Below are 70,397 nucleotides of genomic sequence, written 5' to 3' on the forward strand. Positions count from 1 at the left end.
CCCTTCTTGTCTAAAATTTTATTCATAGATTATTAAAAAAAGAATTTAGGCTATTTTTTTCCTTCTTAAAGTAACTTTTTTAAAAACAAAAAAAATTATGTAGACTATCCAAATTTAATCTTATAAACATTTTAACCTAAAAATATATAGATTTTGACAAACACTGAACCGACACCATATGACACACCCCGATCGAGATCAGGGCATGCTGGCCGTCACGTGGAAGTGACGTAACCATGTGCACAGTGCGGAAGCTAATAAATTAATAATAAAAGTACGAATAATTAAAAACCAACTTTACACAAAGTAAGAACATACATGTGCAAGTGTAAGAGTGAAAAACAAATTTCAGAGCACGAAGACCTAATGCAGTCTGGGAGAAATAACACTACAAAACACACCCCAAAGGTGGTCCTACACTGGTGATAATCTGTCAGATATGCCGGGGAAATCCTCTGGGAAGCCACCAAAAGTGCTAGCCAACTAGAACCTAGAGGGGCGCAAAACAAAAAGTGTGAGTGGGCAAAAACAAAGCTTTTCAAAACCGTTTCATAAACAAGTTTTAACCCCTCGTCGTAAAACCTGTATACTTCCCAGAAAAATAGAATATATATATATAAATCACGCTCAAAAAGATGTCATGCCAAAAGCCTCGAAATAAAATGCAAGTGCTCAGGAAATGTCAAATCAATGCCATGTAATCTGTCAGCCGGAGTCACCTAACGTGACCTGTACGGCTAAATCTAGAGCTCAAATCTCCATCTCGCTAACTATACCTGCACACGAGTCGGAACCACCTAAAGTGGTCTGTACGACAGGACTGGGGGTAATATAAGTACGCTCAAGTGCTACGATCACGTGAAGGCTGGGCGAATAATCGTGGGTCACCTACGAGTCGGAACCACCTAAAGTGGTCTGTACGACAGGACTGTGCACCTAACTTGGATCCAAGATGAGTGTGTGGTGTGGGAGGTGAACATCACGTGAAGGACTGTGCCCAACTCTAGGCGGGAGCACTAACACCGAGTGTGCAGGTTATGAGCTCTCTATGCATCTCAAACCACTACTGAATATAAACATAAATCATAACTCACCTGGCACTTACCTGTGCGTCCGTAGCACCAGACATATATACATATGGGACTAATAATGCGTAAATAAATGGCAACAATAAGCATGGCATATAAACGTATAAACATTTCAATTCATTTTTTGGGAAAAACATCAGTATATAGGTTTATACGGAAAACCAAAAGCCCACTCACTGGTATGTAGAAGGGTCGTAACCCCCTTGCCTCGAGTGACCGCGCTCGTCTTCAGGATAGGTCTCACCTATATGCGAAACAACTATAAAAACGTAAATTTTAAAGCACATAACCAACCTTAAGGAATAACTTCTCATACAAAGCTCAAATGGGGTGTATGAATACACCAACGTGATCTTCTCAACCTCAGGAACATCCCCATATTTTTAGAAAAAATTTCCACCGCCGCACGCGCTCCCACGTGCCGGCCAAGGCATGGCCACATGCGTCGGCCACGCGCAGGCACGTGCCTGGCACACTGACGGCGTCAGTTAACGCCGTCAGGAATATTCCGTTAACTTTAACGGATTCCATTAACGCCGTTAGGAATATTCCGTCCAAACTGACGGAATATTCCGTCATCTTCTCCGGCAAAGCTCCGCGCCGAAAAATTGGGAAAACTTTAAAACCTTGTATCTCACTCGTTTTTCAACCAAATTTCACAAAATTGGTACCAAAATGAAGCTTACAACGAGAGGAACAAATCCATACCACTTTCAAGCACTAAAACCCACGGATTCTCGACGAGAAAACACCACCAACTCCGGCCAAGCTTGTAACTTATGATTCCGACGTCCAAAACCTTCAAACAAACCACCCCGAGCCTCCTAAGGACCCCACCAAGCTTCCTACAAGCTTGAAATTCCCAAAAACACAAGAATTAACTTGTGCATAAACAGTGACCAAATCGGGGTATCCCGAGTTCGACATGAAAACGAAGGTATCCTTACCTGAAATGGGTATGGTTGAACTTCTACGGACCTTACGAGCAGGAATATGTAATTTGTTTCCTCGATCTGTGAAGGTTTGGTGTGTTTTTGGGTGTGTCCGTACAAAGAGGATAGGAAAAGGAGAGAGAGAGAGCTCGGGACAGGGGTGCAGGACAGGGAAAAGGGTGATGGGGTGTGGGAGAGTGTGTGTGTGGTCCAAAACCTGCCAACAAAATCCAAAAACAACCACACAACGAAACAACCACACTAGGGGCAAAATCGTCATTTCACCCCTACGGTTTGAAAATCCGGAACGGGCTGTCACACCATGAAACTCGTTAAGCACTATGAAAAAATATGAAACAAATAAAAGATTTTTTTTATTGTTATTATTTTAGCCGTTATATTTAAATTTGGATTGTTAAATTTTTTTTTTTACCATTGAATTTAATAAAATTAGATCTTAACCGTTGGATTCAATGACTTTATAAATATAAAACTAAATAAAATATACATATGTAGTGGGCCAACCCCACTAATCCTAGGCTAAATCCTGTGCTAAATTTGGCTTTGTTTAAGGTTTTAGGTTTTAGGTCCAACTTTAAGCTTTGGTTGGATTGGATTTTTTTTGGGGGGGGGGGGGGGGGTGGGGGGTGGGTGGGGTGTGGAAAAGAAGGGGAAAAATAGGTTATAGGTCAGGGTTGGAGATGGTCTTAAGAGTCTGTCCTATCAGATCCGTCTAAATCGCGATTCTCGCTTAGACAAAAAATAGACAACTTTTATTATACTTTTTATTTTTTTAATAAATTGTAAGAGACTTATTGAATACTGAACACATATTCTAAGCTTGTTTTCCACATTTTCATTATGTTCTAATACATTAAACCTATATATTATTTTATTTTGGAGTTCTTGTTATCTCAATAGAATTATATATTGTTATGTATAAATTAACACTTATTTAGATGATATATAATAAATTTATTTGAACTCGCCTAATTCGCTTAGCGCTAAGCTCCGTGCCTAGACGCAAAGCTCCAGCTGGCTACCCGTCCAGTGCTTAGTGTCTTTTTAAACCTTGAATACAACGTAGAAGTAAGTTGTTAATGGCTACCCGTCTGGGCAATTGTAATACCCGGTGAAGAAGTTGTTAATGTTCCACTTCTTGATTTGTTACTTGTTTCTAGTAGCTGTGATTATTATTGAAATATACACATATACATTGTTGTGAAATACTATTTAACATATGTGATTACTCTGTAATGTTTGAGAGCTCTTCTTGTATTCTATGTTTGGAGTCTAGAAACTGAAAAACTATTTGTTTTTAGTGTTTGTTTTATGCTTGAAATATGCTTCAAGGTTGATTTGCTGTTTTCTTAATATGTTTCAAGGTTAGAGAAAGCTGATTAAGGGATCATGGCAACTATAAGAATAGAGTGCCCTGTTTTGGAGCCAAGCTCTGGTAATTTCTTATCATCGTTACTTGCTACTACTCCATAATTAGTTTGGTAATATTATCATGGAATTCATTTTTATTTATTGTGTTTTGGTTGGTCTTATTTCATTTTTATGTTACATGTAATCTCTTCATAAAGCTAACTCCAAACCTTAGTTTCTCTTTTGGTTTTGGTAATCTGTCATTCTCTAAAGCTCTTTTTGTTGATTTGTGAAATAAATTTGGAGCTTTTACATAAACTGCAGTCTTAATTAAATTTTGTTGTTACCAATCATAGAAAAGTTGATAGCAAAGGTATCCCTTCGAACTTGATTTTAATTTTTTAAGTTTTTGTTCTTAATTTTTTTATGTATTATTTTTTGGAAACTTCAAGCATCTAATTTGTGCATTATAGTGCACTGATTTGGTAGAGAACCTACCTGAGGATCATTCAGTGGAGAACCTTAAGAGTATACTTGGTGAAGCTGGAAAGTATGTTATTTTCCTTCTTTTTCTCCCTATGTTGTGGCATTACTGTTCTCTTTAGTTTTGGATATAGCATGGTTTTCAATCTTTCAATTAAGAGTATACATATGAAGTTGTATTTCATACGATAAAAATGTAACATCTGTGTCTTTCTATCTCAATCTCGCTCTCAATTGCTTATAATTTTTTTTTTTTCACATGTTAATCACATTTGCTAATCTTCTGCTATCCAAAATTCTGTCTTCCATCGTTTGTCTTTCCCTTCCTTATATCTGTCACTATTACTGATAATCAAATGTTTTTGTTCAAGCTATTAGTCATGCAAGTCTGCACACTAAGTAAGTTTTCAAGACATTGAAGTTACGGTAAGCCATCATACTTTATAAAGAATTTATAACTTTTAAGTGATTGCAAATTTGTTTGACAGTGGAAACTATGAAGATGTAATGGATTTTCGAATCATTGATCCAACCAAAGTGGATATTTGTGTCATCTATTTCATAAATAGAATAAAAAACTCATTTATATAATTAACTGATATTTTGATTCCTTTTATTGTTTAGATGGTGAAATGTTGGGTCAAGCATGCATACTCTGTTGCTCCAACTTTTAATTGTCAGACTGTAGTTGGACTTGAGTTAACGTTATTCTTACGAAATTTGTGGGTTTGATTTTGGGTGCAGGCTGCAGCTGATAATCAGATTCAATAACTATGATTAAGCTCTTGGAAACAAAGGGTTCGAAGACTTTGTAAAGTTTGGTTCCAACATTTGTACAAAATTTTATAAAATATCAGTTATGCAAATTTATAGTTGTATTATTATATTTTAATGATATAACAATTTGTTTTCTCACCAAAAATAGAAAAAGAAATATGATACTCCAATTTGGATGCTCACACAGGGCATCATTTTTTAAAATATTATTTTGCAACTTTGCCACCGATGTGAATTAGGATGGCACTACAGGAAAGACACCAATGCAATATTGGTAGCCATTGTTACAATAGAGTCATCTACATAGATCACACTCTTTAGTTTAAGGGTGCTTGGTGGTCATAGAGGTTTGCCACCAATATGAGTGGCAACACTTGACAATAGCCACCAAATGAAAAGGGTGGCTTATAGCCAAATTTCTAGTAGTGTACGACACAACGTACGAGACATTTTCCTACCAGTAGCGGTCTATCATTCACTTGTGTGATATCTTGTAATGATCTTTTCTTTGTGATCTTGTTTTAGAGCGTGTTCTGTGCACTCTAGCTATTTTCTTAAACTCTGTTTAATTCACTTAATTTCCCCTATAATTATTTATTCATGTATATTTCCTCCTAATCATTACTCTTGTATTCAATAAATGGCTTTCGTCATCCTCGGATGTTGGTCAGCACGTGCCTATCCGGGTATTCGAGGAATATCGGGGTTGGGACGTGTCAAATTAGATCTTAACCGTTGGATTCAATGAATTTATAAATATAAAACTAAATAAAATATACATATGTAGTGGGCCAGCCCCACTAATCCTAAGCTAAATCATGTGCTAAATTTGGCTTTGTTTAAAGTTTTAAGTTTTAGGTCCAATTTTAAGATTGTGTTGGATTGGATATTTTTTTGTTGGGGGGGGGGGAATAGAAGGGGAAAAATAGGTCATAAATCAAGGTTGGAGATGGTCTTATGAGTCTGTCCTATCAGATTCGTCTAAATCGCGATTCTCTCTTAGACAAAAAATAGACAACTTTTATTTTACTTTTTATTTTTTTAATAAATTGTAAGAGACTTATTGAATACTGAACACATATTCTAAGCTTGTTTTCCACATTTTCATTATGTTCTGATACTTTAAACCTATACATCATTTTATTTTGTAGTTTTTGTTATCTCAATAGGATTATATATTGTTATGTATAAATTAACACTTATGTAGATGATATATAATAAATTTATTTGAACTCGCTTAATTCGCTTAGCGCTAAGCTCTGTGCCTGGACGCGAAACTCCAGCTGGCTACCCGTCCAGCGCTTAGTGTCTTTTTAAACCTTGAATACAACGTAGAGAAAAGAAATAGGGACAAGGAAAAAAAATGGAATTATGAAATTTTCGCCAAACTTTCTGTGGAAACGAGAGGCAAACTGAAAGGACAATACTTGGGTTATAGACTGACGTCATGATGTGGCGAAATAAAAATAACTCACATGTCGTACAATATTTATTTGATGGAATGTATTTAAATCATCATTATTTCTATACTAAAACCCAAACTCGGATGCACTGTTCATGGACAGTAAAATGGCAAAAATACCCTCGATTTGGTTTATTTGCTGGCGTTTTTTTCACTTGGTTGAACAGTTAAAGGGCGGATTTGCCCTCCTTTGCCACGCGTGTTCTTCGCAGACCACAGCGTTTCTCTTCCGGATTCTTCTTTTCTTTTCTCTCTCTCTCTCTCAGAAGCCTTTTGTTTCTCTCAAACCTCTCTTTGCCTTGCTCTCCGATCTCCACTTCTCTATGTGCCTTGCTTTCTTCCAGAAAACGCTCAAGTCAGTCAAATTGGTTTAGATCTATTCGGCGGGGGTTAAAACGGCAACGCTCTCTTGCTGAAAAGTAGCGAATTTGGTCTCGATTTGAAGAAAATTTGAAGCCCATAAAAGATTGCATCTCCTGCTGCCGATTTGATTTGGGTAATTCTTTGCTTTGAATTTTATGTTCTTGCGAGTGTAAATTGGGATTTTAAATGGGGTTTTTGTTCTGATTTTGGGAATTTTCTTTGTAGCTTCGGATTCTGGGTGATGATGGTTAATTTAGTTTTTGTTTTCGATTTCAGGAGATTGGGTTTTTCGAGTTTGTGACTTTTCTTTGAAGGCTGCGAAGACCTCTGTGTTTAAGGTGAGTGGTTTTGAAATTCCATAGTTTTGATTCTACTTGCAGCTTGAGGTGTGATTTTAGATCTGAAATTTCCAAGCTTTTTGATTAATCTTAACCCAGATTAGTTAAACTATAATTAAATTAATTTTTTTTCCGGTTATGTAGCTGAAGTAGCTAAAGTTAAGAAAGAACAAAAGGTAAATTCTTTTCTCATCCTTACAAAATTTGATATTGATTTTGAAAATAGTGAAAACCCAATAAAACAAACTGACTTTCTCAACCGAAGATTATGATATATGTTTCGCATTTGATTATTTAGGATAATTACATGCGTGAGGATTATTAAATGATATATTTGATAAATACGTCTAATTTTAAGGTAGGAGCCTTTAGATTACAACTCACTTTATGGTTTTGCATTAAGCAAATCTGGAGGAAATCTGCTCTTAATTGATGCTCTGTCTCCATCTTTTTTGCCTGCTTTAATATGCTTTCTTATGATTTCTGCTGTCTTCTGCTCTTAGTTGATGCTCTGTCTCCGTCTTTTCTGTTCTTATGTAAAAATATTGGTTTTGTTCTAACTTCTTGTATATACTAAACGTGAGTTTCCCCGGCACTGTAGATCACCAGTGTCCGGACGGAACTGCCCTCGCTTCTCTGTTTTCTTTCCGTTTGTGTCCCTGTTTTCCACGAGGCGCTCATCTTATTCTCTCGACTTTGAGAGTCATCTTGAGTTAGGGTTTTGTTCCTTCGTTGCTTTTCTTGATTTCGGCTTTTGCTCTTTTCGTTTTGGCTGTTCTTTCTTCCAATCCTCTGTTTCCTGTGATATCCGTGCTTTCTTTTGCGGAAAGGGTTTCTGATTTTCGTGGTTTAAGGGATTTTGTGGTTGCCAGGCCGTTGTGCGTCTATTTAGATTCGGGATTTTTTGCGTTCCGAGGGTTTCGACATCTCTAATTGGGGTAAAGAATTCCTGCTGTTTCCCCCTTTTTCCGTTTGGGATTTCTGGGTTGTGGCTGGGTTTTTGGCCGATTTACACCTCTTTTCAAGGGTGGCGTCTTTGCAGCCCGCTGTGGAACAAGTGTGATCCAACTAAGGTTTATTTTATAATCATTTTCTTTTGGTTTTTATTTTTGGTTTTTCCTTTGTTTTGATGAAACCTTAATCGTTTCCTTTTATTGTCAATTGTGGTGCTCTCTTTGGTTTTCCCTGTTAAAGGAGAAGTTTGCGTTTTTGTTCTTCAGTTGGGAAATCTCTGATTTGCTGGTATTTGCAACGTTGCTGTAATTTTTTGGGTATTTTTTTTGCGCTTCTGCTTTTTTTCTGATTCGGATATGGATTGGTAATTATTGGATTTAAACGGATTCGTAGTTTTTGATGAGAGGAGTTGTTGAGGTTGTGTGAAGGTTTGTTTTTCTGGGTTTTATGCTGCAGGGGGTTACAAGCACGGAGAGGAGAGGAAACATTAGTTTAGATTGTGATTTAAATTTTTTTTATATGTTCTTGGTGATATAAACTGTGTGAGTGCGGTTGTTTTAAAATTATTTGCGTGTGCTTTTTTATAGTTTTGCTTTTTTCCAGTTTGGATTAAAATGGATTTTGAATTTTTGAGAAGAAATTAAAAGGGTCGTTGGAATTTTGGAAGCCTTTGTGTTTTTGGTGAACACGCAGACAATCTTGAAAATTTGTGTTAAAAGACTAATGTTTGTACATAAAAAAAGTGAGTTGGCTAAAGAAGCCCTTTGGACGCTTTTTGTTAATATCTCATGGGCTTTGCTCTTTGATTTCAGAAATTTTGTGCCCATCTTGGGTTCGCTTCGAACTTGGTTGAGACCGATCTAATCCAGCGTTTCCAGGTGAGTTTTGCATGTTTATCAGCTTATATGGTTTGGATCTTCTTTTTTTTTCGTTGGATCGTTATTGTGTGTGTCTGATGCATTTTGTTTTCCAGATTCGGGAAACTGTCCCTTTCAGATTTTTGGATTTTCGATTCTGATTCTTGGAACTCTCTGTGCTAAAGGTATATAAATGTATTATTTGTTTTCTTTGCGGCTAAATTTTACTTTTTTTGGTTTTGTTTTGGTGATTTGGGACCTTTTTTGTGCATGTTTGGGTTGTTAATTGGTAATGCATGTTTTCTTGCTGATTTTTGTGCTAGCAATTTTATTTAAATCCACAGCTGCTTTTTTTCATTTGACTTGCTGTGATGGTTATGCTTGATTCATAAGATTTGAGGTAGTCGTGATAAAATTAGAAGAGTGATATCTATGTTATTTTGGATTTGTGAGAGTGATTTGTCAGAGCAATGAGTAAATTTTCATATGTAGTGTAGGGTCAAGTTTAATAATCATTAATGCGATTTGGTATATGTCTGGTAGAAACGCTATCAAATTGTAGATACACAGTTTGTTGGTGCAGCAGGGGGCTGGAAAATTTTTTCAGTATGTTTTTTATGGTTTGACTTTTTTCTGTTGGGCCTTTCCCCGGCTAAAACAGTACATTTTGGTTGCTCGGTTAATGAATTTGAGATCTGCTGGCACCTGTGACGCTCTTCTTATATTTTGGATAAGTTTTATGTCCTGCTTTTTTCCAGTTTTAAAATGCATTGATAATTGTTGGATTCAAATATATTTATGATTTTTGCGAAGAAATGAGAGGATTCGTTGGAATTTCGGAAAGCTTTGTCTTCATGTTTTACGAACAGGGAGAGGAAGAAAGAAAACATTAGTTTAGATTGCAATTTTAAAACTTTTTATGTTGTTAGTGCTGGAACCAATGTGTTTTGTTGCGAAATTCATAATGTGTAAAGTTATTAGAATTTTGGAAAACTGTCTTTCTCACTTTTATCTGGCAAAGTGAACACAACTCTTACCTATATGATTTCAAGTTTTTCCCTTAGAAATTTAAGCTCTATTGGATACATGAGGTATAAGAGTCTGTTTGGGATATTTTCAAGTTTTACTGATTCCTGAAAAAAAGCATGCTTAAGGGTAATCATATTTCAGTTTTTATTGAATTCAGTTAACCATCTTCACTTTTTTGCTTTGATCTGAAGGCTTTGTTTTGTTCAGATATCAAAGTTGGGCATGAGTTTATATGTTTTTCAATGTTTTTATTCCGATTTAATAATGTGATTTAATGGTGCGATGCTGATTTAGGCTATAAATTCAGAGGCTTTTCAATAGGCAAGTTTGCAGCAAGGAATTCAGAGGCAGTTGTATCATTAGCTGAAATATACTAGATCTAATCCTTAGACATCATTTTTCGCTTTGATTAAGATGTGTGCCTGCCTTCTCAATACAAAACTGGCTTACATATCATTTTACACCATATTCACATGTTTTTTTATGCATTTTTACATCCAATAGTTTCAACACCCGCAGCAACGCGTGGACACTATTGCTATTTTTATTCCGAAAATTGGACTCTCCGTTTCAGAGTAACGTCGAACCCCAAAGCTGTACAAATTAGGGCTTGCAGATTCTCTCTTCGAGAATTCTGATCGCATCGTATCCATTTGTCTTCAAATTGAACTTGATTTTCGATGCCTAGGGCTTGAAGGCAGGGTAATCGGAATCGCACTTTTAGCGGCTCCGCACAGATTATCCTCGATTTCAGAGGCCTTAAGATTTTCGATCGGCGTTGTGGTTGAAAGGAATTTCAGGTGAGTAGTTTCGTTCCAATTTTCAGTTTAAGGAGATTTGGGATTGGAATTTCATAGTTTTTGAATGAAATTTATGCATCCGGACTGCGGATTCATCATTGGGTTGGCCAATTTCAAAATCAGGGCACAAATGCGATGCCAAATCCATGGAATCGAACAGAGCCTATATGGGTTTTGGTTATAATTGTTTGATTTGACAAAAATTGCCGATTTTGAACAGTTGTTTCAGTTCAACATGATAAAAATTAGGGTTTTCTTTTGTGATTTTTCAGGTACTTGCATTTGTAATTGTTCAATTCGAGAGGGAAATGCAGGGATATGATAGAGATGTAAGCAAATTTTGGATCTTCGGCAATCTGTTTTTTATTATATGTAAATTTTCGATATTGATACTCTTATTATTTTTTGAAGAAAATTAGTTTGACAATTTTTTGGGATAGGATTATGGTCAATCAGGCGACGAATATGAGGATTATGAGGACGATGAGGATGGTGAAGAATATGAAGAGGAAGAGGAAGATCCAAAGCCTACCAAGGAAGCATTGGCATACCTTGAGTTGAGACAACGCTTGAAAGAACAATTACGAAAGAAGAAAAGCGGTTCTTCTTTGGCCAACTCCAGTAATAAAAAGAAGAAGCTCCCCTATGACAAGTGAGTAACTACTATATAATCGCTGGTTTTCCTTCGTGGAATATCCATGCTTTCTTAGTAAGACAAGGCAGGCAGTTTTGTTTGTTTCTACTACTAGGTTCAATGCTTCCTTATTGTAAGTAACCAATGATTATTTGATGAACAATATATGGCCTTGTTATCTGAAGTTGTAGGTTAGCAGTAAGTGATGCAACTAAAATAGTTCTGTAATGTATTGATTTGCTTGCATTCTACCAATGCCTATAACAATATAGGTTTTATAGTTGCAATTTCTAGGACAGGCTAATGTGTTTTTTTTTCCAGGGGTATCACCGTCTGAAAGTAAAATAGAGAAATGAGAATACATTCTGAAGAGTTGTCATCCTTGCAACTTTATTTGCAGTTCCTTGTTTTCTTTTTTTGTGATGAGGTTATCAGACAGATGATTTGTTTCATAATTTTTCTGTGGACAATATAGTGGTAATTGGTAAATTAGAAGTTTTGAAATTGATTTTAAATTGTTTCCCTACTTATTCTACAGTTTTGGATCTTTCTTTGGCCCATCTCAACCAGTTATTGCTGAGAGAGTGATTCAAGAAAGCAAATCGTTGTTAGAAACCAAGCACCTAACATCCAGTTCTACCAACTCTGTCCATCATGTATGAATTATTACTCCCCCTTTTTGATATAGCTCATAAATTCATAACATTACTTCCTCACATTGACTTTTTTCTGTACCTGTCATATACAATTGGTCTACACTTTACACATATAATGAGTTCACTTATGCCGTCCTGATCCCAAAATGATTATGGGATAGTTTTGGCCCTGTAATTTCTGTGTTATGTCGTATCTTGTTATTTGTGGAAATTTTTGGGAACTTTAGTTTGTTCAAAGAAATTGATTTGACGTGCATATTATTTGAGATTCTTCTTTCCATGTTGTGTAATTTACAATCTTATTGTTGCTAGAACCATTTTGGAGTTGCTTTTGCTTTCCACCTCATTTATTGGTTCTAATCTTAAATTTGATGAAAGTGTTACCGATCACTCAGTTCTTGGTGAGGGTCTGGGAATTTCTAGATTTACCCGTATAGGTTTATATCTTGAAACTTTATGACTTACTTGGCATGCCTGATTTGTGTCTTGCTGCTTATTTTGTTTAGTTTTTAACCCCCGCATTAGCTATTCCTTTTTATGTAACAAAAAAAAAAAATTTCTTGGAACTCTCTTCATTTTATGAACTTGCTAATGTTTACAATGATATGCTTAATAAGATTTTTTACATGCCTAAATTCTTGTTGCAGAAAAATATTTTGTTGCAACTCTTCTTTTTTGTTTTAGCACAAAAACATCTCTATAAGTTATAGTGCATTAATTTGATGATGGCACTTTCCTTTGCAGAACAAGAAGAGCTCTGGATCAACCTCTGCTGTAACGAAATCTGTATCAAATGATCAGAAACCCAAAGTCATTAATGAGGTGCTTGGAGCAAATTGTTTTTGTTGGTGTTTTACCTCTGAATTAGTCTTCTAGTTGCCTTATTATGTGCTAATGGAATTTCTGGAAGGTGCAGGTTAAGAGTAAAGTACAAAAGATTAAGGATACAAGAGATTACTCGTTTTTACTTTCTGACGATGCAGAGCCCCCAGCCCCTACAAAAGATCGACCACCTCAAAATGCCTCTGTTTCAAATTCTGGTGTGTTGTGATCTACTACCTCTTATCTGGCTCTCTATTTATGGGTCATTGAACATTCTATTTTCATCGAGGAACTTATATGGGTTTTTTGCTGATGTTAAAGAGGTGCGATATAGTCAAATGGCGACAAATAATGGCAGACATATACCTTCATCAAATAATGGCAGACATATACCTTCATCAAATAATGGCAGACATATACCTTCATCAAATAATGGCAGACCCGTACCTTCATCAAATAATGGAAGACATGTACCTTCGGCAAATAATGGCAGACATGTACCTTCAGCAAATAATGGTAGACATGTACCTTCAGCAAATAATGGCAGACATGTACCTTCAGCAAATAATGGTAGAGTTGTACCTGGCCGTCGTGATGAAAGGAAACTGGTATCTACGAATGGACAGATGCATTCTAAAGTGGGGCCCAATAAGTTGAGTACTGCCAGTAGACGACCCGATGCAACATCAATGGACTCGAGAAGACAGCTTGGTAGCAACGGTGGAAATGGGCCTGGCCGGCCTCTAGAGACAAAAAGATTGCCATCTAAGATGCCTGCTTCAACCACTGAGAGGAAAGCTTCTACACCAGGCCTAAAGAATCCCATGTCTGGTGTGCCCACCAAACCACCTCTTTCAAAGTTGCAGTCATCTATTCCAAGGCAGCAGTTGCAACAAAAAAAAGAAGTACGAGAATCTAATAAGCCCAAATTGTTACCGAAACAGTCATCAGGATTGTCAAGACCTCAGGTATGAATCCCATCATCTGCTACATATTTTCTTTCCCTTGAATGGTAAATTTTCCAGAGACCTACTTCTGTAGTTTTTTTTGTAAGTGCATAATATCTGTTAACTTTTCATGGAATTTAGCACGTAAACAAGCCACAAATGCAAAGGCAAATCTCGTCACGTCCTGTGTCTCACGAGCGTCCTCCCAAAAAGAAGCCTATGAGACAGCACCCAGATGATGATGAACCGGGTCTGGATTTTAGAAGTGAGATCAGAAAAATGTTTCGGTAAGTAGCGTTTTCATTATTTTTTATTCTTCTGTTCTTAATTTTTAAATGGTTGTAAAACCTGAGGTTGATTTCAAAATTCAGCTTTACTGAAATGACATTGGGCTACTGAATGCAGTTTAGCCCTTTTTGGTCAATTCATGGTTAACAATGTAAAAGTTAAATGCCTGCCAAATATGTTTTTTTCTATTTCATTCTGCTACGTTGAATACATTTTTTTATATACAATTGAAGCCTGAAGGTATTTTAACTTGGTGACAAGCCTGATCTTAACAAATTGGAATTTATGGAATGATTTTGTAAAATATCAGAGATTGAAAGTTGCCTGGTGTTGGCCATTACTAGAGCCGAGCGTATTGGGAGATGCCCATTACAAGAATTTTCATCTTGGTTTGAAACTTTGATGGTTAAGGAAGTTAGGAACTGTATAATATTGTTCTAATTATCAATCCGATATTCTTGCAGTCAACCAGAAAGATACGCTAGTGACGACGACGATAGTGATATGGAGGCGAACTTTGAGGATATTATGAAGGAGGAGAGACGAAGGTAAGCATGGTGTTTCACTATCAGTAAAGTATCATGATTGTGTGATTTCTTAGCACTAACTGCACTTGTATCTGTGATAGATAACGTACATTGTGGTGTATGAGCCTTTCTGAGATTATATATTTGTTGTGATGTTGCAGTGCGCTAATCGCAAGAAGGGAGGACGAAGAGCAGGCTAGGTTGATAGAAGAAGAAGAAAGGAGGGAACGGATGGCTAAACAAAATCGCAAGCGTAAGCTCGGTCATTAGAGTGACCAGCCACAGGGAAGGGAAGTGAAGGAAGGGGAATTTTTTTCGCCTCACTTGACAAAAATATAACCAAAAAAAAAAAAAAAATTCTTTGGTCAATTTAAGTCCCACCACCATTGTATTTTGCTCTTGTAAAAGCGGAGTTGATGTTTTGGGACTAAATTATCCTGAAGTTGTAGGAGATTTTTTTGGTTGCAAATTCAAATGTATTTCCAATGTAAAATAATGTAGAATGTAGTTTTTTGGGTGCTGGAGAGCGGGGATGAAGATGCATTTTGTGGCTTTATTTTTGGTTTTGCAAAACACCCCTCCGCCTACAAATAAACAGAATGACACCCAAGGTGCGTCGGGAAGTATTTTCGGATATATTTTGGCAACTTTTCTTCCATGGTACGTACTGCTTAGTGGTTTATGAAAATTAGGGGATTAGATCTTTGCATACAAGGAGTTAAAGCCACCCGTTAGATCTTGCTTAATATTCGTATTACTCGCATTGTAGGCGATCCATATTTTTATTAGAAAAAATAAAAAATGAGAAAATTTGAGATTGAGAGTAGTGTAAGTGAGTCAGGTGCATGTTTCAGATCAGAATCCATATGTTTCTTGTGAAGGACTCGTCTCTGCTTAGGAATCTTATCTCAAGCTAAAGTGGAGCTTCAGTTTTAAAGAGTTGAGTTTGACTTGTGGCTTTTGGTTCAAGAGTTCAACCAGAAAGTCCTTGAAAGCATTATTTCTTTTTATCAAAAATATTGTGTATCTTACTTTTAATTCTGGCTGTTGATTCACCTTTGCTTTGTCGGCTACTATCATTGTTTAAAATATCCACGAAATTGTTGATATTTTCATAGAAATATTCAAAAAATTAAGTATCAATTTGGAAAGGGAAATGAAATGCAAACTTCACAAACATTGTCCTGTCTAATATATGTGTGTGTGTGTATAATCCAAACGTACTGATGTACAAAGATCACAATAAAAATATATACATAATCCACACGTACTGAACTACAAAGATCACAAAAATAGAAAAATATATTAAATGGTGCATACATAAAAGTTGGAAAAATTTTAAAGCCTATTTTTTGGGAAATTTTCATGAAAACGGTTTGGGTCAAGTTTATTAATTAAAAAAATCATGCTATAACTTATTTAATGAAAAATGCTTAAATTTAATAAAAATAACAAAAGAACTTAAATTTTAATTAAAAAAGACATAATTTTATTATTAACAAAATAAATAAAAAAATGACGCACGGGACCCTCATGCCCTCACACATACTATTTATAAAACTTACTACACTGTTTATGAAACTTAACGTTACTACACCGTTTATGAAACTTAGTACAATATTTATGAAACTTATCACACTATTTATGAAACTTAACAATACTACATTGTTTATGAAACTTAACGGTACTACACTTTGTATATATGTATATTATTTCTTTTGCCTTAGGTAGGTAAGAGTGAAATATACATATATCATTCTTATATATTATTTATTATATGCATGAAAATACACCTTACAAGATTATAGTACCAGATGTGTGTTTGTGTTATCTTGCTTTGTGAAAGACCCAAAAATGGTTGTTATAGTTAGCTAATTCATACATAATATAATATTTTCATGTATTTTTCTTATTTAATTATATTGGAGGAGGGCGGGGTTGGGGGGACGTGCGCTGACACATGTTTATATTTTATGTTTTTTTTTAATTTTTTGTTCTTATGATTTTTGGTTAAAATGCAAAGTTTTGAAGCCATTTTCATTAATTTTTTTTATGAAAAAGAAATTTAATTAAAGAGAAAAACCTCTAGTAGAACTGCTCCCTGTAAAAATGTATTTGTAGCAGTAATGGGAAATGACTATCCCAAATATAAGTATCCTATATCGAGTGGTCAACACTAGTAATGACATCAGCAAGAAAATTCGCCTCACAAAGACATGTGACCAAGAGATAAAAGAAAAAGAATTGGCAAGAGATATAATGTCGTCAATGATTGTCAGAAGATGTACTACACTTGTTCAAAATGACATCAATAATAAGTTTGGAATTTCCTTCAACATACATGTCCTTGAAATCTTTGACTATTGCAAATCTCAAAGCATCACGAGGAGCAAGAGCTTCAGCAACAAAAATTGTAACTTCTCTAGGATTGTAGGCACCAACCACAACAGGTGAATCATTAGCATCTCTAATGATGAACCCATCGGCAGCCATCAAAATTAATTTCGAGTTTAGGTGCATGAAGTGGTCTCCACGTGATAGTTTGAGATGAACCATGAGCATAAATTGCATATCGTGTATGAATTGATCAAAGCCTTGCAAATTGTAGGAAATCTAAACTATGTTTCGAAATTTCTGATAAATTCTAATAATTCAAAATTAAAATTAATGTTCGAGTCCAAAACTTTTCTAAATTGGTATTGAAATATTTGTTGCCGATCCAATCCGACAGAAAATCACCAAACCCGTTACCAAAAACAAAAAAGAACGAATTCAGTAAAGTTAGCCGGCTGCGTTGCGGATACAGGTAAGTAATATTTTAATAAAAATTATTGTGATTTCAACGCTAATTAAGTCAAAATTAATAAATTACAGAAAAGAAAAATCACGACTTTTATCGTCTCCTCGTCCTCCATTACTCAAAACAGTTTGGTCGGAAAAATGAAGGCGCTGATGAGCAGCTCGATCCTCCGCCCGTGGCAATGGCAACCACCGCATCAGAAACCTCTAACTCCACTAGTTTGCTGCTCCGCCGTCAATGCCTCCTCCTCCTCCTCAGAAATGAAGTCAGTCACTTAATTGTTATCATTATTTTCTAAAACCTCAATTTTCTGCTGTACTTTGATCTAATCATTCCAAGCTCAATTAATTTTAGGGTTAAGGGCGATGGAAATGCGGAGTCAGTCTCTCGGGCCGAAGACATTTGGAAACTCTTCAGAGAAGCTCAGTAGAGTAAGCCAAAACCAAACTCCTCAATTGCAATTCATGTTATTTGTGGCTTTTTTTTTTTTTTTTTTTCCTCTCTGTTTATTTATTTATTTATTTTTAACTTGTTTTAATTCCATTCCACTTTTGGAATGAAAATTCAGATATTCTGCGGTTAAACCAGCAACGCGTTAAGGCGGTAGAAGAACTCAACAAAATCAACAGAGAGAAAGAGCTGTTGGTGGATAGGATTGAGCAACTGGAGCTGGAAAAGCAGGCTGCCATTGCAAGACCTCAAGGTACCTTAATCATCCCTGATAAGTATTAGTATTTCTTGTATTCTGAACTCTAAGAATTTGGTGCGGTGTTTCTAACAATCTGAAGTCGGGCCATGGTGAACATGCTTTGGTTATAATTTGAAAGTTTTCGTCAAACAATGTGACAGAAATGTAAATTTGGAGCACGTTGAAAATGATGGGGAACTAATCTATACAAATGAACTTATTGAAATTGGAATTATAAAACGTACAGTGGAATTGAGCCTAAACCATGGGAACTAAAGGTCTAGTTTAGGCTTATGTACCATTATGTGATGAAATATTTGTTGTTTTACTTGTTTTGGACAATTGTCGGTGATCATGTTCTTCGAAAGTGAAAGAAGTATATAGAGTTCATGAGGGTTAGTTTAAGAGTGTCTTTCTGTTGATGTACTGTAAACCAGAAGGGTAAGCTGTTGGGAGCCACTCTTTCGGATAGATTCAATGGTCCTCAATGGAATGGTTACCACCATGGAGGCATCCGATTTGAGAAGGCTGGATATGGATAACAAATTTTGCTGACCTGAAGTATTTAATGACACCCTGCAGAAAGGAGACACTGAGATTCTAGCTGAACTCCGTCACTTCTCCGAGAGAATCAAAAGGTAGTGGTTTGCATATTTGACATACAAAATATACCAATCTTTCAATTCCCCTCCACACCCCTGCACGATAAACACCCCCCCCAACCAATCCAAATTTCTGTTAAATGAAAACATATGCACAACATGTGAGGTAGTTCGGTCGCTTCGTTCTTTAAAATAATTGAAAACCCTAGATTTCTGAATGTTGACCTATGCAAATCTGTGTGATTCTATAGCTTTTGCATCTGAAGGTCTAGCGAAGTGACGCTTTTGTTCTCAAGGGAAAGTCATATGGTGTGCACACAATAAGAGTTAACATTTATTTGGCTGGAATTTATGAAAAACTAACGGCCGGGCCCGGGGGGGGGGGGGGGGGGAGGGAGGGGGTGGAGGAGGAATTGGCCAAAAAAATTAGTTTAAGTCCTTGATTTTCCAATTTAAAAGCTTAGGGGGTAAATCAAAAGTTAGGTGAAGTTCAGAGGGGAGATCGGCATTTTACTCTCATTCTTTTTGTCGCTTCTTTCTCTTTCAAAAAGTGATGTTATGTTTTATTTTGAAACTTTCAGGAATGGCTTTCACATTGTCCATGTATGCACGGAAATGGCACGCCCGGTCTCTTTTGGATCCTTGGCTTCATATGTGACAGGCTTGTCTTGTGCACTACAAAGGAAGGGGAATTTGGTGGAGGTCCTTCCCAAGTAATTATGGGACCTCCTTTGTAATTTTTGTTTCTCTTTACTCAGAGTGCTTAACTATGGAAGACCTAAATATTGTTTTCTTTGATAGAGAACTTTAAGACAAAAATTGCTCTCATAAGTATGGGTGGATAATCATAAGTTGATAACTAGAAGAAAAGATGAAACTGTGACAATAATATTGGTTTAGTGAAACCTGTTGTAGGTACTCTGGCAGTAGTATGCTATTGACACATCCTCGTGTAGTCCAAGAAATCTACTAGGTAGCTCTTGCTTAATTCAGTTGCCTGCCGCATTCCTAACGGCCAAGGGAGATAGAGGAAACAGAGTCTGATGTAGGAATGCTGATGGAAGAGATAGTTACACCAAGTATGTTCACTTAGGTCTGTTCTTTTCCCATGGGATCTGAAGTATTCTAGACTTGCTGCTTATTTCATTAGAATGCGCGGTCATGAAGATAGAAAACCTGTAGGATTGCAGAATATGGAAAATGTGAATGTTCTCTTTTTCTTTGTTCAATTTGTTGTTTCCGAAGATATAATTTTGGGAAAGAAGGATCTAATGGTATTTGTATTACAATGGTCAGTTGCATGGGAACAAATCTGGACCGGGTAAGCTTGAGTTGTTTCTTTGTACACTATATTTATGTTTGCTTTAGAAAATTCAGTTTGGTAATAGTCGAATATATCTGGGTTCAAGGTACACCGCTGACAACATTTGGCTAACCCGTTTACGTGAGAACTTGAGTTCTAACAGTAACATATGAAGTCAGACTTGACCAGGCTCATGGGTATTGCCCATTAACTGGCCATGGTATTATGATCATGAGCCTATTGTGGCTATGTTTTTTATTTTTTAAATGGGCCCTCTCTTGCTGAGGATCATAAGACTAAAAGGGGAAAAATTAAGAAACCCGATTAGTACGTTGATCGACTTGGACTGTGTGGTGGTGAGGTCTTTCATGTGTCTGTCTGTTTGGGTGCGTGCGTGCGTGCGTGTGCGCATCTGTGTTCTAGATCCCAAGTACCAACTAACTTCTAACTAGCTCTTTTATTAGAAAAGCATCTGTGTTGTTATAGTGTTATGTTTGAAATTCTGTATTTATCTAGCTTTATCTACTTGTTATGCAGTGTTGTCTTTGGCATTGGAGTTACTTTAATTCAACCAGTATACTACTCATCCTTTTTCAATCGTGAGAGGCTATATGGCTACTCAGATGACTTTGAAAGGTCGGTATAATTTTCACTCATATTCTTGACGATTTATCTTTGGGTTGTATTTTGATGAGGTTCTTAGAGGAAAAAACCTTACTAAAACATAGGTTCGTAAGATTGGCCTTTTCTTAAAGTATTATGAACTGAAAGTGGGTTACTTTGAACTAGTATGCTCTCATAGAAATAAAATTATATTGAGCACTTTGGGCTTTTAAAACCATCATGAATTCAGATACTCATGGGTATCTTACTCTCTCTATACAAGAAAAGGCCTAACTTTTGTGGTGCCGTATCTCCATATTTAGGAGATTATATCTAATATGGTATCTAGCTCTGCCATGAACAATTTCTTCTGTGATGGTTCATGTATTTGATGCATTCAGGTTTACCTATTTCTCCTCTGCTTCATTGGATTATATCATAAAATCTGGAAAGCATCCTGATGTGATACATATCCACAACTGGGAGACTGCTATTATTGGGCCACTTTTCTGGGATATTACTGTTAAACAGGTACAGCTTAAAACTGTATTTTCTTTGCTCTATATTGAATACCATTAAATAAGTACTACCGCATCCTTCTCTTTGCTCCCGAGCATGAACCTTTCTTTTAATATTCATTTTCAAAGAATAAATTTGCATGTAATTCATTTCATTTGATGAAACTTAATGCAATGCAACTTGGAAGACGTATTTGATATATATTGACACAAATTTATAATGTATGCGTACAGAGTGATCTAATAAGTAGCTAAGTGTGCGCAGCCCATTGTGTACTTAGCCATACATACTTCAAATTTGATTCCTGGTTGAGATGCTATAACTTAATTAGCTACTTAATAAGGACCGAATAAGGAAGCTCTTTTTCCTATGGATATAATTTGAGGGCAATGTCTCAGTGTGAATTATGGAAAATATGTAGTGGGGAAGATGGTATGATGCTAACAGCTTGCTTACGTGGTAACGTGTCTGTCCTGCATTATACAACTCGCACCTTGTTTAAGGAAATTTATAAAGGATGTGGAAAGGCAGAAAACTTTATGTGGTCAACATGGAAGCCAATCTAAGTACCTTAAATGTCCATCACAGTACTGATATCACTGGCTGCTTTAGTTTTCCGTCACATGAGAGTCAATTTTTCTAATGTATCTTGTTGTATTTTTCTTGCCCCTTCCCAACTTGTGGTTGCAGGTTAGAGAAAAACATTTATTTATTTTTGGCATGGAATTCGTGTCACCGTATAATTGTTTTTCCTCATCTGTACAGGGACTTGAAGGTACAAGAATTCTATTGACATGCCATGACCTCAACTCACAGGCAAGTAGCTGTATATTTTTTCTTTTTAACTTTACATACTCACATGGATCCAATTTATAATGCTGTGTATCGATACTTTAGTGTCTTGAGCATCCAGAGAAACTAGAGTTATGTGGACTCGATCCCGCTAGACTTCACCGTCCTGATCGTTTGCAAGATAATACCAAGGCACATCTCGTTAATATGTTGAAGGTGTATTCCATAGCTATTCTGTCTCTCTTCTCTTGATAATTTTTTGCAAGATAATACAGGAATTCACCGTCCTTTATATATATATATATATATCTTATGTCATGTAACTAATGCATAATATACACAGTTGGATAGATATTTTTCAATGACTGCATGTTATAGTCTTCTTACGTTGAAGTCACTATTTTATCTTATGTCTGAGAAACTTCCCGCAATTTGTCCAATTTTGGCAATGTAACAACATGGGTTAGGATTTGAGTATTGTTTCCGTCTTTCCTGAGTATGATGTGAAATAAGAATGCATTCCAGCCTTGACCTGGTGACTTTATGAATGGTTTACTGTTTAATTCAGATTGTAGATACATAAAATTTAAAATATTCAAATGAGAATCAATATATCATTTCAACTTTCAACTGAATGGAAATTGGCTCGGTTAAGATACAATTGTGAAGGAGGCCAAGGTAATAAAGTATATTTTATTTATGAACGGTTGCAATACATAGGCTCTAGTTCTTTTATGTTTGCTTTTGGGTTGTGATTTTCACACACCCTTAACTACTTTTCCCACACCCCTCCATATTTTTTTAATACTTAATTTGTATCCTACTATTTAATCTTCCATATATACCCCTCCCTATTTAATCTTTCATTAATTACCATAAAAAAGTAGGAAGGGTATATATGAAAGATTAAATAGTAGGATACCAATTAAGTATTAAAAAAATAGGAAGGGGTGTGGGAAAAGTAGTTAAGGGTGTGTGAAAATCACAACCCTTGCTTTTTCATTGTATTCCCTCAAATTTCAGCTTCCATATATAAGTTTGGAGAACACATAAAAAGGCAGCATTGCTATGATGTCCTGGTTTCCAGCTCATTTCATTTGTTATTCAATATTATTTCCCATACTTCAAAGTCCATTCTTTATCGGAAGCTCTAGTTTCCTTTAATATTCGGCATGGATTCCCTGGAGGTTTTATTTTCTATAAATTTGCAGGGTGGAGTTGTTTACTCCAATAAAGTTGTCATTATGTCATCCATACTTTCAAAAGGCAGGGTTATTCAGAGTCTTGAGTCTTGGGTTGGATCCTACCTTGAACATTCACAAGTAAGTAGCTCACTCAAACATTCATGCAGATTCTTTTGGTTTCTTACACTGAAAGAAAATTCATGTAATGTTCCCATTTTCTTTCAGAAACAAAGTGATTATTGCTCCTTGTGGATTTGACAACTCCACCTCGGATCCGTCCACGGACAACTTTCTTCCTGTACAGTATAATGCGAAGGATATGAAAGGGAAAACAGTCTGCAAAGCTGCATTGCAGCAGCACCTTGGGTTATCCGAGCATGCTTCTACTTTTCTTGTACGTATGCATCTGAGGTTATCTGAGCTGTGAACACCTAGTTTTCATTAGCTTGTACTTGGTGTGTTACAACCTGTTATTTCTTAGGTAACCATGTTAGGTGGGTGACAAGTTGAAAACATGGACAAAATTAACATTCTTCAGTTAGATGTGTGTTATCTGACAAAAAAATCCACATTCCAAGTTAAGCCTTGATTGTCTTTCTGAAATTAATCTATGGTATGGGACTGCTTGCTCAGGGAAGCCTTGTCTTCAGAATAACTTGACTTTCTTTTTGTTTTATCTTCCTTTCACCTACATTTTTTATGGAAGGTTTTATACTTGTTTTCTGATTTTTACTGGAAATGAAACAAATTACGAATATTTTATCAGGTTGGATGCATCTTTTCTCTAAAGTATCAGATGTTGATCTGGAGAAGCTGAGGGAAATATTTTCGAAAACTAGCAGGATTGATGTAAAGGTAGGTACTTCCCCTTTTTCTTTTCTCATCAGAAAATTGTATGGCTTAGTGGCCGAGACTTGCTGAACGCCTTTATGATGTGCAAAGGGTAATTTCAAAAAAAAATAATGGTCAGTGTGCTTGGTAGCAAGGGAAGAAATAACTAGCCATTTCTTTCGGAAAACTTTACTTAAGGAACCTGGTATTTAAGTTGTTTTTCTAGATTGTTTCTCGTGGATGTGATGGTTAAGTGTCTTCCTACAGTTCATCGTCATGGGGATTGGCAAAATATCAAGCGTAAACAAGTTGGGATCCTTGCATGAACCCTTGAAGGTACAGGTCGCATTGCCTCTTGTTCATTGTTTTAAGGACATTTGTGGTAAATCATTATAGAATTTTGCTTTTGTATTTTGATCTTTTGCGTCTTAACAAAAGTTTCTGCAGACCCTAATATGTTCAATGCAACCCATAGTTGTGTTTATGAGATTCTTTTTATTCTTTTGATGTGTATAACTATTAGGTCGTAAGTGGCAGTATTTCTTTGATGTGAGAACAAAAGTTGTTGCATGCTTTTCGCGTCACCTATACATATTTTGTGTTCTCCTTTGGCTGCAGGATGCAAATGTACAATTCATAGATGGGAATGATGAAGCGTTATCACATTTGGTTTTCACGGGATCTGATATTATCTTATGCCAATCTTTTCATGACCCTGACCTTCAAGTTCCAGTTAGTTCTCTCTTTCCGTCTCCCCAGTGTTAGTTTATGTTCCTGTCTTTTCTCCTTTTAGTTTTAATTGAATACTTTTTAAAATTTCCGGAGAAATTTACTTACGGAAATAATTTTCCTTGTCTGATGTGCAATTATTCATTGTATGTAGCTAAAGGCTTTAATATACGGAGCTGGTCCAATTACAGTAAACTCCAACGACGAGGGGTTCGGGTAAGTTTTCTTCTTCGGAATGAAAACGTACAGATGGTTATATTTTCTTGTGCTGTTATTTCATTTGAAAGTATAATTATAAATGTCTCATTGGCTATAACTTTGAACAGGAACTTTGTCGAACATAACTACGAGACCACTAATTTCTCACGTTTCATATGCTGTACGTTTGGAAATATGACTCTAAGCCAAGCCCTGGATGAAATTGTATGCGATTCTTTACCTGGGCATTAAACTTTCAGATTCTCTTCTAAACTCCCAATTATTATCAAGATGCTAAAGTTGTTGAAATCTGCTGTCCTGTTATTTGAAGAAAAACAACCCGTCGAAGTGGAAGAGAAAGATAACGGATGCCATGGAAATGGACTTCTAAGTTGTTGAAATCTGCTGTCCTGTTATTTGAAGAAAAACAACCCGTCGAAGTGGAAGAGAAAGATAACGGATGCCATGGAAATGGACTTCTCGTGGGATGCTGAGTGCTGCGACATCCATACTTCTGCGTATACAGCCTTGAAAAATTTGTGAACGTGTACATAAATGCGTATGTTAGAGCTTGCGTATTCCTCTATGCAGGTTTTCCGTTGCCGAGAGCTGGGTTCTAGAGATGTACAGTTTCAAAACCGAGTAGGTATGAGCGGGTGAATAAGAAAGTTGGGTTTCTGTATCTGTTTCATGTGTGTAAAATGGTGTCAAGTTGTTACAGTTTAAGAATTAGTTAGTGGAAACAGATTTACGCAATTTGGGTGAGTGTGGATGTAATTGTCTACTGCAAAACCTACTTTCTTCTTCTGTTGTGGGTGTGTTTGGAAGTGCTTTTTAAACTTAAAGCACGTAACTGGTGCTTGTCCTAAATGCACTTCAAGTGCTTTTGAAAGCACTTCTAAAATGAGTTCTATGTTATTAGAGTACGAAATTGTAACCGGACCGTTTTAAACCAATCTAAATTGTCATGAGGTGGACTTGAACTCTAACTCTCTAAGGAGAGCGCATAAGCTTTAACTAATGTGGCTGTGTAGACATCTACATTATTATTCTAATCTCAATTGAAAAATGATAAATAAACAAGAAATCAAATGGGGGAGAGAATTATCAATGTTTCTCTACACTAGAGGGGAGAGGGAAGGTTGGAACCCGAGACACAAGGAATGAAGAGGAAAGCTCTAGCTACCAAAGCAATCCACTACTTGCAGTCATTTCTCTATTCACTAATTCTATAATTTAGGTTCACAAAACATTAATCTTATTGCTCACCAAATATTGTATAAGTGGATCAGTACTAACCCGACATGGCAGTGTGACTCTCACAAATAAAAATACTCTTAACTATGGCCTTATGATATATATTGTTGGTTTGTTTGCTTAAGTATTATTTTATAATTATTAATCTACTAACTCTCGCCATTCGAACAGAAATACCGTAGACCATACTACTAAAACAAATTTTTGGTAAAAATGAATATTTGTCATTATTTTCTATAAATGGATAAAAATGAGTTTCAAAACATGGTTAAAGATGTGTCCTGAGAGAGAGGGGAGAGAGGGGGCAGAGGCAGAGGGTGCTGTAAACTTTGGAGGTTGCTTGCGGAACAAGGCTCTCTTTCTCCACCCCTCCCTCTTCTCTCCTCTCTCTCATAATCTCATCATTATTATGGCGGAATCACAACAACGAGAGAAGCAACAGGAGCAGCACCACCATCAAGCGCCTCCTCCAATCCCTACTCCGCCGTCCGATCCTCCCAACCCAGATATGTCGGAGAGCCCCATCTCAGACTCACCTCGATATCCATCATGGTTCACCCCAAAAAGGTAAACATTCCCAACTCAGTTTCCCTTAAATTACTTTTGAATTGAAAATTCTTGGGTTTTCTGCATTTTTCTTATCTGGAAATGTAATTGAGCCAGTAAATTTTCAAATTTTGAAGCTGCATTTGAAGGGAAGAGGTTGCTCCTGGAATGTGATCAAATATTTTGTTTATTTCGTACGTAAAACAGGTTGCTCGTGATGTTCTGTGTGATTAACTTGATTAATTATGTCGATCGAGGAGCAATAGCCAGCAATGGTGTCAACGGTAGCATTGGGGTTTGTGATCCTAGCGGCATTTGTACCGCGGGTACCGGAATTCAGTAAGATTTTTAGAGTTTCTTATGAGAGTTTCGGAGCCTTAGAGGCCAATATTAATCTGGCATTCTACTGTCTAATTCAGTGGCTGTTGTCGCATATGCATTCATTATCCATTTGTTTATCAAGAAACTAGATTCATTTCCGATAAGTTTTTGAAAATCCGTGAAGCGTTTAATTAGGGTCACTTGTTTGAATAATTTGCACTATTTTTCACGATTCCTTTGATCTGTTGGTTGTATTTGGTTTACGGTGGCATGTTTCTTACAGGGGAGATTTTAAATTGAGCAATTTTGAAGACGGCTCTCTGTCATCTGCATTTATGGTTGGCCTTCTTGTGGCCTCACCCATCTTTGCATCGTTGGCAAAGAGGTGAGTACTTACAGTATGCATGAGATGAGTTGCTAACTTACAGTATTCATAAGCATTGTTGTCTTTTCAGTCACAATCCTTTTAGGCTGATTGGAGTTGGATTATCTATTTGGACATTTGCCACAGCCGGGTGTGGTGGTTCAATTAACTTTTGGACCATTGCAATATGTCGCATGTGAGTGCAACAATGCTGTACTATTCTCCGATTTTACAACTTTGGCTTTGTTCTTTGCATCAGCATCACCTTCCTGTGTTAGATTGTGGGTTTATAATTGAGGTTTACCATTCTAGGCTGGTTGGAGTTGGTGAGGCATCTTTCATTAGTCTTGCAGCACCATTCATCGATGACCATGCTCCTGCAACTCAGGTTTGGTTTCTTTCCCTTCTCTTCATCCCTCCCTATTGTTCTTTACGATCAAATATGTTTCAGAGGTAGACAATATTTGATGTATTTGATGATTATTTTCACAATTATGCTGAATATTTGTCAATTGTGGGCCCAGAAAACAGCATGGCTTGCTATGTTTTACATGTGTATACCAACTGGAATTGCCGTGGGCTATGTTTATGGTGGATTTGTAAGTTTTAAATTTTGCAAGCTAACTTCATATTTGTACATATATAAAGGCCGCTGGTTGAATTTTTCAAAATTCCATTTTGTTTTTGGGTAAGTGTGTGTCTGTTGGAGCTTGTTAATTGGTTTACTGTGGGTGGGCTCATCTATCCGCTTTTACTCATGGTACCAATCACCTCACATGATATTGTTGGATATCCATGACATCATTGACAAAATCAGTTCAATATTTTAGGGTCTGTAATTATAGAGATAGCTATTCACGTATCTAGACGATTGCTGGCCTTTCCCTCACTTTCTCTTCCTCCCATTCTACAAAACCAATCAAAAAGTTCGATAACTTAAATTGTTGGTTGCAAGAAACAACATGCAATACTCTCTGCCCTTGAAGGTTCCCTTTCACTTCTGAATTTGGAATGTATCCTAGTGTTTTAAAATTAAGCGTTTCTTTCCTTGTACTAAGGTAATGGCTTGTTCAACTTCTTAATTCTTATTAGTAAGGGCAATTGATTTCAACTGCAATTTAGCCTTTCATAAACCTCTCTTTATTTGTGGTCATTGGATTGAATAAATCAAATTTATCTATTGGTAGCATCCTTGTATAACATGGTGATTTTGCACTGGGGTAGATGTCTTGTCGTAATGATATTCTGCTTTGGATCAATGTTTAGGTGGGATCCAGTTTCAGTTGGCGTTATGCATTCTGGGGAGAGGCATTAAGTATGCTTCCATTTTGTGTATTGGCTTTTGTGATGAAACCATTGGAGTTGAAAGGTGAATTTTATTGTTTCGTTCTTTTTGTGACTCTGTGATGCATCGTCTGTGATAAAGAAGCTTATGTTTTATATATGATCCATCAGATTTGTTGTAATGTAACTTAACTGGTAACTTTAGGTCTTGCTCCTGCTGACACAAGAAAAACTTTGGAACCTATTGAAACAACTAGTCCTTTAATTGAAGGTATTTCATGTTCTGTTGTTTTGCAAAGTCGATTTCATTTTTCAAAAAAGAAATATTACTCTGTATTTTTTTAGTTCGAAAATGGTCTCAGGAACAGTTTGTGTTGTCATTTACTAGTAATGTAGGATAATTATGGGGTGAACTTTCCGTTCTTTAATTTCTAAAAGATATCCCACGTTAATCTTAAAAAGTATTAATGTGTGAGAAACCTTGTTCAGCTTCAATCATTTGTATCAATATAATCAGTTACATTGTAGCTTTTCCTTAAATGCGTTTGTAAGGGCAGGAACTTCGGGTGGATCTAAGATGTTCAACATAATGACTATGAATGGTAGTGTGGAAGCAGTTCTCCGATGCTTGATATATATATTTTTTTTAAATTTCAAGAAGTTATTTGATATCCAAATTTGTATGTTTATTCTGATTAGCTTCTAACTGCAGAGTCAGATGTCACAGAAAAAGCTTCTTGGTAAGTAACGATTGCATCCATCTTTTTCCCTATTACTTGGTTATCTTTACTGTCCTTCGTAATTATGAGAAAAATAGAATTATTAGCCCACTTCAGAAGTGTTCCCATTCTGCTCTCTGTCAACTGGGAAAACCTGCTGAGCACTACCAGGTAGGGTGCTCAAATAACAAAAACCGTTGCAATGCATCTGCAATTCAAATGCCAGTTCCATTTCAGATATGGGCACATTAGTAACATGTTTAAATAAATACATGGTTCTCTTTTTCCTTGTGTCCCATGTGGCTAGACCTTGCTTCTTAATCTGCTGTTGGATCTTTTGGCTGCTAGCCCCCTAATCAACTGAAAAAAAAAGTTTTAGTAATGTCAGCGTGACAGAATCAATAGAGAGGGTAGGACAGGATCCTTACACATCTAACATCCTAAAATGGTATTTCTTATCTGTTAGATTGTTCTTCTTTTTGTGTATTTCAGGCCAAGCCCTGCTACAAAGTCTTTGAGCCAACTCTCAAGATTCTCAAGAGATATGAAAGCGCTTTTGCTCGATAAAGTTTATGTTGTTAATGTCTTAGGTACTCCCTCATCCTCTACTTGTTCTTCTAAAATTTTATCCTAATATAGTAAAATATAATTTCAATTGTACTTAATCTTATAGATCTTGATCATGTTTTACCTGTATTGGGTAAAAAAAAAGTGGTAATGTTTGCAATCTTACACTAATTTAACTGGAGAAAGTTCTGATAAAGTGCTACTAAAGGTTACTATTTATTATTTACATACTTTTTATATTTTTTTTACTCACAATTTAATTGACTGGCAGGTTATGTGTCATATAACTTTGTCATTGGAGCCTACTCGTACTGGGGACCAAAGGCTGGTTATGACATTTATCATATGGTATAGCTCTTTGCTCTTTTTTTTCTTTTCTTTTTTTTTTTTTTTTGGTCACGTAATCCTGCTTTTTTTGCTAAAAGGAAACTGAATTTTGACCTTAACTATCAAAAGCGTTGGTATATCGATGATCTCCCAGTGATATTACTTATGGGATCAGCTCTTTTACCTTATAAATGCATTATCAGAATATAATAGACTATATTAATAACGGCAGTCTAGCATAAAGGAAATAATATTCTAACAATTCTGACAGTATTCTCGTTCATTGGAACTTTGGACAGAATAAGCCAGATTTGTGGTTCGGAGGTATTACAATTGTTTGTGGAATTCTGGGGACGTTAGCTGGAGGGCTCATCCTTGATGCAGTGACTGCCACAATTTATAACGCTTTTAAGGTGAGTTCTGCTTGTGTCCAGCGTTTATGATACGGTCTTCTTTAACATGTTTCATTAGAATGTGCTGTTGAAACCCTTTGCTTCTTTCACAGCTTCTCTCTGTTGCAACATTTCTAGGCGCAATATTTTGCTTCAGTGCCTTCTGTGTAAGGAACTTGTATGGTTTTGTAGTTCTCTTCGCATTGGGGGAGCTCCTTGTGTTTGCAACCCAGGTAATCTTAAAATTCTCCAATTTGGGTTGAACTTTGGTGGTTTCAATTCATACTGTGCACGCTAAACTTCAATTTGTAATAGTCTGTTTATAATAATGAGTGGATTAGTATATGATGAGTATGATCTTGTCTACTAAACTTTAACGCCATAACTCAACGTTTGGTTATGCACATAAGTACCACCAGTAGGGATGAAAACCCACACATATGTGGTTAGTCTGAAGCATATAATATGATAATGACTGCTCACTGATATATAATAAATATAAAATACTATTCCAGTTTTATATAACGTTTGCCCTGTTAATCACTTTTCCTTGGCAGGCTCCAGTTAATTATGTGTCTCTGCAGTGCGTGACACCAAGTCTTAGGCCATTGGCTATGGCTGTCTCAACTGTTTCAATCCACATCTTTGGTGATGTTCCTTCCTCGCCTCTTGCTGGAATACTCCAGGTGCGCCTTCAAAGTTATTTTCTATATAATTTGTTTGAGGAAGTGGAGTTTACTGCTGATGTTTTGGTGATATAATTATGTCACTCTATTACTGTTGGTATTTGGAGAAGCAGCTCCTAGGCGGTATACTGACAGCAAGGGAAAGAAGTTGATTCCAGTGTTCAGTTTGGAGTGAATTTTCATAGAAGGGTTGTCTTGTCGGTTTAGCATCCTCACCAAGTTCGTTTTTCCCGTTTTGGGTTTTGTTCTTTTCATATGCAGGACCATGTTAAAAATTGGAGGATAACAACTCTTGCTGTGACATCTGTTCTGTTTCTTGCGTCTGGAATATGGTTCATAGGTTGGTGGAGGACAACTAGTTATAATAATTTGTTCAATTCGTATTATAAATTTTTAAAGCGAGTGAATTTTTTTTGAGCGGCATCAGGTTAATAAGCTTGTACTACTTTTTTTAGGGATCTTCGTTAGCAACAAGGGTAGTTCTGACGAAGATGGTAAGGAAGAAGTCTCCATGGTTGAGACAGTCAAAAAACCACTTGAAGAGAAGAGAACTGAGGGAGCAAAAGGCCCTGTTAAAGCATAAATTTACTATAGTGAATGCTTGCAAGTTGCTTGTTTCATCTATAAGGTAATGCCGATGCGATAATTGTTTGCATGTCTCTGTTACCATTTATGCTGGGAAAATGTGTAAATAGTGTTAATTTTCCACGAAAATCTTCATGGTTAGCAAATTCTAGAGTTAAACAGTAACCTGATCAATTGAGCAACTCAGCTCTTGGTTCCAATTCACTATGACTTGTAATGCCCGAACAAGTGGAGGATGGTAATGACGACAAAATTCATCTCCAGAATGCTGAAACCCATTTGAAAATACATCTGTACAAGTTTCAAGGTGAGAGTTGTAGTGCTGCTTCCGCTGTTTCCAGATTAGGCCTCTCTATCGAATTATTTGCCAACAAATTTTTTGTTGGGAATTATGTATATGATAAAAAAAGTTTTCTTATTTATAGTTGCCCTTTTAAATCAATATGTAGAGTTTTCGCCTTAACTCGGTGAAACAAGCGATGTAATTAAGTTGTCTGAGATGCAATTCAATAGTTTCCTAGCTTGTCTAATAGAAAAACACCAGTATTTATATTAATGATATAATTTCTTCCTTAATTCAGCTTTTGTACGCTGCAGCACTTTACTTGTGCCTTGTAATCTTGTTCAGTTCTCTACATGTTCTTTTTCGGTTGCTGAAATACCATCGCTGTATGCGTTTCAAATATGGCTGCCATGATTCCATGTCTCGAAATCAACGGTTGTCTTCCTCCTCCTTCTGATTGATTTATTTTCAGGGTATATGGAGTGACGTAAAATGAAGTGTCGTCTTTGTGGCGTAAAACGACTAATTTTTTCCCAGTTGAATGAGCTAGAATTTATGTCCTAGTAAAGGTTCATGGACGACGCTTTGGCGATTAGAAATCCCATGCTGTTGCTGGACAAAGTATCCTTTACACATCAAACACAGGCAGCTATGTTTCTGTGCCAAGTTGTGAATGTTACTGTTTTTCCCAGATGACGAAACTCCTACAAATACTCAACTAGTATATGCACAATGTTTAACTTTCACTCACTATATTGACGTAAAAGGAGTTTGATGATGATTTTTCGGAGAGTGAATGACGAGAAAGACTTCCATGGAACGAGTATACAGTAACTGTGGCATCTTGTATTAACCAACATCGTTACCGTGATGTTTTGGGTTGTGGGCAATGCTACGTGCAAGTATATTTCCGCGAGACATTGTATGATTGACACCAAACACTATAGTGGCGGTGTACTTATGTCATGTAAGTTGGTCTTGCGAACAACACTTTGTGTTGGTTATGTTGCTTGAATGACAAGGGACCCCATGTGGCAATGTCAGTGTATTCGTGTGGTGGAATGCTCTTAAAGATTAGGAGCATGGACTTTTCTTGGCAGCTATAGTATTAGTTCCGTCTATGATTCCTTAAGATGATGACATGACCGTAGCTTTCTTGAGCAGAAATGGAATGGAAGGAGATATATCCAACCATATACGTGCCACCATACAACTCCTCAAACACTTTGACAAACAAAATCAAGCAAACTTTGAAACGTAAATTAAGGATAATGCTAAGTAAACCAAATGACGTGTTAGCAATTAAAAAATAAGCACTTTAATCAACATACTAATCCAATCATCAACAATCATATAATTTGGTTTAAAATTTTGGTCACCCTAGTATTATCCGTAAATTAAATGCTACATATTTTTCAAAGAAACAGAGGACCTGAAAAGATATATGGAGAGTTTGGTTTTGGTTGAGCAACGGCAATGGCAATGGCAACGGCAAGTGGCGCAGAGGAAGTGAGGAACAAGCGGGTGATACTGAAGAACTAGGTCTCTGAAAAAGCCGAAAAGTCCGACATGCACGTGACAGTTAGTACCTTGAAGCTCAAGAACCTTTACTTGTCGTGCGACCCTTATTTGAGGCTTCGAATGGATAGAACTCAACCTCCTAATAGTGTCTTCACTTCACTCACTCCTGGCTCTGTGACAACTCTCTTTGGCTTTCTTGATTTTCTGTTTGGTTCCATGATTATCAATGTTCTGTTTTGGTTATGTATTTTTTGTGATTTATAGATTGTAGGACTACAAGGCAGTGGTGATCAAGAACTACCTGTTCCACGTTCCACGTCCTGCCTAAGACACGCATAAGGGGATCCCCTGCATTCAGGGGCACCAAAATAGGCCTATGTAGGACTTGAATGCAAGGAATCACCCTTGTCTATCTTGGGCAGATGACTCTCTAGACATCAAAATTTCTTTTCCTGTTTAAAGACTCACGTAGCACGAATGACCATATTCAAGTATTTTTTATCAGAAAAATATTTTCTCACTCTCCTCTATCATTTGCACTCATCTCTCTTTTTTAGCGTTTGGATTGAATAAATCAAAGAATAATATAGGGGAAGGAGAAGACGGAGTATGAAATCACTATGCTTTCTCATTTTAGAGGGTTGAGATTCAATCATCTGGCTTACGCATGTTACAACTGAATTCACTACATGAAAAATCTGAAAATAAATACTTGTTGATGCATTTCTTCAGCCATTAAATGGGTTTGGTGTGGCTAAAATTTTGGAGTCGGGGCACCCGGAGTTCAAGGAAGGTGACTTGGTTTGGGGGACAACAGGATGGGAAGAGTACAGCATATTCACAGAGCCAGAACAGCTCTCTAAAATCCACCACACTGATGTTCCCCTTGCCTACTGTACTGGACTTCTTGGTATGTGCCAGTTCTTCATCAAAACTATGAGTTATACATGTTCATACTTTGTACAATCACTATTTAATCCTTTATTTCTTTGAATCATTTAGGCATGCCGGGTATAACTGCCTTCGTTGGTTTTCATGAAATCTGTTCGCCGAAGAAAGGAGATTATGTCTTCCTTTCTGCCGCAGCTGGTGCAGTTGGTCAGCTTGTTGGGCAGTTTGCAAAGCTAATGGGATGCTATGTTGTTGGAAGTGTTGGAAGTAAAGAGAAGCTGAGTTATTAGCTTTATGATCATTTAGGAATAAAATTAACGATTAAGGAGAACCCTCATTAAGTGCAAGTTTAAGCAAACAAAGTTCAAGCGACTAAAACCAACTAGTACCACAGTCTAGTAGCATTCATCTTCATTTGTAAGTGAAACGTCTCATGTTCGATTCAAATAGATGGCGAGATGTATAATATTTGTGCTGAGTTTGATACCTAGTAAGCGGTTGGACCATTGTGTGGCATTGCCAATCCCTCTCCATAAAGTACATATCCTCCTTCCACCTAGTGTCAAATATTACTGTATGAAAAACAATTTAAAGCAATTGAGATTCTTTTTGTAGGATGTTCGTTCTTTTATAAAGGATGGACCTTTCGAGAAAGTCTCACTTTATGATAAAGTTTATTCAACTTTGATACTACTTAAAATGCATAATCGAAGCCATCAACTAATCCGAGATAAGAACCCATAAAGTTTAAGTTCTACACTTTGAAAGGTGATTCTACACTCTAAAGCTGAAGAAAATTGGAAAGATGATAGGTTTTCTCGACGAGTCCATTCCTTAAGGAAAAAAAGGGACATCTTATACGTAATAACTGTATTTGTGTGTGTGTGTGTGTGTGTGTGTGTATCATAAAGTCCACAATTTGCCTTCATGGCTGTAGGTCGATCTACTAAAGAACAAGCTTGGATTTGATGAGGCTTTCAATTATAAGGAAGAGCCTGACCTGGAGGCAGCTTTGAAAAGGTACTTCCCTGAAGGCATTGACATTCACTTTGAGAACGTTGGAGGAAAAATGCTGGATGCTGTGCTCATTAACATGAGACGTCATGGCCGAATTGCGGTATGCGGATTGATCTCATATTAAAATCTCAAACAGCAGCAAGACTACAGCAACCTCGTCTTTATCATCTACAATCAGATTCGCATCAAAGGCTTCGTCATGTCTGATTATTTCCACCTCTACCCCAAGTTTCTGGACATGGTGATCCCCTACATCAGAGAAGGGAAAATAGTGTATCTGGAAGACATAGCTTAAGGCCTTGAGAGTGCTCCTGCAGTTCTTGTGGGACTTTTTAGTGGCAGAAATGTTGGAAATCAAGTAGTTTTGGTTGCCCATGAGTGATTTAGCTTGAACCTATATATATACAGCCCTTTATGCAAAGGGATCCTCATTTTTTTTCAAAACACGAGGATTACGTGTGAGGCTCACTCCAAATCGAACTTCAACGATCTGAACCGTCTATTTTGTAAGTCTCGATTCGTAGATCATCCTTATGATCAAATTTCATTGTTTCTTATATAACAAAGTATTCGTTAATTTCTTTAAACTCAGTTAGATGTCTTAAACATTTCCGATTTGGCTAATATTTTGCAAGGATGATTTATGAAGTGCAACTTGAAAAAAAAAAAGGTTCGGATCATTAAAGTTCGATATAGTGTGAACCCCGCAACTAATCCTCATTTTTATAAAAAAATGGGAATCCCTTCCCTCATATATATATATATATATAGACACACACACACACACACACACTAGAAATGGTGCCCGCACGACGCTGCGCGTGTCAAACAGAACATGTTCAAATGCAGTGATAACTGGTATCAATTTGAATGGAATTTATCAAAGCATTGATTGGAGCATACCTTGTAATTTGTGCAAGGATGGAACAGCATTTCAATCAAATGAACAAACACCAAAATGCTGAAACAAATGCAGTAACATAAACTGTGCATGAGTTGGTTCGTGTATGTTCATTTCTTTATATAATTGTTTTCTGTTTTTTTGTAATTTTGGATTTCTTAGTTAAACATGGGTTACATAATGTTTGTTAAGATTATTTGAATGACAAATATAGTAATTTACAAATCATGAGGAGTGGAAGCCTACCTTGTAGTTTCTGCCAGGTGGAGATGCAGGATATCAGCAGTAATGCAAAACCATTGTAAGACATTTGAAAAACTATAGCAAAATGTGTAATCATACGGTATCCTAATTAAATGACACGAATCCATAGTGTAGAGAATGAAGAAAGCAAGTTGTACACTATAAGTTGTGAGAAAAACTCAGGCAAGAATGGAAAATAATTAAAAATACAAATTACCAATGGAAATATAGGTAAAGATGTTGATCAGGCTGGGGAATGAGTTTGAAAATAAGAAACAGAAAGGAAATTAGAAATTACTAATGGAAAAATAGGGTGAATTATGTCTTTTTTCATTGTAAAAATGGTAACAAAGGACGTTGAGGGATGGATCAGATATGCCTTATTTTGTATATTTATGGCATACAAAGATATAATTTGGGGTGATGTTTGAACTTTAATTTTGCTTGGCATTATGATCATGTCCATCTTTCCTCTTCAGAGGAACTGACTGTTACCAATACATAAACAAATAGTTTCTTCTTTTCACGTGCTATAAATACACAATAAGTTGCTTACCTATTCATTGAGAGATGGATATCCTAAAGTACGAATCTAGACTCTTTAACCATAGGTATATTTTATGGCTATCCTTTGATTGAACAAAAGAACACAAAATGAAGTGGAGAATTGTTTAATCTATCTAACCAATAATAAGAATGTTGTATAGATAAATTAAACAATTTCTTTTATTGGTGATGTGTGTTTTTTGTTCAACCAAGGGTCATGGAGTGGATACATTTTTGTTTTACAACATCTTTGACAACACTTTTGGATGTCCAACTGAATCCATTTATGTGTAGGCAAGTAATTAATGATGTATTAAAAGCAAATAAAAAGCAAATACTGTGGATATATATATGTGCAACAATCAGTTCCACTGAAGAGAAAGATTAGTAAAAATTTAATTTAAGCAGAAAGCATTTATGGAAAAGGGAATAAATTAAAATATTTTTAACATACCATTAATTGTTACAGGAATGTTCTTGTATGAGAAACAAAGGAGACAATGAACCGCGCAGCTGAGTGAGTGATGAACACCATGGGTGCTGGCAAGATTAAAGAAAGGAAACAGAAAGAAATTGGTATATTTCAACAGAATGATGACCTAATTTGTACAAAAAAAGAGATCAATATTAATATGTTTTTTTAGCAAACATGGTATTCATATATGCATATTTTATAGATTAAACACAGATGCTAGAAATGGCTGGAGACATATTTTTATCAAAAGGAAAGAAACGTATATGTGTGGTTGTTTATATTTGGCATGTGTGGAGTATTAGTAGCTTTAGCAATATTTACCTTGGCTGTGGAGGTGCAATTTTTCCAATGCATTAAGATAAATTGAGGAATATGAACCTGCAGAGTAAATGAGTATATGTTAAAACTTTAACTATGAAAATGCCTAATTTTCGTAGGTGCTAAGTTGTGGTGTAAATTGAGGAATATAAGTATTCAAAATTTCATAGGAAGTTCGTTATAGTTATTACATAATGGAAATTACAAAGAATAAAATATGAAAAAGCCAAAAAGGATATGGGAATGCACTTTTGGTATAATTCATATTGACAGCTGTAATTTTTCTAGAAGTTGAAGATGACGAAATGGTCAGTGGAAGCACTATAAACAGTAATTCTATGCAGAGATCAAATATTCTAAGACATCATAAAGTCGGGGTAAAACAAAAGAATTTATAACACGGGTGAGCAAAAAAGATAGCTGTATTAAAACTAACCTAAGTTTAATGTTGTTGTATATGTTACGTTTGATCTGATTGTATCATTTATTCTGCACATCCAGAACATAGATAAGCATAACAGTTAACAATACTTTCGAGACTGAAAGCAAACATTGTTTTATGATTGCCGAAATTGTACTAAATATATATAATATAGGCAAATTAAATTAACAATTTGATTGTAAATTTTGAAGAACATCTTTAAATACTATATTTGCAGTATAATTGTTGGCATTATTTTCTCCATCAGTTATCAAAATTTTGAGACCTTCTCTTGATGTCACTCTAAATAATGCAACATACAATTGACCATGGGTAAAGACTGGTTCAAGAAGACATAAACCAACTTGTTTCAAAGCTTGACTTTTGTTAATAGTCATTGCAAAACATGGTCTAATTGAGAATCGACGTCTTTTAAAAACAAAAGGCCACTTACTCTCTGTTGCTGCAAGAGTAATCCTTGGTATGAAAACTTTGTAACCAGTATTGTTTCCAGTACGTATAACTGAAAAAGTGAATATACATATTAAACACACATAATAGTGAATGCCAAATACTTTTTTTTTTCCCATTCAAAGCAGGGTATAACTGAAAAAACCACAACGACAAAAAAAAGATGAAAACTTTTTTTCACAAAGCATGTACAATCCAAGACCATGTCATAACCTAAGAGGAGAGACACTTGCATCTCAAATTTAAACAACGTGCAAAAGGCAGCAATAATTTTTTGTTTAATGAATAGCCTCTCAACGGAACACATTTTATGTTTAAGCTCAGCCAAACATAACATAACTGATAAACCAAAAGGCCAACAAATTTATATGAATTTAATTATCAGAACAAAAAACACCCAAAGAAAGAATACTTGTAATGGTCCAAACAGTCATTAAACTAAATAATCAAACGTAAAAACCTAACTATACAACATCGGATAGCATGAAAAACCTCTCTAAACACCGCAGGAAAGTGCAGTCGTAAATCTGGATAAGAGGCTAAAACAACACGATATCCCTAAGGTTTGGTATTCATAAAACCTGCATGAGCTTTAAAAAAGCTAACTATTTTGTTTAAAATCAGTTTCCTACAAACAAATATCATTGAAATCTCATCACTCTCAATGATCTTAAAACTAAAAACTACTGTCATCCAAATGGCAGAATAGACTCATTTCCTCCTATATAACAGACTAATTTGCATATTCTCTCATCTTTGTTTCAAATCCATTCCAAAAATTATCTGACTCAAATAACAAATATTGTCACCTTGTATAAGAATCAAAACAAAATGGACCTCCACAAACTTACTTGGTCGCCCTGAAGATCAAATGATTTTCAAGTTCAACAAAATTACATCCAACTCAATGAACTGCTTCTGAAATAGTGAAAAAACCATGAATCTGTGCAGTCACTAAAGACCCAATTACTGAAATCACAAAAGAAGAACAACCTGATTCTTAAAATGACAAAAGAAGAACCTAATTGATAAGTTGATGAAATACATGAATGGAGTATAAAATTGAATCATAAACTAAGAAAAGTGAGAAAACATACAAAAAAAATTCCTTATAAGAATGTTTATACTTTAATATTTCTTGGGCTTAAAAATACTGTACCACACACATTAATCCAATCCAATTGATCATGTGGTTCAGCAAGGGAAAACCAAAAACTAAAATCCTGTAATTTTTTGTGCTAACCTAACACCTGTCAGTAGCAAGATAGCTTCAACGCCTTAAAATTCATTAGACACTTATTATTTCCAACAAATTATTTATGGCTCACTAATTTCACATTGACAATGCACACAGCGCTGAAACCATATACAAATTTTAACTTGAGACCATATTTTCCCAAATTCCAATCACCCCTATCATCTGTTCGAAAAAATTACAAACATATTTTAATCTAACATTGACCAAGGGGTTGTCAAACGGGGAAACAACAAAAAAAGAAAAAACTTACCCAAAAAATAACAGGATCGCCGGAACCGTCGGTAAATCTGCGACTGACCAAGCGAGGAACCAAACCGCAGAATATCCTCTTAGCCAGGAAAACCCTATCATATGATCAGAGCTAACCCAAAACCAAAGGGTTACAATTCATCCAAAATTAACCAAAACACAGTAGTCAGAAAACATACCTCAGTTGCAGAAAATTAACTTCCCAGAGATGCAAAAACCACCGGTGCTCAAACGGAAAACAAAATCGGAAATTGATTTGACCACAATCAGTGCAAATCACACAGAAACAAACGCAAAAACCGCTAAATATTCAGGCCTTATCACAACCGCAGAAATCTTGAAAACCAATCTTACCAGGCCAGAGAAAACACCCAAATCCCCAGCTTTAAACAGACGGAATGAGAAGAATTGAGAATGAATTGAACTGAGGCGGAGTTGAAATGAAATGGAATTAGTGTCGTATCGTAGATACTGAAATTTTAGTAAAATAAATGTTAACCAATGTATTAAAATTACAACTTTTATTCATTTCACTTACATCACACATTTATTTCACCTACATTACATATTTACTTCACCTACCAACTCCACTCACTTCACCAAAAAAATGGATGGTGGTGATTCACTCTCTTGGCCTATAAATAGCTTTCTCCATCAAGAGAAAATGAGGAATTTACAAACCTAGACCAAAACCTTGAAGCCTTGAAACTCTAAAGCTCTCAAGAAAATCCCGAAGGATCAAGAAAGGACTCTTCGTTCTTCGTCAAATCCTCCTTCAATATCAAGCCCCAACGGTCCTTGAAGAACTTCCACCGACTCAAGATCAAGCCCCGACGGCCCCTTGAAGAAAGTGTTCATCATTCATCATCCGTTCATCCTAAGATCAAGCCTCAACGGCCCTTTGGATCAACAATCTCAACAAACCTATACACCCATTCTTCAAGATCAAGCCCAACGCCCCTTGAAGATCCATTCATCAACTGTTCATCCCTAGATCAAGCCCCGACGGTCCTTTGGATCAACAGTTCATCCACAAACCTACACCCTACGAAGATAGAATCAGAGGATCAAATTACAAAGAGATTGTAACCCCAAAAATCATTAATACAAAAATATATTTTGTACACGTATTCTTGTTTCTTGTTTTAGGAATTTTTCGTGTTTACAAATTTGGCACGCCCGGTGGGATATCTCTACCTCTTATCTCTATTCTCAAATCATCGAAAAACGCAAATGGCATCAAGAAAAGATCAAGCTGTTCCCGCAATCAAAGCGAAGAACAAGAACATCATCGCCGCAAGTGGTGATATTTCGGGCATCACAACCCGAAGTAAGGCAAGAGCCCTTTTGGCCGCGGTTTCCACCCCTGCATTAACTCTGTCAAAAGAACAAGAGCACCTGAGGCACGAGCCTGTGATCACCCTAGCCTCGCTAAGGGTGTCAAGAGGGGAGAGCCCGAGCAAATACTCAGAGTCCCTACTCTCCGACGCTGATTCGAGCAGCAGTACAACCATGCAAGTCATGACCACTGGAGCAACTTCAATCAATGAGCAACTAGCTCAGATGAATGAAACAATCGCAAAACTCACACGAACTGTGGAAGAGAAGGACTTGCAGATTGCCGCACTTGTCAACCAACTAGATGCGCGGCTCGACGTGAAAGTCGACCCAAATGTTGGCCTATTAAAGAAAGAAGTCGACGAAGAAGAGAAGCCTCTAGTGGAGAAAGTCAAAGAGAAGCTGAAGCTAGACCAAGCAACGGCGTTCATGGGATCTCTCTCTATCCAGCAGCTACAGGAGATGATTGCAAGCACTATCAAGACACAGTACGAAGGAAGCTCACATGACTCCGTACTGTACTCAAAGCCTTATTCCAAGAAGATTGATGCTTTGAAGATGCCAATTGGTTATCAGCCCCCAAAATTCATGCAATTCGATGGAAAAGGCAACCCGAAGCAAAATGTCGCCCATTTCATTAAAACTTGCAACAATGCTGGGACAGAGGGGGACTACCTCGTCAAACAATTCGTGCGTTCGCTGAAAAGTAATGCTTTTGACTGGTACACCGACCTCGAACCCGAGTCTATCAACAGTTGGGACCAGCTAGAAAGGGAATTCCTCAACCGTTTCTACAGCACTCGCCGTATTGTAAGCATGCTAGAGCTGACCAGTACGAAACAGTAGAAAGATGAACCTGTCGTCGACTACATCAATAGATGGCGTTCGTTAAGTCTGGATTGCAAAGATCGACTTTTTGAAACCTCTACCATTGAGATGTGCGTTCAAGGCATGCACTGGGGGTTACATTACATCCTCCAAGGCATAAAACCAAGAACATTCGAAGAGCTAGCAACTTGTTCCCACGACATGGAGCTGAGTATCGCTAATCACGGGAAAAATGAGCCGATTACTAACTTCAAGAAGGATAAAGTATTCGCCCCAAATGTAGACAAGACCGGGAAGAAGCCCGCTAAGGAAGCTTTCACCGTCAACACTACCCTTATCAAGACCTCATCAGTGCCCATCAAGATCTTCTCCAAGAAGAAAGCGAAGGAGATCAAGACAGGCGAGCCTTCTCTCACCCAAGACAGATACAAGAGCACCTTGAGAGAGTTGGAACAGAAAACGTACCTTTTTCCTGACTCTGACATGGCTGCCATGTTAGATAACTTGCTAGAAAAAAAGGTGATTGAGCTACCCGAATGCAAGCGTCCTGAAGAAATGAATCGCATAAACGATCCTAGGTACTGCAAGTACCATCGTATTATGAGCCATCTTGTTGGCAAGTGCTTCGTTCTTAAAGAACTCATCATGAAGCTAGCACAACAAGGGCAAATTGAGCTCGACCTTGAGGACACGGCCACAACGCATACCACTACAATTGCGTTTGGATCGTTCGATCCCATGCCTCTCCAAGAGACACCTGACCATTCCCGTGAATGCTCAAGCTGCACGGCACCTCCTACACAACCATCACTGGGGGAAAGCGACCAAGATGCGCATACCGATGATGAAGAAGGATGGATATTGGTAACCTACAAAAAGACAAGGAAGCCAAGACCACGGGTCATACAGCCAAAGGTGGAACAAAGAAGAAATCACCACGGTCGCAACAATGGGAAGCCTAAAAGAAAGGATGATAAGACCACATATGCTGGTGAACCTATGGAGCAGGAGCCACGCGTTCCCGTTTCCTTGCACGAGTACTTCCCGAATGACTTTTTCCAACAGTGCACTACCGTCGCTTGTCACATAGTTAAAGTAGAAATAGAAGAGCCCTCAAAAGGCAAAGCTGTCGCCACTGAGGTAGAAAAGACCCTCGCACCTGAAGAAGGTCTGCCAACACACTTTAGCATCGAGGAAGCGCTACAATTACCAAAAAGGATGTGAAGAGCACTAGCAGCAGTCTTGGCAAGTCCTGGCGACCACGAAGTGCAAGAAAGTAACGACGAAGGCTCGAAGCTTCAGCCACATGAATGTGCCACATGTTGTGCCACCCATGACGCAATTAACTTCACTGACGAAGACCTATTGCTGGGATCAAAGCCACACAACCGTCCTCTCTTCATCTCGGGGTACGTAAGGGAACACAAAGTCAACCGCATGCTTGTGGATGGTGGGTCGGCCATAAACATCATGCCAAAATCAACAATGACCATAATTGGCATCAAGGTGAATGAACTATCCCTGAGCCGTCTGCTGATCCAAGGTTTTAACCAAGGAGGACAAAGGGCGATGAGCATGATCCGAGTAGAGATGACCATTGGTGAGCTCAAATCAAGCACGATATTCCACGTGATTGATGCAAGAACTTCTTACAGCTTGCTCCTAGGAAGACCTTGGATCCACGCAAATGGGGTAGTACCGTCCACCCTTCACCAATGCCTAAAATTTTACCGAGAAGGAGTGAAGGTGATCCAAGGTGACACCAAGCCATTCACTAAAGCCGAATCACACTTTGCAGACGCCAAGTTCTACATGGACGAAGACATGGTACCCGAAGCTCTTCCGGAAGAGATCAAATCCACGGGCAAAGCAACACTTAAAAAGCAGGAGTGGCAAGCCATGCCTAAAAAGTAAAAAGAACAAGCTGTGCCATCGTTAAGCAAAGACGATGACGAGTTTGCTAAACTTGCGACAACCAAAGGGAGTAGGATGCCTTCAAAAGGACCGAACACGCCCATATTCCGGTATATCCCGATGTCAAGAAGAAAGAATGGTCAATCTCCATTCGAAACTGGAACAAGAAAAGCCAACACACGGTGGCATAAGGATAATGTGAAGTTGCTTAAGACGAATGCGGTTTTGCCTCTGACACAGCTAGGGAGTGCTAAGGTCGCAAGACTACCACAAGGCTTCATAAAAGCTCTACCAGAGGAGATGGAATCAAGCTTTCTTCCAACCAAAAGGACCGAGGAAGGTTTCGACCTAAACGCCTACAAACTCATGTTGAAGGCCGGGTACGACTTCGCTTCCTCTTCTACGGCTGGAAAGAAGGTTTCAAACACTGTCAATGACAAAGAACGTAACCTCACCAAAACTCAAAAGAAGTTTAAGGAGCATGGTTACGGAGTGGACAACAACAAAGCCAGACTTGGCTTCACACCAAATGCACCTGTGATGATTTCAAACAAAGCGAAAAATACTAGCGCTCAATACGTCAGCGTGAGCATTGAACAAGACCAAGAAGAACCTAAACCCGCTTCTCGGACGTCGGTCTTTGATAGGATGAGCCGTTCAAGCCCCAGAATTTCAGTGCTTAATCGCATTGGTGGTCAAGACCGAACCTCTGTCTTCAAGAGGCTTAACGCGCCAACATCCCAAAGCTCTGTCTTTGAAAAGTTGTTAAAGCCTAAGAAACAAAGCAACACAGCTATCTCTCCTCTGCGACGATCAGCTTCGGAAAGATTTGAAGATAATGAAAAGCCTTCTAGAAAGAGGAAGACAACACCAAAGGAAGAAAAATTTGATTGGTTAGCAGAAAAAGGCGACGTTCGAAGCTTGATTCCTTCAAGGATGAAGCGCCAATCAATCTTAGAAGTTAACACAAATGGACCATTAAAAGTAAGAAGGCGTACTATCATCCACACCGGACAATCCTCATGCCAACAAGCTCGAGAAGATAGCACTGAAGAGGAGGTCCAAGATGTATTCCATATCACGATTCAAGAAGGCAAAGAAGACGAAATCCCCGAGGAAGATGTCACTGCTGCACCACCACAGCTCGAAGATGGAGGGCAAGCCACGATTGATGATCTCAAGGAACTCAACTTAGGTACAAACGAGGAACCAAAGCCTATCTTCGTAAGTGCATTATTAAGTACGAATGAGATAGAAGAGTATTATCAGCTATTGTTAGAGTACAAAGATGTCTTTGCTTGGACCTACAAAGAAATGCCCGGCCTAGACCCTATCATCGCTGTTCATCATCTTGTGGTCAAACCTGGAACGCGACCGATAAAGCAAACTCAAAGACGCTATCGATCCGAGCTTATCCCACTAATCTAGGTCGAGATCGACAAGCTAATCGAAGCAGGCTTTATTCGAGAAGTGCAATACCCCAAGTGGATCTCCAACATCGTAATTGTCCTTAAAAAATCAGGACAAATACGTGTTTGCGTAGACTTTCGGGACCTCAATGATGCTTGCCCGAAGGATGACTTCCCCTTGCCAATCATTGAAATCATGGTGGATGCAACCACTGGCCATGAGGCATTATTAATCATGGATGGCTCTTCTGGGTACAATCAAATTCGCATGGCCCTCGAAGATGAGGAACTAACAGCTTTTCGCACTCCAAAAGGTATATATTGCTACAAGGTGATGCCTTTTGGTCTAAAGAATGTTAGAGCTACGTATCAACGCGCAATGCAGAAAATCTTCAATGACATGCTACACAAAAACGTAGAATGTTACGTAGATGATGTGGTGGTTAAGACAAAGAAAAGATCATACCACTTGAAAGATCTGCGAATAGTGTTCGAAAGGCTGCGAAAATACAACCTCAAGATGAACCCGTTAAAGTGTGCGTTTGGCGTCACCTCTGGAAAATTCCTCGGCTTCATCATCAAGCACCGTGGTATTGAAGTGGACCAATCAAAGATCAAGGCCATTCAAAGCATGCCCGAGCCAAGAAACCTGCACGAGCTGAAAAGTCTACAAGGATGGCTAGCCTTCTTCAGACGCTTCATCTCCAACCTTGCAGGGTGTTGTCAACCGTTTAGTCGCCTTATGAAGAAAGATGTTCCATTCGTATGGGACAAAGCATGCCATAATGCTTTTGAAAGCATAAAGAAATATTTGTCAAGTCCATCTGTCCTGGGGGTACCTGTGCCCGGGAAACCGCTCATATTGTATATTGCTGCTCAGGAAAGTTCAATCTGAGCACTCTTGGCGCAAGAGAATGAATCCCAGAAAGAATGAGCACTTTACTACCTCAGTCGAACTCTCACCAGTGCTGAGTTGAACTATTCCCCAATAGAAAAGATGTGCCTCGCTTTGGTGTTTGCCATTCAAAAGCTCAGACATTACATGCATGCTTACACCATCCACTTGGTTGCTAAAGCCGACCCTGTCAAATACGTCATGTCTAAGCCAGTCTTGACAGGGCGACTCGCTAAATGGGCTTTGCTTCTTAATCAATATGAGATCATATACGTCCCAGCTAAAGCCGTCAAGGGACAAGCGCTAGCAGACTTCCTTGCCGATCATCCAATCCCGGCTGATTGGAAAATCTCAGACGACTTGCCTGACGAGGAGGTGTTCTACATCGACATCTTTCCGACATGGACGATGTTCTTTGACGGATCCGCACGAGCAGATGGAGCGGGGGCAGGAGTAGTATTCATGTCGCCACAAAGGCAAATACTACCTTACTCCTTCCAACTGAGTGAGCTATGCTCCAACAATGTTGCTGAGTACCAAGCATTGATCATCGGGCTCCAAATGGCGATCAACATGGAAATCACAGCTCTTGAGGTATATGGTGAATCCAAGCTCATAATCAATCAACTCTTAACTGAATATGAGGTGAGGAAAGATGATCTCGTCCCATACTTCCGGCTAGCAACTCAACTGCTACAAAATTTCGAGGCCGTGACACTAGAACATGTGCCAAGAAAGGAAAATCAAATGGCAAACGCTCTCGCCAATCTAGCCTCGAGTATGACACTAGGAAAAGATGAAGCTACAGATGTGCCAGTTTGCCAAAGATGGGTGATTCCGCTCGTTAATGAAATGTCACTGGATGATACAAATGTCATCTCAGTACTTCCAGTCGATGCTGAAGAGTGGAGATAGCCGCTGATCGACTACTTAGAGCATGGAAAGCTTCCAGATGATCTTAGACACCATTCCGAAATACGTCGACGAGCACCTCGCTTCCTTTACTACAAAGGAACACTCTACCGACGCTCTTTTGAAGGAGTGCTCCTGAGATGCCTAGGCGAGGAAGAAGCTAATCAAGCCATGGATGAAGCACATTCAGGTGTGTGTGGGGCGCATCAGTCTGGACCAAAGCTACATTTCCAGCTTAAAAGAATGGGTTACTACTGGCCGAGCATGGTGAAGGATTGCATGGAACACGCCAAAAGGTGCCAAGCCTGCCAATTCCACGCCAACTTCATACATCAACCGCATAAACCATTACACCCTACAGTTGCTTCATGGCCGTTCGACGCATGGGGATTGGACGTTGTAGGACCAATTATGCCAAAGTCATCTGCAGGAGAAGCTTACATCCTAGCTGCAACATATTACTTCTCCAAGTGGGCTGAAGCCATACCTTTAAGGGAAGTCAAAAAAGAAACTGTCGTTCGTTTCATCAAGGAGCATATCATCCACCAATATGGTGTGCCTCGCTACATTATCACTGACAACGGAAAACAGTTCTCTAACCGACTCGTGGACGAGCTTTGCGACAAATACAAATTCAAGCAGCACAAGTCTTCCATGTATCATGCTCCGGCTAACGGCCTCGCAAAAGCATTCAATAAGACACTGTGCAACATCCTGAAAAAGGTAATCGACCGAACAAAGAAAGACTGGCATGAAAGAATAAGTGAAGCACTTTGGGCATATAGGACTACACATAGGACTCCCACCCAAACTACGCCTTATTCTCTTGTATATGGCGTGGAAGCTGTTCTATCGCTCGAAAGTCAAATCCCCTCACTAAGGATGGCTATACAAAAAGGCTTGACTGATGAAGAAAATGCAAAGTTGCGCCTTCAAGAGTTGGAAGCACTGGATGAAAGAAGGCTCGAAGCTCAACAACACTTGGAATGCTACCAAGCACGGTTATCCAAGGCATTCAACAAGAAAGTTCGCCCTAGGTCTTTCCAAGCCGGAAATCTCGTGCTGGCATTGCGTAGGCCTATCATCACAACTCATAAGACAAAAAGTAAGTTCACATCAAAGTGGGATGGACCCTACGTAATACAAGAGGTCTACACCAACGACGCCTACTTAATTATGGCAGAAGACGGCTTGAAGATCGGCCCCATCAACGGCAAATTTTTGAAGCGCTACTACCCTTAAAGCAAACGCGCCACACTCCTGGCCCGCAAGAGCATAAATTGTGTACGGCAAAATCATCACCAAAATCACCATTAAAATCCAATAAAAAAAAAAAAAAAAAAGCATCACTCATTTGAACTACGTCATGACTTGATCCCTCCTCAACCAAGAGTACGTAGGCAACTTGAAACTTCAAAACTTCAAGTACAGTCACATCATCAACAAAAACACAAACACTTTGGAGAATAAAAAGCAAATTCAAGAATGCAAACACTTTATTTCTTTGAAGGAAAAAGTCCGATTACAAAATAGAAGACAGAAGACACTACTCGAAAACTATGTCCCTAAAACTGCGGAGGCGATCTTCAAGCAAGCCTTCCAAAGTCTTCAAAGTCTCTACCTCGGTGAGAGACAAGATGGGCAACTCCATAGCCATGTCTTTCTCTTGTTCTAGGCGTGAAATCTCCTCTTGGCATTGAGAAAGTGTAGCTCCCCGCTCCCCGAGAACACTTTCAAGTCGTGATGCTTCGATGCCCAACTGTTCTTGCTCTCGTATCAACGTATCTAGACGTACTTGGACGGAAGCTAAAGAAGTTTCTGTGGCTTGATAATCTCCCGAAGCAGCTTGTTGAGAAGACCGGACTTGGGTTAGTGACAAGTCTATTGCTGCAAGCTGGTGAGCTCTAACATCTGGACTCGACTTCTTCGAGGAAATAGCACGCAAGGAAGAATACTCAGTTGAAGCGGCCATAAGTTCGGCGATCTTGATCTTCAAGGATGAAGAATCAGCGTTAAGATTGGCAATTGCAGAAATAAGCTTCGATAAATCCTCTTTAAGCAACGCAAGGTCCTCCAGCGGGCATTTTGAAATCCTCTCCTCAATATGGCTCTTGATATCCATTGGCGCACGAAAATTGATGCGATGAATAAGCTGCTCAGTACCACTAAGGTTTGGCCCTCTTAGAGAGATCTCAGAGTTAGCTGGTAAAGGTATAGAACGCATGACGGGATCTTGCATACCTCCACCTACACACGGCAAACTTGGGAAACTTGACGGATTTGGGACAAGCTCTGTACCAGGTGGATCCCCTATCTCCCCGCCTGTAGGTAGGTCGCCTCCAAATAGCATCTCCGTATAAGAATAAATACCTGTGGTCGCCAAGTCAAAAGAACAAGAAAGCCCAACCTAAAGAGAACAAAGAAAACTGTTAGAAACAAAACCTAGAACAATGAAAGCAGAAGAAGTCATAAGAGAGAAGAAAATGTATACATCTTTCTCAAACGACACACTGTCATCGAGTTGAGGGAGCCTAAACACTTCTTTCTTCTTATGACAAAAATTAACATCGCTATCGACTTGAGCGCCTTCAAGTCGTCGCTTGTTTAATACTTGTTGACGCCACCGCAAAACAAGTCCATCTTCGTGCGAATCAACTTCATCACCGGCCTCTTCAGATACATCCAGATGTTGAGAAGACAAGCGTGGGCATTGAGGGACTAAAACCACTGGTCTATCTTGCAAAGTAGCAGCACTCGCGCAATCGAAAGATATCAGTTGTGTAGGAACCACAGAACAACCCCTCCTCGATACATTAAGGCGTGAATGAGAAGAATTGGTACCACTTGCTATCCCCAAGTTCTCATAATGTACCTTTGACCACCAACTTACATAAGCACGGGTCACTGGACTACTCTTGAACTCGTCTTTGGCCGGCAGGGTGATAGAAGCATTTGTACATGCACGGGTACAAGACTCCCAATGCATATACACGGCTTGCAAAGAGTCTAATTGGTTTTTTTCCTTCAGCTTGCCTAGCACATTTTGGACAAAACCAAATTGCCTGCTGAAATGGTGGGGACTATACAGCTGAACAATGCATCGATCTTCTTGTCGCAAAGAAACATACCTCGAGCGAAGACTTATAAGGTAAGATAAGTCCGAGAAGCGAAGATACAATCATCCATGATGCCTCGCCGCACCGAGCCAACTCTCGCCAGATGGTCCATCTTCAAGCCTTCGCAGCTTCTAAACAGTGCTTGCGCTTGGGAATCATTGAGGCTCTTCGAAGAAAGCACGCCAGAATACTTCGTCATCAAAGGCCTCGACTTGTCTAGAGTTTAAGAAAAAAAATGAGTGTCGAAGTACTCACCCAACCAACCATACACATAGTGGTAGGGAAGAACCGCAGCACGATCTTTAGTTTTCGCCGAGTTCGAAACAACACTCAAGCCGTTATAAATGTTGGCCAAGACCGGGATAGCAAGACTGAAAGATTCACCTGCAGCCATCTTGCTAGCAACTTTGAAAACCTCGGGACGAACAAAGTTGACGTCGCCGGTTAGAAAAACAAACTTACAAAGCCAACAAGCTAAAAAAGCAGCTAGGTAAGATTCTTCCACATGCTCTGATGCTATGCCAAGGTCCTCAAACGCTCTCAACTCGGCAAGGGAACGACGCCTAGCTGAACCAATAGCACCAGACAGATATGGGTCTCCCTTTGGCTTAGTGGTTTTGTTGCAACCTCTTTTCTTCAAGGACTTCTTGTACCTTATGTCCTCCCAATACCAGAAGCGAATCCATGAAGAAATCTTCACGCTTGATTTACCTCGAGCATCTTGGGAAAGCTTGTGATATGCCCAAAATAAACAACGACAACTCGCAGGCAATCCTCGGCTATTGCAGAAAGAAAGTTCCTCCGTACTAGGAACAACCTCGTTATAAAACTTACCTTGGATTGGCAAGCCCCCTATCTTGTGGAGATCCCAAAGTGAAATTGACATCTCTCCTTGAGTTGTATGAAGCGTGTTAGTCGATGAACACCAATGCTCGAAGAACGCATGAAGGACGGAATGATGGAGATCATAACTGAACAAAGATGCGTACACGGCATGGTAAAGGCCCACGCTAGTAAGCATATGTTTAGATCGGCCCAAGACATCTTCAAGCCACTCCCAATAAGACTCAGCAAAAACGGCTTCTCCGATAGTCGACAAGGCATCGTTCCAAGCCATAGCTCCACTGCGGATATGATCACCAAGAAGCTTAAACGAAGCTGGATGATTGTCACGAGCGTGGTGCGAAGGGTTCAAGATAAGAATCCTCAGTGTGCACGCCTTCTTCTCCGTATTTGATCGAACAAAGTCTGCCACCTCCTAAGATACTTCAGAAGACCACGACTTAATATGCATGGAGTTGTCTTTTGTAGGAAGAGCAAGCGCCTTAGGGCCAGTCAGTGGGGCGTAAATCTTCAGCGTTGTTCCCCTATCTTGCAGATCACTTTCCTTCGCAAGAATGGTGATGGTGTTGCTCTTAAAACACTTGAAAAATACCATGACCGCAACAAAACAAAATCAGCCACAAAACTTGAGCAGCACAGCAAAAAGGGCAGCCACAGAACGTTCCTTCAAGACATGCTACAGTGGCAAAGAAAACCAAAATGTCACGCAATCGCACTACGCAACCCCGCAACGATTACGCAAGCAGCTTCTTCCACCGCATGGTGACGCCACCACCAAGGGAAAACTGTGACCAAAAGGCATTACACAGCGAAGCCCCGCTGCAGTCTCTTGCACAACACCACACGGCAGCGCACCACCGAGGGAAAACTGTGATCAAAAGGCACTACACAGCGGAACCCCGTTGCAGTCTCTTGCACAAACACTAGGCAGCAAAAAAGCATATGTGCACCCGCAATCCTGCCCACTCTGCCACCAGCTACCACACCTTTGGAAACTTCATAAGGGTCCTAGCATCATGCTCTGCCTCCCCAAAAAAAAAAAAAAAAATCGTATCATCACAACAAGGAAATCCATCAGTGGGGTACACACATTACATATTTTATATGCACAAACATGAAGTGACGGGACAAGCTATGAGACAATCACCTATATATATATATATATATATATATATATATATAAAAGGTGCACACACACACGGGACATCCAACGTCCGTGCATGTATATATATATATATAAGTGCATGTCAGAAAGTGCATGTCAAAATCAATATATATATATATATATATATATATAAATGCATGTCAGAAAATGCATTTCAAAATCAATATATATATATATATATGTATGTATATATAAAAGTGCATGTCAAAATCAATATATATATATATATATATATATATGTATATATAAAAGTGCATGTCAAAATCAATATATATATATATATATATATGTATATATAAAAGTGCATGTCAAAATCAATATATATATATACACACACACACACACACACACATATGTACATATCAAAATCGTCTTCAGCTTAAAAGGATTAAACCTTACAGAGCAAAGGTTGTGCAAAGAAACTTGCTAAGTGACTGCTTCCTCTCCTTCCCATCCACAGCAACTGAACTCCCACAAATAGCACAGAGAGCTGCAAAGGTTGAAGAAGTGGAAAGCAACTCGCCTTGGCAGTTCAAACCTACGCTCGCAACCACCCTTTTTGGTCTAGCACCCAGTTCAACGGGCAGCAGACGTGGAGAACGCAGTGTAGCAAGGAAGCAGTGCGTGCGGTTACCGGCAGCGCAGGATTGCAGGGCAGGGCAGTCGGGATGCAAGAAGGCAGGCAATGCAGTGGTTGTGCAATGTTTGTGCGGTGACGATTCGATCCCATATAAATACATATATATATATGTGCACATGAACCCAGAGAAGCGAATGAAGTGCAACGACTGTGCAAATAATGTTGCAGTGACTGTGCAAATAGCAATCCGCATGCAGTGAGGAATGTAATGAGATGACTGTGCAAACAGAAATGCGCATGCAGTGAAGAATGTAATAAGATGACTGCAAATAAATAAATAAAAAAAAATGGTCCGCATGCAGTGCAGCCAGGAACCCAGCGGTGCCAGTCTGTCATACTCATCATCAGAACAATGTACACGCATACAAAAAGAAATTGCAAGCTACTATTAGCAAGTCAAGAAGGAAAAAGAAAAGAGGTGGTGGCGACATAATTATTGCAAAGAAGAAAATAAGGGAAGGATGGTGCACAACACCACTTGCAAAAGTGTGATTGAAAAAAAAAAGAAAAAAGGGAAGGATGGTGCACGGCACCACTTGCAAAAGTGTGATTAAAAAAATAAAAAAAAATAAATAAATAAAAAAATAAAAAAAAATTAAAAAAAAAAGAAATAACACATCTTGGTGATATATATGTTTTATCTGTATTTAGCACAATACATTGAACAAAATAAAGCCTATCCATTGATCTCCGAGAAATTACAAATACGTACAAAAAAAAAAAAAAAAAAAAAAAAAAAAGATGGAGCTTTCACAAAGGTTGCTCACGTGAAACCCCACTACTTGGCAAAACTCCAGGAGCGGGAGGCATTGAAGATAGATCATTTGAGGTGCCTCTGAAAAAAAGCCACAAACCTTTGACGGTCACTTTGAATTCGACCTTCAGATTCCTGCAGCTGATCAAGCTTCCTCTTCATGCTCGTCGAATAATTATTTGCAAGCATGTGCAAATCACTATTCTCGCGCTTAAGCTATTTGATCTCTTGTCTAAGATTTTCCACCTCTGCCGTCAATGATTCAACTTGACGGGTTCGAGCAAGTAGGCATTGGTCCATGTTGGACACAGAGCCCGCACACTGAACACTAAGAGCTAGGGACTCTTGAACGGCCAACTCATCGGACCATCTTGAAAGCAGCCTATTATCTCTAGGAGTGAGGAGGTTCCTAGCTACTACCGTAGCCGTTGTTGCATCCTTCATCACGGAGTCTTCACCTGTAAGAGGGCCATTAGAAGATAAGAAAGACGAGCACCATATATTACCCTGACGCGGCGCACCCGTATCATCGCTGAGACTCAAATCTAAGCAAATGTCAAATGGGTTAGCTATTTTCAAAGATGTTTAAGGGAAAACGGTGGGATGAAGTAAAATCTTAAAAAAAAAAAAAAAAAAAAAAAATACATCGGAGACGATTTTCACGAGCAGGCAATCTTCAAAGTGTGCATGTTGGATGTGATCGATACCTCTATAAAGGGAGAAGCAACACAACCACCAATTAAAAAAAAAAGAAAAAAAAAATCGAAGAGACACCACTCTTCAAATCTTAAAAGCCGGATTTTCCTGCGTAAAGTTCGTCAACGCTCTTCAGATGCAATCTCAGCTTTTCTATAACGCGTGCAACTTTGTCAAAGATCTCTGACAAAGTTGAAAACGCGTGGAGGTCATTATCCCAACTACCACACTTTTGCTGACAAGCGTGGGTGACAAAGCCGCACCTGCACTACTACTTGCCATTAAAATTCCTATATATGTCAACATTCATGGCAAAACATACATCCAAAAACGCATGACTCTTCTTCTCGGCTGAGAATGTAGCTGCAACCAAACCTCTCAATATGCTCAGTTTTCTTCTTTCCTTGAGAACACCTATTCAACCAAGTCTTCGAGAGCAAATGTATCCCATATCATTAGGGTCGAAAGCAAGAGTATCTCATAGCATGCCTTCCCCATGTCCTTTCCTTTGTTCTTGTTCTTCCCTGAAAGACAAAGAGAGAGAGAGAGATCAGTCGGCACTTGGAATCAAGCTTCCCGTTTGGAACCGACTGCCTGGAACCCCTTCCCTGATTGCTTATCCAGCACTGCTCTTAAGTATTCATCTTCAACTGTTGATGTACCCCCAAAGAAGATACCAGATGCCTGGAGTACAGATGAGGCAGGAGGAAACGGTAGATCGAAGCATGTGGAGACAAGCGCAACAAATATATGTGCTGATTCATCCGCTGCTTCTTCAAAAGCAAAAGTATCTCATATCATGCTTTTTCCCTGTCTTTTCCTTTGCCCTTGCTCTTGCTTGCAAGACAAGGAGAAAGAAAGCAATCAGTCAGAACCCCAAAACAAACTTCCGATCTAGAACTGATTGCCCAGAACCTTTGCCTGGTTGTTTACCTAGCGTTGCTCTCGAGTGCTCGTCTTTAACTATCGGTGAGTCTTGAATTCCCTTAGCACATACTTCAGGACAGGTGATGGAATGTCGGCTCTTTACACTAAAGATGCCAAGCATGGATGAATCGCTGAGAAGTGATGCTCTGAAAGACCATTTAAAGGCAAAGGGTTGCGCACCACCTCGACTATGTAAAAGAAACAAGCGGAGAAGAATGTGGTACAAGGAGCTGGAACAAATTGTTGGAGTGTGACGCCTTCCCCTGCAGAACCATCCAGACAGAGGAGTTTAAGTCAAATCCAAGCTTGACATCATTGTTCTAATCAAAGAGCTCGAGAAGCCTCAACAACCCTCCGTTGGCGCTGTCGCCAAAGAGCAAAGCCTCGCTGCGCGACGCCGTTAAATCGTCAATACTTCTTCAAAAGCAAAAGTATCTCATATCATGCTTTCTCCATGTCCTTTCCTTTGTCCTTGTTCTTACCCGCATGGCAAAGAGAAAGAGAGCAATCAGCCGGCACTTGGAATCAGTCTTCCGATCTGGAACCGACTGCCTGGAATCTATTACCTGGTTGGTTACCTAGCGTTGCTCTCGAATAGTCATCTTCAACGGTTGATACACTTCCAGAGAAGATACCACATTCGCCTGGAGAACAGCTAGGACGAATGACAATGAAACATCAATCTTGTGGATCGTCAGCAAACGCAACAACTGCACATGCTGATTCATCCCCTAACCCTCTTCAATATGAATTGGAAAGATTGAACAAAGAAACAGGTCATCACCTCCACCTCGTGCTTGCCTGCCATGTGTCTGAATCCTAAAACCGCTCATGGTCCTATTTTCACGCAAGATCAAGCCTCGATGACCCTTGAAGAAATCACAAGTCCGATTCAAAATCAAGTGTTCACCACCCTTGAATCAAATTCAACTCCAGATAAGAAGAGTTCAGACCTTCGGAGGAGACAAAAAAAAAAAACCCTCCAGCCCAGTTCAAGATTAAGCCTGTGGAAAATCAACGATTGGAGGAAACCAGAAAATCTTCCAGTCGAATTCAAGTTCAAGCCCCGACGGCCCTTGAATAAATTTCCAGCCCAATTCAAGATCAAGCCTCGACGGCCCTTGGGTTGACATCTACATTAAAGGACTTCAAAACGCATCTTCTACACGTGACAAACACATGTATACGACGCGCCTTGAAGTGGGGGCATTTGTAGACACCGAAATTTCAGTGAAATAAATGTTAACCAATGTATTAAAATTACAACCTTTATTCATTTCACTTACATCACACATTCATTTCACTTACATCACACATTCATTTCACCTACATTACACATTTACTTCACCTACCAACTCCACTCACTTCACCAAAAAAATGGATGGTGGTGATTCACTCTCTTGGCCTATAAATAGCCTTTTCCATGAAGAGAAAAGGGGGAATTTACAAACCTACACCAAAACCTTGAAGCCTTTAAACTCTAAAGCTCTTAAGAAAATCCCGAAGGATCAAGAAAGCACTCTTCGTTCTTCGTCAAATCCTCATTCAAGATCAAGCCCCAACGGCCCTTGAAGAACTTCCACCGACTCAAGATCAAGCCCCGACGACCCCTTGAAGAAAGTGTTCATCATTCATCATCCGTTCATCCTAAGATTAAGCCCCAACGACCATTTAGATCAACAATCTCAACAAACCTATACACCCATTCTTCAAGATCAAGCCCAACGCCCCTTGAAGATCCATTCATCAACTGTTCATCCCTAGATCAAGCCCCGACGGCCCTTTGGATCAACAGCTCATCCACAAACCTACACCCTACGAAGATAGAATCAGAGGATCAAATTACAAAGAGATTGTAACCCCAAAAATCATTAATACAAAAATATATTTTGTACACGTATTCTTGTTTCTTGTTTCAGGAATTTTTCGTGTTTACACGTATTTCTGTTGAAATTGTACACTTAAATTTTCAAGAATTTGAGTACGGATAGTATTGAATAATATAAGATGTTTACTAATTTACACAAATTAGAATGAAATCCAATTTGATTACCAAATGCCTCTATTCCCGAATCATGTCCTTGCTCATTTCACATAACCTACCTATAATTATATCCAAACTCAAAACAAAGACGATTTAAATTAACCTCAATTCATTTATTGATAACTGACAAGAAGTGTCAAATACTTAATTGAAAACATAATGTTTCACCATGTCAAGCTAACAAACCAAGCTCTACAAAATGCAAGTGGTCATTTACCACAATAGTGGAAAGGTGTTGAGCCCTTGTATAACGGCATGAGTTTAAACTCTGTCGATAACTAATCTAACCTCTAATCTAACAAAATCTATCGTTTGACAAAAAAAACAAAAAAAAGCTCTACAAAAATACCTCGGTTGTTACCTCTTTCCCGCAACTGATCCACATATAATAACTTGTAACTAGAAACATCTACAGATAGGTAAAATCCTTGTAAACATTACAAAACGAAAGGAAGTAAAAATGAAAGCTCAAACAAAACCTATCAATGGCACATAATTAAATTGAATCGGCAAATTAATAAACCTATATTAAGGAAATTAATATTTCAGTAGTCCAAAGAGAACCTTTACTTTTTTTTTCTTTTGTGTCAAACATAATCTTCATTGATAGAAGAAAATGTTATCTGAGATAAACTTAAAAGAAAAAGTTGTTAGTAGGCCAAGTGGACAAAGAAGCCCAAGCAAACCACATGATGGTCCAATTAGGCTCTATAAGTTGATAGAAGTCGTCATTGCCAGAACCATTATTTACCTCACCAATTCATCGTTTGGGTCAGCCGATACGCGATCAACACTAACAAAAAAAGGGCCATAAAATTTAACCACATATGCAAATAAGCCCCAATTGAAGAACAAATCTAATCCCTAATTACACAACAACAAAGATGCACAAAGAATACACAAATTTGCCTGTAAAATACTCAGTAAAAGAAATAAGCAACCCATCCCAACAACCATATCAATCACCCGAGGACCAACAAGGAAAAACTTATGATGCCAACAAAGTAAAAAGACAAAACACCATCAAAACCGTAGAAGGAGGCAGCTTGAAGACCTAAACCAACTGCAGAGCGATTTTGCACACCTTTATCTGAGTGAGTGATGACTCGCTCTCGAGGTGGGTAGTAAACACATTGGCTATATGAGGCTTCTCATTTGAAAGCAAGCATCTAGCAGACAAATGGAGGATTTGTGGATCGAGGAGTAGGAGAATAGAGGAGCGTGGAGCAAAAAATAATCCAAAAATTCATGGAGCTGACACGTGGATTATTCACTAAGAAAGACAAGGTAGCCCCTATTAAATGAGTAAGGAGCAGTCTCATTCACCACGCGCAGTTGAGGTAAAAAAGACAGAGATCAACGACTATGAGGCAAAGAAGGTAGAGAAAGTTGCCCCTATTAAATAATCTTGGGTGTCATTATTTTGTAAGTGTGTATTCGTCAATCAAAGGAAGGCGGAAATTTACATCCACAAACTGGTGCTTTCATTAAGAGCTCTAATTCAAAGACTCAAAGAAGACTGTCGCTTTCAACTTCCTTTGTTCGTAGATCCACGACTACGATGGCAAGAAATTCAGAAACTACAACCCATGAAACCTTCTACGTTGAAGGATCTGGACCATCGATGGAGATTGTGATGTGGCTCCACACTGTCGCTCATCGAGGCTTACCACGACAAGGACCGCTCATTTGCTTCCACGAGGTATTGTGGCTATGCCGGCAATGGCAGCTGCCGCTATAGTGGCCCACAAGGCAGCCTCTACTCATCGCGAAGAAACCCTAGGGCAGGAGGCCCACAACACAAGTAGCCAACAAACGTAGGCTCAGGCAGCTGCTTGCTCTTAACAACAGCCTCTAGCGCTTACCACATTCACTTGGACGTGAACTGCCTAGACCGAGGCAGCCCAAGCCGCGTCAACTGCGACGCAAGCTACAGCCCAACGCGCCTCCAACTCATGGCCAAGCAAGACAAACCTAGGCGACTAAGCGCCCATAAACCCGACCTGCTCCTGCTGCACTCTAAATGGTTCAGCATGGTCCTAGACTAGTTTAACCTGCCCATATCCAGATTTCGAGGCCAACGGTTAAACCAAGGGTATTTTCACCCCACCTTACTACAGATCTGACCCATCCTGGATCAAGCTTTGCACCTGGAGTTCATTACACTTCCACTACTCAAGTAGACGTCTACCGTCCTAGCTCTTTCACTCCAAATGGTGAACAACACCATGATAGGTCGCCAAATTGGCAAGCGCCCTCACGTAGCAGACTAACTTGGTGAATCAGCTCCTGCAACAAACTGAGATGTAGCGTGCCCCAGACGAGGTGGCCCGAAGTAAGATAAGGGCAATGATGTTGTTTCTTTCCAGCAACATCCCGGCAAGCAACCTCTTGACCAACCAGGAACTGAGTGTTTTGGCAGTGTATGCTCTCGCCTGGGCCCTCGAGATAGCGTATACTCTCGTCTTAGTGGGCGAAGAAGCGTGCATTCTCGGTTAGACCCCTGGACGAGCATACATTAAACGTTAGGACCACATTCCTATAATCAACATAGACAACCTTTCAAGCAAAGTGTTCATTCGCAGCTAAGCCTGTAAAAAGCATTTTTCACCTCACATTGAAGTAAGCAATACGATAAACGGAGATGAGTAGTCGCTTAATCTAGCTCAAGTTCAACCGACAGCCTATGAGTAAACCTCCCACCTGCCAAGAACGTACTACATGCACCGCAGCCACGGCATAGACGAACCGAGCACATGGAAGAGCAACTGAGACCAGCAGGTCATGATTGGGGGCAGCCAGAAGCCCCACTGCCCCTGCAGAGGCAAATTCAATAAGAAGTATAGAGGTTCATGATTGAGAGATTGTGCAGATTTTAATGCATTGAGACCACAGATGACGGCCTTCGCAGAGACGTGGCACACATGGGCAGATCACCTTTCATGGACAAGATCGAGCAGACGGAGCCCCAGCGTAAGTTCAATGCGCCGCATTTCACCCTATTTAAGGAAGATGGAGGCTTGGAAATGCACTTCCTCTACCGAGCCAACGATGCTTTAATATGCAAGATATTCGCCATTACTTTGCAGGACAAGGCGCAAGATTGGTTCCATACCATGTCTCCACAGTCTATTCGAAGTTTCGATGAGCTTTCTGTAGTTTTCACTAAAGAATACTCGTCCTACCGCTCAACCAGATCACACCAAGCGTAAGCCTTGGTTCAAGCTACCAAGACAACTAAAAAGTGACACCTCTAAGCTAGATCACACCAAGTACTGCGCGTTCTACTGAGGTCCTGGCCACACGACCGACAACTGCTATACTTGGAGGGACTACCTAGAGAAGTTGGTGAAGAAGGGTAAATGCAACAGATACCTGGACAAGACAGCTACGCAGCCTAGAAGGAACATAGACGCAGACGAAGAGCCGTCTGCTAAGACCATCAGAATCAACAGCATATTCATCGAGTCTGAATACTTAGAGGCCACAAACAACTCTAAGAAGAGGAAGATCCAGCAAGCTATAGCAATTTCCCAGGTTTTGGCAGTCGATGCCAAACTTGGACTCATCATTGGTTTCACTGAGCAGGATGCCAAGGGAGTTAACTTCCCACACAACGATGCTCTGGTAGTGTCCGTTCAACTAGCACACGTTATAGTCGACATAGTGATGGTAGACAACGGCAACATGGTAAATCTACTTCACTTAGTCCATCATTCAGAAGATGAGTTTGGAAAGAATGATAATACGCTGAGCAGAGGTACTCATCGGATTCAATGGATACACCTCAACTGCTATTGGAAACATAACATTCCATATGAGAACACCACCAATTGTCTCAAAGTAGACGTTCACAATTGATAGCGACCCGTCTCCTTATAACGGGATTTTGGGAAGACCTTGGCTAGTGAAACTAGGCGTCATAACCTCCATCGAGTACCAAAAAATCTGATTCAGTATCCCAAGAAAAGAAGTCGGAGAGATCAAGTCTGACAGGCCGCATCTTAACGATGCAGGATGCAAATGCTAAATGAGTAAAAAAAGAATTCATTCACCCCAATACAAGCTATTGAGATTCAGAAGGACAACCCTGCTACAAAATAGCAACCACAACATGCGGATCAAGATGATGACATTCAGAATAACACGTCGGTAGAAGAAAAAAGATGGAGGCCAAAAGAGGATGCCGAATACCTTATTCTTGATCCCGAGCATGCAAAGAAGACGACTAGAATCGATTCACGACTGAGCCCAGCTACACTCAATCGTTTCCTTTCACGCTCAACCAACCGATGTAAGCTTTTTTTCAAGGTCATTAAGAATGTGCAAAGAGACAAGTGGGACGACGAGTGCAAGAAAACATTTCAAGACTTGAAGATATATTGACATCCCCTCTGCTACTATCCAAGTCGAAAGCAACCGAGGAATTATACATTTACTTGGCAGTCTCATATGCAATAGTAAGCTATGCCCTCATACGAAAAGAGCTGGAGGCCCAACTGCCAGTATTCTACATTTCTAAAGCTTTGCTTGATACAGAAACAAGATACCTGAGGATTGAAAAACTAATTTTGGCGCTAATTGTTGTAGCTTGGAAGCTCAAATCATACTTTTAGGCGCATACGGTCGTCATCATGACTCAGTATCCCCAACCATCTATCTTATATGGTTCAGACGCTTTGCAACAAGTGATGAAGTGAGCGTTGGAACTCAGCCAATACGGCTTGATTTATCGACCCTACACGATTATAAAAGCTCAGGCATTGGCAGACTTCGTAGCAGAGTTGACTCCCAGCCTAGAAGATGCAACATCACAGCCCAAATGCACCTCTTAAGTAGCCGAGCACGCCCTGGCCATGCCAACCCTTATTGACTAGGAATTTTGGCATTTGTACATCGACGATTTATCCAACTACAATGGCTCATAAGAAGGCTTGGTTTTCATCACCCCAAACAGCTCGGTGCTCGAGAAGGCAATCACTTTAGGCTTCAAGTCATCAAACAACGAAACAGAGTATGAGGCCTTATTGGCAAGCTTCCGAATAACACAAGATCTGGCAATCAAGAAGCTCGCAATCTATTCTGATTCTCGGCAAATCACTAGCTAGACTACCAAGGAGTATGCAGCAAAGCATCTAAGAATGACACTATACCTCGAGAAGGTACAAAAGTAGCTTAAGGCATTTCGGACTTACACCCTCACACAAGTGCCATCGGCAGACAACGTTCATGCAGATGCCTTTGTAGCCTTAGGGTTTGATTTGAACTACTAGTTCAAATACTCCATCTCAATCGAGTATTTAGGAAAGCCAAGCATAGAAGAAAAATCGATAGCCAAGGTGTTACAAGTCAACGCAAGCCCAAGTTGGTAAGACCCCATCATCAACTACCTAGTCAATAAGACACTCTCTGCAGAAAGATCGGAAGCTAGAAAGTTCCAAATAAAGATGACATGCTACTACATTTGGAACGGCATTCTCATCTGAAGATCTTTTTCAGGCCCATATCACCACTGCCTAGCACATTCCTATGACTTGAAAGTTCTAAGCTCAATCCACGAAAGAGTTTATGGAAACCACTCAAGATGCCAACCCTTAGCACAGAAGGTCTTCAACGCCAGCTACTATTGGCCCATCATGCATCATGATGCTAATGAATTTGTTTAAAAGTGCAACAGCTGCCAACTCTTCAAGCCTGTACCTACATTGCCTACCTACAAACTACACCCACAAATAAGCCTATGCCTATGCCTATTCATGTAGTGGACAATTGACTTGGTAGAGCCCATGATGCCCGTTACTAGAGGCAGGGGCATGATGATCGTGGCTATCAACTACTTTACCAAGTGGGTAGAAGTCGAGCCCATGACTACTACTACTCAATCAGACATAGAGCGCTTCATATAGAGGAACATCATTTGCCAATTTGGCGTCCCATAATTTGTTGTCACCGACAACGGCCTGCAATTCGTAGGCAAAGACTTGGCGAAGTTCTTCCAGAAATAAGGCATCAAGTAGCACAAGTTTACACCTAGATATCCCCAAGGTAACGAGCAGGCGGAGGCATCTAACAAGACAATCTTAGACTACGTCAAGAAATCCCTCACATATAAGCAGGGAAAATGGCCAGACGAAATTCCCGGTGTCCTATGAGCGTATCGCACAACCAAACGACTAGCAACAGATGAAACTCCTTTCTCTTTGGTATTTGGTTCAAAAGCAATCATCTGTGCCAATGTCACCGTGCCGAGCATCAATACCATACTGTCGACTTTGAAGCATAATAGAAAGAAGATGGTCATAAATCTAGATATGGCGGAGAATGAACACAATAAGGCTATCACCCTCATTGCAACCTACCAGAATTAGCTTCTTTCCAGCTATAACAAAAGGGCAAAGATCAGGCAGTTTCAACTTGGAGATTTAGTCCTAAGAAAAGTATTCATTGTTGCTCGAAGAGAAGGCTCCAAAAAGATGAATCATATTTGGGAAGGTCCGTACAAGGTCAACAGAGCAGGCAACAAGGGTAGCTACACCTTCACCATCATGAGCGACAAAGAGATCGACAAGCAGTGGAATGCCTACAACTTGCGGAAGTACTAAGCATGACCTTGTACTTCATCTTAAGCACTGCTCAGACGAAATAAAGCTCGAAGACTTAAACAACTCAATGCGTACTACCTCATAAACCGAGGACTATCAAATTGTTACGCGGTTTCTACCTTTTAGCTACGTTTGATATCATTCCTCTCATTTTTTAATGAAGATTTCTAAAGTTATTCATCATTTGGCTCAATTGCATATCTGCAACAACTATTTACTCATGTTCTCATTGAAGATCACACCCAATCAGGGACCCATTGTAGAAATTGTGCACCCTAGGGACCAACTATGTTTTCCCCCTAGGACAAGGTAAACTGCGTACTTCAAATATCCAGACGTGGATGGGTCGGGTTGCCCTAGTGTACCTAGAGCACGATGGCCTGCACAAGCATCCCAAGAAGTAGCCATAATGGTATTTTCGCTAGACTAAAGGATTTTAGGCCTTTGGCATGATTCGCAAGGACCCGGGCCTCAGAGACGGAGGGGACACTCTGCACATCTCGCCCTTTAGACAGCTTCCTACCAAGGTGGACCGCAGTTGAGCATCCTTGATGTGATCGGCTATTGGCAACCTCGGGCTAAGCATCCTGTATGTGACCAACTAGCGATCTTCATGTTTATAAACAGTATTCCATCTACCTATTAGAGGGACATCCCTTTTGAGCATTCGCGATGTGACCAGTAAGCGTTTGTAGTTAAGCATCCCTGGTGCAATACATAGGTAATCTCTACGAGGTACGAAATTCTATCTCCGGGTATACACACGGGGTTTACGCGGTTGAGCATCCTTGATGTGACCAGCTAGCGTAAATAGTTGAGTATCTTGTATGTGACCAACTAGCGATCTCTGCGTATCCCTGAAAACCTAAAGTCATTGCTAATTTAAAGAGCATCCTACGGTTTCTGGAAAATCCATAGGAACCTAAAGCCGTTGCCAATTTAACGAGCAGCCTACGATTTATGGATGACTATCTACAATACATCCTTCAAGCAGTTAGCCGCATAAACCTATACAACAGCACAATCTTGTGAAAGGTTAACATATTAGCTCACATATACATTGCCTAGCGCAGAACGACCCTTTAGGTTCACACTGATTCCTAAAGTGATATCCTACTTGCTACGCAGCCTACAAAATTAGTTACGTAAAGTGCAAAGCGTTCTTTCGAACCACTGTCCATGAAATTCCATATGACCATGCATCAATTACGTAAAGTGCAAAGCGTTCTTTCGCGCTTCATCTACAGCTACCTTATCAGGAGCAACACTGTCACAAACCATCCCTGCCTAGGCGACATCACCTTCGGCCGCACCTATCTAGGCATCTTGATCTTCAGTTGCTCAACCAATGATGCTCTCGAAGGAAAACTTAAGCAGATCCTCTGAAGAAATAGCAAAAAGCTTGAAGTCCTTATTAGAAAAGGCGTAGTCAAACGGCATGCCAAGGAATTAATCTATATATCTAAGCTTGTAGAAGTCAGCTTAGCCATAGGTAAGAACAACCTCAAGACTGGGCTTTTCACTCTTTAGTTGCTTATTCTCCTCAAACAGGTTAGTACGAGCACTCTGCAACCCATCTAGTTCCTTATTCAAGTTCTCGTTGGCAAACAACGCTCTTTGTAGCTCCATTTTCTTGGACTAAAGTTTACTGGTAGCCTTCTTAAGTCGAATCACGTCATTATGTATGGGGAATAGCTTTACGTCATTAGCATCACGGGCAGACCGAAGTTCTAAAATGGCATGCTCAAGGTTTTGCACTAGCATCGCTTGGACATCAATCTCTTTCTCTGCAACACCGTACTTACCTGGATTGTGTCAAGTTGAGCCTTCAGGTCACTTATCTCTTGGCGAGCAGTCTCAAGCTGTAGAGTAGTGGGGGTAGAGACATCAAATCCCTTCAAAAAGGCAAATTCAGACTTTAAGTCTTTAATTTTCTCAACAGCCGAGCAAGCTTTAGATACCATGGTTATCGCTATCTCCCTAGTAGCCTTAGTGTCATCTTGCTTCATACGCATGTACTCGGCTACCAAGATCACATATTTCTGCATTATAGCTAGCCGGGAACCCCTCCGTGACTGAGCTTTATACCGCACAAAGAAACTGGAGTCAATAACCTTGCTCACACCATCAACAAACTTGGCACATGTCTCCATGTCCATAAGCAAATTGGCCTTCAACAGTGCATGGATCTCGAAAAAACTCCCCTAAGGCTGGTTTGGCAGGCTGATCAGGTTCCTCACATAACATGATGCTTCCTGATAGCAGAAAAGGCTGGCCCTGGCAGCAAAATCATCATTTTCGCTCTTCGACACTACATACAGCTTCATAATTAAATCAGACTTGGACGCGAAAGGCTGTCTCGGAATAAAACCAGGCAAAGAGGGCACGACAAAGCTCTTTCGTTGCATAATCCTGTCAGAGACTGTTCTAGCAACCTTCGGAGCAACAGGTCTCACAAGCTTAGATCCAGCAGCCATTTTCTTCCCCTTGGAAAAAAGTCAAGTCAATCATGAGCCTCCCAGTAGTGGACAGACCTTCGTGAGTAGCAGAGGAAGTCTTCAACTTCTTTTCCACCGAAGGCTGTCAAGCAGGCGACAAAGATCTCTTTCTTCCGTCTCCACTAGCAACAGGCTCTACGGTAACGATTGTATGAGCAAACGCCTCACCCGTGATCCTCCTAATCTCCTCATGCAGAGGTAGACCACATTTCTCCTTACAAAGAGGATTAAGTAGCTAATACCACTCCCGATATTCAGCAGGGATCCCCAGAGCGATGTGTACATTTTTCATGTCTAGAGAAGTATTGGGAGCTGAACTGAATTTCGAATCTACATAAATAGAGGATGATAAATCAGAAGGCTGTTCAACAAAAGTACAAAGTAGCTTAGAGACTAAGTAACTTGCTCACCATCGATGAAAGCAGTCGAAGCGTGCAGCCCAAGCGATAAGTTAAATTCCCACTCTTCGTTGATTTTTAGGGTTTCTCCCTAGCCCAATCATGATCCCCTTTGCTTGTGTGATCGAATAGCCTATGGCGGGTCCTTAGCTTCCCAACACCATCTATGTGGCCTATGTCAAAGAAGTACCAAAATTCGTTGGCAGTTAGGTCCAAGTTAAAGAACCTGCTCAAGTTGTGGAACCTTACCATAAAACGGACCGTGTTCGGAGAACACTGAGCAGGAGCACACCTCATGAAGCAAATCACCTCTTGGAAGAATCGAGGCATGGGAAAGGTGAACCCTAACATAAAGTGGTAGGGGGAAACTTGATAGCTTTTTTAGACCCACACGGTTCACGGCTGCTACCATCTTTGGCCTGCTTCATGCGAAATCCCAGATGGAATTGCGTGCTTAAACATCTTGAGCAAGTCTTTGAACTGCTCATCAAAACTTACCTCGATGTGAGTAGCCTTGAAGTAACCTAGCTTACTTGTAGATCCACCCCTGGCGATACAATGGCAAAATAAATTCATCGTTCTTGTGGCTCATGAAAGACATGTTCAAAAAAATTCCTACAGCAGCACAAGGAAAAATTATTAGAATGCTGCTCGAAGAAGAAACAAAAAAAATATAGGACCAAGACTGCATGAGCCCAATAGCCACACTAGGCCTCATGGCCTAGTTCCTTTCCTCTCGGCCAAAAGGGCGCCCCAGTGTTACCCTTTCTCTCTTTCGTTCTCACATGGCCCAAACGGCCCAAACGGCCTATTCACGAAAGGAGGCCCGCGCCTCCTTCTCGTACTCTCTTTCTTTCCAGCGCACAGGCTAGAGCCCAGTGCCATAACTTGGAATGCCTAGCTTGTATGTAACACAGTTCTTTGCACGGGCAAGCAAAGAAGATTGATAGGGGAGGGGAACAAATACCCTCTGGCTTTCTCTCTTTCTTACGGGGTTTTAGTAGCACTCCAAATTTGTTTAACCTCTTGCTTGACACAGACTTAAATAAGTTTTGGTGGCAATTACATTCCTTTTCCTAGAAGAATTTAAATTCCAAATTAAAGAGGGAATCTACATCAAATTAAGACACAAACTTCATTATAGCTTTGGATTCCTACACCTCATGCCCTTTCATGCGCGCAACCCAGTAGGTATAAGGGCATTTGTGGAGCAAAAAATAATCCAAAAAATCATAAAGTTGGCAGGTAGATATGAATCAAGTACCAATATCAAAGGTTGGTGGGAAGATTAAAGTACTTGGCCCATACAAGATCGGATCTTGCCCATGCTTTGAGCGTGGTCAGTCAATATATGCATGATCCAAGGAAACAACATATGCAAGCGGTTATGAGGATATTGTGCAACTTGAAAGGAAGTCCAGGAAATGGACTTTTGTTTAGAAAGAACGCGCATTTCAGAATTGAAGGATATACTGATGTTGATTAGGCAGGTTCGATAGATGACCGACGTTCAACATCTGGATATTTTACCTTTGTGGCCGGTAATCTAGTGACGTGGAGAAGTAAGAAACAAAATGTAGTAGCACGGTCTAGTGCAGATGTTGAGTATAGAAGTATGGCTCTTGGCATTTGTGAACTTTTATTGCTTAAGTTCCTGTTACAAGATTTATGAGTTAGACATAATCATCCAATGAAGTTATTCTGTGACAACAAAGCTGCACGAGATATTGTTCATAATTCGATACAACATGATAAGACTAAGCATGTGTGAGTTGACAGATTCTTCATTCAAGAAAAGCTGGAAAGGAAAGTAATTGAAGTTCCTCCAATTGGGACCGAGGACCAAGTGGCAGACATACTCACTAAGGCCGGCTCTAGTGAGAAATTCTCAAAGTTTTTGGACAAGTTGGGCATGTGTGATATATATGCACCAACTTGAGAGGGAGTGTTGACTTTGTGTAGATTTTCTATTATTCCGGGATTCCTTTCATCTTGGGTTTCCTAGTTTAGGAGATATTGTCTTGTAATTATCTTGTAATTATTCTTTCCTGTTTATAGTAGGATTGTATATGATTATATATATATATACACACACCTCTGAATGAGAAGAATAATACATATATTTATTCTCTTATGTATCTGTCCCCACATATATATATATATATATATATATATTCCATTGATTATGAACGGGAATTGTTATTGGCACTCCAAATTTCTCATTCTACACTCCAAACTTTCTATATTTAGAAAGAAAAATACAGTTGTGAGGAGTGTAGAATGAGATTTTTGGAGTGCCAATAACACTTCTCTCTTGAAATGGTATTATAATGCCAAGTGGGATTCAATGGACCTTCGCCAAATTACACTCAAATGGTGAGACCATTTCAAGCATGACCAAATCACTGAGCAAATCAATACAGAATTCCTTGTGGTCAAGCCTCTCCATCAAAGGCTTGCTACTTTAGAAACCTCTACTTCTTCCATCTCAATCGATAAGAAATTCAAGTCAGAACTTAAAGAAATAGCCAGACAGTTAAAGCTCCAAGTATCCCGAATGGGTGAATATGATGAAGATGAAGAAATTTCCTCTTATGCATGATCCTCTAGTCAAAAGGCCAGTTCACCTCCCCAGAAGTTACATTGGGCAGATTACCAGATGCCCAAGGACCCTTATGACCTTAATGAAGAGTAAAAATTCAGTTCATTAAAGATAAATATTGGTGACTAATGTGGTAGCCAAAATCTATTGTCTTCAGTCTTGATGAATTTGTATTTTTGGCTCCACAACTATTATTCATTCAGAACAAAAGTTAAACGGCAAATCAGACAAGTTGCTATTCATCTACAGTGTTGTCGTGTTTAGTATCGTTACACATATAAGATCAACAGTAAAAGTTAATCATTTAAAGTAGCCACTATTTACGCGTTCTTCCACAATAAAAGCTAATTCAAACAAGCCCCTATTCCTTCAATTATTCGAATCTTAAGCTCCAGTCTATAAATATTGGTCTCCGTAGCCTTAGTCATCCAAGTTTTGAACTTCAAAGTTTTACTTTCTTAGTTTCAGATAAACTTCTTTGATTTCGACCTGTGTTCTAGAGAAACCAGTGTAAACACACACAAAAAGTGCATTATTTTCAATCATACCTATCTATTTTCAGTTTGCATTACTTTTATGAAAATACACACACACACA

General features: G+C 39.2%; 3 protein-coding genes and 3 pseudogenes across 50 annotated transcripts; 5 read left to right on the top strand and 1 right to left on the bottom strand.

The window, feature by feature from the left end:
• Positions 1–6,285: 6,285 nt before the first annotated feature.
• On the top strand, positions 6,286–14,991 carry LOC137730795 (SPT2 chromatin protein). 14 transcript variants are annotated; one of them, XM_088687370.1, is made up of 16 exons: positions 6,345–6,609; positions 6,753–6,814; positions 6,959–6,990; positions 7,416–7,887; positions 8,581–8,646; positions 8,742–8,810; positions 10,159–10,454; positions 10,727–10,783; positions 10,895–11,106; positions 11,627–11,744; positions 12,489–12,566; positions 12,661–12,784; positions 12,888–13,534; positions 13,655–13,800; positions 14,266–14,349; positions 14,490–14,991. In XM_088687370.1, the coding sequence occupies exons 8-16, from the start codon at positions 10,763–10,765 to the stop codon at positions 14,596–14,598; spliced, it is 1,539 nt and encodes a 512-aa protein (XP_088543496.1). In that variant the 5' UTR covers positions 6,345–6,609; positions 6,753–6,814; positions 6,959–6,990; positions 7,416–7,887; positions 8,581–8,646; positions 8,742–8,810; positions 10,159–10,454; positions 10,727–10,762; the 3' UTR covers positions 14,599–14,991. The 14 variants fall into 14 exon arrangements, with proteins under 14 accessions (XP_088543494.1, XP_088543500.1, XP_088543503.1 ...); XM_088687373.1 differs by having other exon boundaries at positions 7,687–7,887; positions 9,949–10,454; XM_088687368.1 differs by lacking the exon at positions 7,416–7,887 and having other exon boundaries at positions 6,286–6,609.
• Positions 14,992–17,181: 2,190 nt separating this feature from the next.
• On the top strand, positions 17,182–25,333 carry LOC137732935 (putative starch synthase 4, chloroplastic/amyloplastic; annotated as a pseudogene). The gene is made up of 19 exons (XR_015957484.1): positions 17,182–17,393; positions 17,483–17,559; positions 17,697–17,831; positions 18,223–18,454; positions 19,000–19,131; positions 19,334–19,347; positions 19,689–19,739; positions 20,259–20,357; positions 20,726–20,855; positions 21,609–21,659; positions 21,741–21,851; positions 22,847–22,957; positions 23,045–23,213; positions 23,586–23,674; positions 23,918–23,986; positions 24,269–24,382; positions 24,534–24,595; positions 24,706–24,802; positions 25,001–25,333. The product of XR_015957484.1 is annotated as a putative starch synthase 4, chloroplastic/amyloplastic (transcript).
• A 771-nt stretch (positions 25,334–26,104) lies between these two features.
• LOC137732093 (putative sphingolipid transporter spinster homolog 2) lies at positions 26,105–32,801 on the top strand. 4 transcript variants are annotated; one of them, XM_088687462.1, is made up of 17 exons: positions 26,119–26,401; positions 26,588–26,719; positions 26,985–27,086; positions 27,157–27,261; positions 27,378–27,453; positions 27,590–27,664; positions 28,332–28,434; positions 28,555–28,620; positions 29,062–29,089; positions 29,561–29,658; positions 29,907–29,983; positions 30,262–30,375; positions 30,468–30,587; positions 30,912–31,040; positions 31,302–31,380; positions 31,496–31,668; positions 32,381–32,801. In XM_088687462.1, the coding sequence occupies exons 1-16, from the start codon at positions 26,244–26,246 to the stop codon at positions 31,621–31,623; spliced, it is 1,590 nt and encodes a 529-aa protein (XP_088543588.1). In that variant the 5' UTR covers positions 26,119–26,243; the 3' UTR covers positions 31,624–31,668; positions 32,381–32,801. The 4 variants fall into 4 exon arrangements, with proteins under 4 accessions (XP_068327488.2, XP_088543588.1, XP_088543587.1 ...); XM_088687461.1 differs by lacking the exon at positions 32,381–32,801 and adding an exon at positions 31,890–32,201; XM_068471387.2 differs by lacking the exon at positions 32,381–32,801 and having other exon boundaries at positions 26,105–26,401; positions 31,496–32,201.
• Positions 32,802–33,081: 280 nt separating this feature from the next.
• LOC137731342 (2-alkenal reductase (NADP(+)-dependent)-like) lies at positions 33,082–35,917 on the top strand (annotated as a pseudogene). The gene is made up of 4 exons (XR_015957658.1): positions 33,082–33,603; positions 34,162–34,339; positions 34,432–34,596; positions 35,256–35,917. The product of XR_015957658.1 is annotated as a 2-alkenal reductase (NADP(+)-dependent)-like (transcript).
• LOC137731343 (uncharacterized) lies at positions 34,038–40,715 on the bottom strand. 30 transcript variants are annotated; one of them, XR_015957680.1, is made up of 9 exons: positions 40,574–40,682; positions 40,221–40,314; positions 39,564–39,630; positions 38,696–38,764; positions 38,257–38,309; positions 37,824–37,880; positions 35,321–37,567; positions 34,808–34,892; positions 34,038–34,564 (listed from the first exon to the last, which is right to left on the bottom strand). XR_015957680.1 is itself a non-coding variant. In XM_068470447.2 (6 exons), the coding sequence occupies exons 2-6, from the start codon at positions 40,319–40,321 to the stop codon at positions 37,491–37,493; spliced, it is 357 nt and encodes a 118-aa protein (XP_068326548.2). In that variant the 5' UTR covers positions 40,322–40,331; positions 40,399–40,676; the 3' UTR covers positions 35,021–37,490. The 30 variants fall into 30 exon arrangements, 1 of the variants encoding a protein (XP_068326548.2); XR_015957675.1 differs by having other exon boundaries at positions 40,399–40,676; XR_015957660.1 differs by lacking the exon at positions 39,564–39,630 and having other exon boundaries at positions 35,321–36,298; positions 36,485–37,567; positions 40,221–40,331; positions 40,399–40,676.
• Positions 40,716–42,586: 1,871 nt separating this feature from the next.
• LOC148690250 (uncharacterized) lies at positions 42,587–48,242 on the top strand (annotated as a pseudogene).
• Positions 48,243–70,397: the final 22,155 nt, after the last annotated feature.

The sequence above is a fragment of the Pyrus communis genome, chromosome 16, assembly GCF_041283825.1.
Source record: "Pyrus communis isolate YQ-2024b chromosome 16, ASM4128382v1, whole genome shotgun sequence".
Taxonomy (NCBI): Eukaryota; Viridiplantae; Streptophyta; class Magnoliopsida; order Rosales; family Rosaceae; genus Pyrus; species Pyrus communis.

What these genes read in the sequence shown, in the direction of transcription:
- LOC137730795 (XM_088687381.1), top strand. Translation starts at nt 10,585, where the DNA reads ATGCGATGCCAAATCCATGGAATCGAACAGAGCCTATATGGGTTTTGG. An exon ending in TGCCTCTGTTTCAAATTCTG is followed by an intron (nt 12,785 to 12,887) that starts GTGTGTTGTGAT and finishes CTGATGTTAAAG; the next exon opens with AGGTGCGATATAGTCAAATG. An exon ending in ATGAAGGAGGAGAGACGAAG is followed by an intron (nt 14,350 to 14,489) that starts GTAAGCATGGTG and finishes GTGATGTTGCAG; the next exon opens with TGCGCTAATCGCAAGAAGGG.
- LOC137732093 (XM_068471387.2), top strand. Translation starts at nt 26,109, where the DNA reads ATGTGTCCTGAGAGAGAGGGGAGAGAGGGGGCAGAGGCAGAGGGTGCT. An exon ending in ACCATTGCAATATGTCGCAT is followed by an intron (nt 27,262 to 27,377) that starts GTGAGTGCAACA and finishes TTACCATTCTAG; the next exon opens with GCTGGTTGGAGTTGGTGAGG. An exon ending in AACTAGTCCTTTAATTGAAG is followed by an intron (nt 28,621 to 29,061) that starts GTATTTCATGTT and finishes TTCTAACTGCAG; the next exon opens with AGTCAGATGTCACAGAAAAA.
- LOC137731343 (XM_068470447.2), bottom strand. Translation starts at nt 40,321, where the DNA reads ATGATAGGGTTTTCCTGGCTAAGAGGATATTCTGCGGTTTGGTTCCTC. An exon ending in TACAACAACATTAAACTTAG is followed by an intron (nt 37,881 to 38,256) that starts GTTAGTTTTAAT and finishes TTTACTCTGCAG; the next exon opens with GTTCATATTCCTCAATTTAT. An exon ending in ATTGCACCTCCACAGCCAAG is followed by an intron (nt 37,568 to 37,823) that starts GTAAATATTGCT and finishes TAATCTTGCCAG; the next exon opens with CACCCATGGTGTTCATCACT.